This window comes from Rutilus rutilus (assembly GCF_951802725.1).
Source record: "Rutilus rutilus genome assembly, chromosome: 6".
Classification (NCBI taxonomy): Eukaryota; Metazoa; Chordata; class Actinopteri; order Cypriniformes; family Leuciscidae; genus Rutilus; species Rutilus rutilus.
Genome location: NC_140214.1, coordinates 7,297,287 through 7,369,375, shown reverse-complemented (window position 1 = coordinate 7,369,375; position 72,089 = coordinate 7,297,287). Strand labels below are relative to the sequence as shown.

At 37.6% G+C, this 72,089-nt stretch overlaps 4 protein-coding genes across 8 annotated transcripts in view; 2 read left to right on the top strand and 2 right to left on the bottom strand.

Annotated features, from left to right (window-relative positions):
* LOC311292354 (uncharacterized protein) overlaps nt 1–8,899 on the bottom strand; it is a 38,149-nt gene extending 29,250 nt beyond the window's left edge. Inside the window, exon 1 of the mRNA XM_084412024.1 lies at nt 8,881–8,899. The gene's annotated coding sequence lies outside the window, so the exon portion shown is untranslated. The remainder of the gene's footprint in view (nt 1–8,880) is intronic.
* Nucleotides 8,900–22,197: 13,298 nt separating this feature from the next.
* On the top strand, nt 22,198–28,509 carry klf6b (Kruppel like factor 6b). The gene is made up of 4 exons (XM_084410594.1): nt 22,198–22,497; nt 23,670–24,135; nt 27,715–27,838; nt 28,040–28,509. Exons 1-4 carry the CDS (start codon nt 22,396–22,398, stop codon nt 28,089–28,091), a joined length of 744 nt encoding a protein of 247 aa, XP_084266720.1. The 5' UTR covers nt 22,198–22,395; the 3' UTR covers nt 28,092–28,509.
* A 3,007-nt stretch (nt 28,510–31,516) lies between these two features.
* pitrm1 (pitrilysin metallopeptidase 1) lies at nt 31,517–45,297 on the top strand. The gene is made up of 27 exons (XM_084412021.1): nt 31,517–31,717; nt 31,955–32,051; nt 33,119–33,225; nt 33,339–33,490; nt 33,569–33,683; nt 33,764–33,860; nt 37,064–37,224; nt 37,314–37,440; nt 37,537–37,625; nt 38,018–38,146; nt 38,230–38,343; nt 38,525–38,621; nt 39,367–39,501; nt 39,743–39,881; nt 39,960–40,076; nt 40,179–40,308; nt 40,867–40,987; nt 41,189–41,265; nt 41,358–41,523; nt 41,612–41,712; nt 42,173–42,293; nt 42,849–42,899; nt 42,984–43,096; nt 43,747–43,872; nt 44,106–44,251; nt 44,487–44,589; nt 44,828–45,297. Exons 1-27 carry the CDS (start codon nt 31,671–31,673, stop codon nt 44,919–44,921), a joined length of 3,072 nt encoding a protein of 1,023 aa, XP_084268147.1. The 5' UTR covers nt 31,517–31,670; the 3' UTR covers nt 44,922–45,297.
* Nucleotides 45,298–46,023: 726 nt separating this feature from the next.
* On the bottom strand, nt 46,024–71,181 carry pfkpb (phosphofructokinase, platelet b). Of its 5 annotated transcripts, XM_084411795.1 has the most exons (23): nt 70,783–71,008; nt 69,213–69,286; nt 67,899–67,976; nt 67,268–67,457; nt 66,997–67,162; nt 65,697–65,741; nt 65,509–65,617; nt 64,263–64,358; nt 63,189–63,281; nt 62,959–63,084; nt 62,542–62,606; nt 62,326–62,395; nt 60,746–60,892; nt 59,308–59,378; nt 59,117–59,204; nt 57,761–57,913; nt 54,411–54,563; nt 52,017–52,181; nt 51,707–51,768; nt 51,472–51,583; nt 51,288–51,387; nt 48,439–48,544; nt 46,024–46,733 (listed from the first exon to the last, which is right to left on the bottom strand). In XM_084411795.1, the coding sequence occupies exons 1-23, from the start codon at nt 70,865–70,867 to the stop codon at nt 46,571–46,573; spliced, it is 2,517 nt and encodes an 838-aa protein (XP_084267921.1). In that variant the 5' UTR covers nt 70,868–71,008; the 3' UTR covers nt 46,024–46,570. The 5 variants fall into 5 exon arrangements, with proteins under 5 accessions (XP_084267921.1, XP_084267917.1, XP_084267918.1 ...); XM_084411791.1 differs by lacking the exon at nt 54,411–54,563 and having other exon boundaries at nt 70,783–71,181; XM_084411792.1 differs by lacking the exon at nt 57,761–57,913 and having other exon boundaries at nt 70,783–71,023.
* Between the last annotated feature and the right edge of the window lie 908 nt (nt 71,182–72,089).

Below are 72,089 nucleotides of genomic sequence, written 5' to 3'. Positions count from 1 at the left end.
TAGGTCAGGATGGAGAGGACTGATTCAGTCAAGGAAAATGTGAAACTTTTATTTGGTTTGGTGTTTCCAACAACTGACCCTGCCTTGATGCAGTGATTGACAGGGCATTTCCAATTCCACATAAAATTTTGCTTCATTCATTGAGAGGGACATACAGTATAATGAAAGCTTGAACATGTTAAACATATCTAATCATTTCTGTAATACATTTTCATTTTAATCTTGCAACATATAAACTGTTAAAATATATATTTAAATTTTGTTGGAACTAGTGTAGGAAATAGAAAATATAAATTATATTATTGAAATTGAATGAGCATTTTGTTCCAAACGTTGCGCATTTGGTATGAAAAATGTACATTTTAAATACATTGCCATTTTGCATATTACATTTCAAATTGAATATTGTTACCCATAATTTCCCTTTCAGTTGCTCACATTTGGCGTAGTCGACATGTCGACTGATTGGGATCACGCTTAGGGAGCCTGTCATCTTCGAGTATTGAAAAATTGAGCCAGTGCACATTGGCGTGCGAGATTTGCATCTCGTGCTCCGCCCCGCAGCGTGAGCATAAACACGGAAGCGGATGCACACACCACTTGTCTTTCGCTTCGGAGCCGATCGTTCTGCATGTCGATGTCTCTGAAGAGTGTTGTTATATTACAACGAGCGAGTGTGTCAGTGCTTCTCCAGGAAGTCTCTCCTGGTGCTGGTGGTTCTACAGCGCGAGTACATTAGTGGTCTCAAGCTTCCTGAGCTCTCAACTGCTGTTTTAATAGCATCACATTTCTGTTTGTGTTTCTTTATCTGACAGCCGGTTGAGGGTGAAGAGAGTGAGTGCTTCACTGGTACAGCCTGCACCATCCCTGCCAGTGTTGCCGCAATCATTCCCGTGTGCACCGGCACTTGTGAGAGTTTTTCATTTCCTGAAAGAGCAACACGGGTGCATTTGCGTCTTTTTTAAGATGTCATTACACCCGAGAGTTTCTGGATGTGGTCGTTCCCTGTCCCCCTCTGACGGTCACAATTGTTGCATCACGTGTTTTGGCTTACAGCACGCTGAAGCAGCTTTTGTGGATGGCTCGTGTTCCCATTGCGGGAACATGATTGTCTCTGTGTTGAGATCGAGACTTGCCTTCGTCCGCGAAGGTGGATACCCCATTACCATGCCCCACCCTTGGGTGACATGTGGGATGGGTGATCGAAGGATATTGATGGAGTTCCAGCCCGGTAATCATTCCCTTTGGGCTCCTCACACCTCCATCACACCGCAGCCAGTGGAATCCCCCGTTGAAAGTGCTGGTCTCTCTGTAATGGACCGACCAGACGTTTCATTTGGGGTCCCTCTAGAGGACAGGATGCCGATTGCTGCATCAATTGTGAGCTGGGCTCTAGAGATGACAACTCGGCTGCGTTATCCCCTTCGGGCAGTGTAACATTGCCCGAGCCGGATCCACAGTTCTCAGCTATGCTAAAATGGGCCGCTGAGACTGTTGGACTCGAGTGGAATCATCCACCGTGTCCCGCTCAGTCTCGGTTGGATGATTGGTTTCTCGGGGCAGGCCGCACTGGTTTTCAGCCCGCCGCCCCACTGCCTTTCTTTCCCGAAGTGCATGGAGAGCTTACTAGGTCGTGGATGGCACCTTTTACTGACAGAGACTACCTGGATAGCTCCTCCCCCCTCACTACCCTTGATGGAGGAGTGGTGAAGGGTTACAAGGCTGTCCCCTCCAGTGGAGCGGTCTGTCGTGGCACATCTGTGTGGGGCGAAGCTTACAAAGCATGAGTGAGCTCTGCACCGCAACCGACTTGGCTCTCCGGAGCACGAGCTTTGCGGCCTGCGAGATCTGTCTAGCGATATCCACCCTGGTGGTCCAGGAGCGCCATCGTTGGCTCAGCCTGGTTGATATGGCGGATGTGAATAAGGTTCAGTTCCTGGACTCCCCAATTTCCCAGGTTGGGCTGTTCGCCGAAGCGGTGGAGAGCTGCGCACAATAGTTCTCTGCCGCCCATGCGCAGCCTGAGGCCATCCGGCACATCCTGCCTGCTCCTGCCATCACCCCGCCGCCGGTGGCAGTTCCTCCGCCTGCCCATCGCCAAGGGCGTCCCCCTGCCGCCGCTTCCGCTGGGCCACCGCAGCAGCCTTCACCCAGGCCTCAGCGGAGAGCTAGCCGCAGGCAGGCTGCCCAGCCTGTGTCAGACACTGCCAAGCCAGGTGGCAAGTGTGAGACCAAGTGTTCCTGATACAGGCCACCCAGGGATGGGGGGACGAGCTCTTCAGATGATTACCGTTCCACCGCTGGCTCCCCGGAGTCCACAGTAATTTAGTATTTAACAGTAACATTTCAAGAAAGAAATTAAATAAATAAAAAACTGCATAGTGCATGCACATATTAAAACTATCTTTTGGAGAAGCTAGACTGCAGGAACAAAAGTGAAACTTTGAACACTTTGAGTACTTTTGCAATCCATATTATGATTGCTGACCCCATGACTGAGAGGTCAGGATGGAGAGGAAAATGTTAAACTTTCACTTGAAACTTCCACATTTATTTGGTTTGGTGTTGCAATGCTTGACAGGGCATTTTCAATTCCACATTGAATTTTGCTTCATTCATTGCGGGACATAAAATGAAAGCTTAAACATCTCAGACATATCTAATCATTTTTCTAATACGTTTTCATTTTAATCTTGCAACTTGCAACGTTAAAATATATGTTTAGATTATATGGTATAGAGTATTTTGTTCCAAACGTTATACATTTTGTATTGAAAATTTACATTTTAAATACAGAAATACATTGCCATTTTGCATATCACATTTCAAATTGAATATTGTTTCGCTACCCTAAGTTTCCATACGCCTAGTGTGGGGTGTCTTAGATGCGCACATACCTTATTACCATATTAGGATGGGAGAAGTACTCAAAGTGTTCAAAATTTCTCTTCTGTTCCTAGCAGTCAAGTCTAGCTTCTACAAAAAGACAGTTTTCAAGGATATGCAGTTTCTGAAAAACAAGTTGTAGTACTTCTCCTTATCAGCCTATATTCAGTTGTTTAGTTATTTGCCAGTGAATTTCCACTCAGCATTAGCAGACTGCATACAGAGACATGAATCATATGAAGTACAAGTATTGTAAAGTACAATAAAGAAAAGTACTGGACCTATGATTGAGAAAACTAACTCATCCCACTAACCCTTTCACCTCACCTACCCATCATCTCCATCCCCAGCTATCCGGATCCTGAAAGCAATTTAAGGTGATAAAGAAAAATGGTTGAGAGCAAAGGAATAGGCATATAAATCAACCATTACTCAACCACATTAAAAGTATAGGATAATGCATCAGCCTTAATGTTATCAACCCCTCTGATTTGTTGAATATTCAAATTATAAATTTGTTAAAATGAAACCACCTGCATCAAATGTTGATTAGGATTTTACAATGAATGCAAAAATGTCAGAGGATTATGATCCAAGTACACCAACACCTCTGCACCTCCTCCAACATAAACATCGGCCAGAACATACCCAATAAACATACCCACTTGCCAGTACCCTTTTAAGAGATCCAGTTTACTCATTAACTTGCATGCACCAACTTGGTCAACGAAGTCCTCCATCTGGGGAAGAGGAAACACAATTGGCCTAGTTATTTTATTTAACTTTTGATAATCAGTACAGAACCTTTGTGTACCATCCGATTTCTTTATTAACAAGCGAGGCAATGCCCAGCCAAAAAATCAATGCTGTGTTATTCCATTGTCAAGCATACACTGGACCTCAGATTCTAGTACTTATCGTTTCTCAAAAGGGACCTGATAAAAATGTATGTATTAGGATCAATCCCTAAAGTCTATGGAAAAACAAACCTGAAGTTTCCGAATTTCTCAGACAAGGTAACAGCTCACTGTCCCCTGGTGCCATAACATCCTCAACCTCCCAAGTAAAATGAAGAAGCTTCTCAAGTATTTTGGTGGCAATAGAAACGGGACTCATCTATAACTCAGTGCTACTGGAAAAATAAGGTTTAAGCAAATTAGTATGACAAAGCTAGTTCGATTTTTTTCGATCAGGAGTAGCAATTATAGTCTTTTTCCAATACCCTCCTTACCACCGTATATGGGCCAGAAAATCTTCCACAAAACGGAGATCCGGGATAAGGCAACAAAACCAATACTTGATCTCCCAGACGGAAAACACAACATTCCACTCGGTGATCAAACAATTATTTCATCTTTATTTGCGACTTTACAAGATTATCTCGAGCTTTTTGTCCCCACATACGAAAACAATTAACATAGTCTGACAAATTTTGAGGCGGTTCTTTGGCCTTTAATTCCTCTTACAAAACTGCGAGTGGTCACCGTACCATGTGACCAAAAACTAGTTTGGACTAAAACCAAACTCTCTTGAATCACCTCCCGAGTCGCGAGCATTAACTAAGACAGTCTGTCTTCCCAATCCCTGTTCAATTCAGCACAGAAAGCGCGCAACAGCGACTTCAGGGACTGATGAAGATGCTCTAACACACCTTGGCACTAAGGGCTAGACTGGTTGTGTTTCACACCAAGCTGTTTCAAAATCTCTGCAAACATTCCAGACATAAAATTGGTCCCTCGATCACTCTGAACAATCTTAGGTATACCAAAAATAGAATTAAAATGCAAGAAAAAGTTTTAACCACATCCTTAGTAGTGATCTTACGCAAAGGATATGCTGCGGGATAATGAGTTGTTTGACACATGACTATAAGCAAATACGAGTTACCCGATTTAGACGGACACAACGGCTCAACACAGTCAATCATTATGTGTTTTAAAGGTTAATTTACTACTGGTATCGGACACAACGGCACAGGTTTTAAAACCTGATTGACTTTACCCACCATCTGGCAGGTATGGCAAGTTTTAATAAATGCTTTTTTAAAACGTGGCCAATCGAGGCCAAAACCGCCTCCTTGAACTGAACAGAGACCACTACCTAAATTATTGGCACACCACCTGAATTTACGTTTTGATGACTCGACTTCCTAAGCTGCAACTTATCCTGTATAAAGTAGCCGTTTGGCACACTCCACACCTCCTCAGGGGAAACTTCAGCAGCAAACAAGACTTGTAAAGTTGGACCTTTCTGACGCGCAGTCACTAAGTCACTACGAGAAAAAGAAGAGAAAACAGATAAACGAGGTATCTCAAGTTTGGACACTTCTACACATTCAGATGATAAAGTACGACTCATTGCGTATTTTATGGCACAAGACAAACACCTCAGGGAATTCTCGCACCTACGTACCTATCAGTTTGCTCTTTCAACGGAGTAAATGAAACTACAGGTGGAGGAACAACATCTCTCCACACTCGGCCCCCTGCCAAATTATTCCTCAGAATTACAGAAACGGCATTCATATGCCGAGAATTTACAGAAGGGGAGGATATCTCTACTAGTAATGTAGGAACAACTGATTTTACCTTTCTACCTCGCAAACTCAGTTTGCCTGCCAACACCGGACATTCATTTTTCTGATGTCCAGAGTTAATGCAATAATGGCAAACATTAACATCGGTTTTCCCACAGGCAAAGTTAACTGGTCTCTGAATAGGAGGCACAACATAACATTTTCATGAATGTTGCAGAGCCAAATGTTCTCGATGGCTAACACCACTCCACGAACATCAGCAAATCCACTCTTGTGGGTTAAGATTAATTCATCCACCAATACAGCGGCTTCAGCAACAGTATTTTCATTATTATACTGTACGTAGCAATAATGTTCCTAAACTTCTCCAAAAGAATAAAATCTCGCAACTCCTCAAAAGTACTTGCATTCAAAGCGATGCTCCACAGATTAAAATATACATCTCTCTACATACTTCTATATGGGGTTTACATTCTCCTTTTCTCCAATGTCTTAAACGCTGACGATACACCTCTGAAACTAATTCCAGGGCTTAAAATTTTATGGCACCTAACCAGGTCTCCGGCGTGCGCCATTTGGCTGCGGTAAAAAAAAGTCCTACATTTAAAAAAAACTTGTTGCTATCACGTTCGAGTTTATGAGTTCGCCAACCAATGTTATGAGAGGAACACAGCTTTCTCTCTCAACCAAACTAACATTACTAGGCAATCAGAAGTACAATGGGATGGATCTTGGAAAAATTGTGGTTGAGATCCAGCTGCAACCGAGTCCTACTAAGCATAGATGCCGGAGCGGAGACTGTTGGAGTTTTTGAAGCCTGGAGAAGATGCCCTAATTGATAAAGGACTTAATAATAAATGGTGCTGGGCTTGGATAGAAGAAATAGGCAGAGACAGCAAGCCTTTTGGTAGTTGGTGCTTGCTTCTGCACATTGTGCTTGAGAAAGCTAATGTATGCAACTAGTGTTAAAAAAGTGCTACCACGTCATGATTTAGACCCCGGTCATAGAGCAGCTGTCTGGGCTCTCCAACACACAACACGATAACCAGGAGTAACAAACACAGCTGACATACCGGTGTCAATGACTGACCATGACTGACTAATACTTGAAAATACGCATCTGCACGTTTATTGCAAAATACGATTTATCATTCAAGATCTCTCAAACTTGTAAATCGGTGTAAAAAAAAAAACTTCTTTTTTTTTTTTTTTTGCTTGCCAAATAACTCTACGTATGTGTCTTTACTGGCAAATAACTAAATAACTGAACATAGGCTAAGGCAACATGACATCATGACTTTGCGTAAACATACACGCCACTTTCAAGTCAAGTGGCGTGTTATCTATACGCATTTTGAGCTATCCGCGTGTATGTCCACGCCGAAACGAACCGTCATCTTCCGCGTGTATGTGTACGCCGTTAAATGTCCGAGTGATTCCGCGTGTATGTGTACGCCGTTAAATGTCCGAGTGATTCCGCGTGTATGTGTACGCCGTTAAATGTCCGAGCGAAACGAAGCAAAATGTATTTCTACATCTGGGGAGCGATATTTTTTTTTTCCTAGGATGGTAGGGGAAGACTCATAAATGGTATTAACCCCAGTGACAGGGACGGGGTTGGGGTAGGTCATATATTTATATCGTAACGTTAAGTCAACGGCATTGATAAACACGCTGAAAAGCGATTATGCGTGTTGATAGCACGCCAAAAATGGAAATACGAATTGGCGTGTCATACATACGCCATTTCATGAGATCAGTCTGGATAAGGAGAAGTTACAAGAACTTGTTTTTCAAAAACTGAACAGCATGCACATGCTTTATAGGCGGCGAGCTACATAGGCCTACCGTGCTCCCACCTCCCAACAAAACCATACTTTTTTGAAAGGTCTGGATGTGTAGAATATGAATCTGAATGTTAACATTGAAAATTTTGGGTTGCACTACCTGTTTTAGCCCTGTGAATAGGGAAACCCTAAAAAACGATTTTAAGCGATTTTAACACATCGAGATTGTCCTAGTCAATCAGAACAGCTTTTAGGTGACCCAATACACACTCAAACTTAACATATGATGACTTAGGTCAAATACCTACCATGCTGCTTATTGGTAGGTGTCTAAAATGAACATAGGTAAGGCTTTATGTTGATATAATGAGCCCATTTCATGTATAGGCCACGACCTAGATTCGCCTATCATGCACCCCAACCCCCTCCCCTGAAAAAAATCATGCTTTTCTGAAAGGTCTGGATGTGTAGAATATGAATCTGAATGTTAACATTGACATTGTTGGGATACACTACCTGTTTTAGCCCTGTGAATAGGGAAACCCTAAAAAACGATTTTAAGCGATTTTAACACGTCGAGATTGGCCTAGTCAATCAGAGCAGCTTTTAGGTGACCCAATACTCTTACTACACTAAATTGATAATTACTTTAAATTGTTGTTTTTAATTATTTTTTATTTAATATAGTTAAGGCCTTGTATGGATATAATCGATCAAGGACCATTTCCATAGCATCAGTTAATATGCTAACGTGCTAACATTCCAACCCTCATTACCCTTTCCATCGAAGTAATTTCATTGACAAATCAGAAACCTGTCTGGGTTGTTCATCCAATGACAAATTAAGATATTTTTTTAATTTTCATTAACAGTTTCCTCTGTGTCAGGCAGACTGTCCTGAAAGACTGTTCTTACTCACACAGACAGATCCTCCAAGTCTGCATCCTCTGCCTATACAGCAAGAAATTTGTTTCACTGAATTGCTCAATGTTTGATATTTTATATTGACCCCTCTTACTACACTACATTGATGCTTACTTTAAATATTTGTTTTTAATTATTTTAGATTACATTTGATAGATTGATAGATATATACTTTATTCATCCCAAAGGGAAATTTTAGACATCCAGTAGCTTATACATACACACACACACATATCTCACACACATAGATAATCTAGTAGGTTATGTAGTTGGTTGTAACCTCAGTGTTGTGAAGAACATGACAGGTGTGTTATTTTAGCATTTTCATCCAATAATGTCAGTACAGTCAAATACTGCTGAATATTAAGTTTCCCAATTAAGCAAGACAAATGCTACCTTGGTAAAGAGAAAAAAAATAAAACTCCATCAGGGGGCAGAAATGCCTTGCCTTGGAAAAAAAAACAGCACAAAACATTGGAAAAACGTTCTTGTAGCAACATTTTAGCAACACGCAAAATACGTACCAATACGTAGGCTACATATCACTACAGTTTCTAAAAGAAATGAACACTATAGGCAGTAAAACAGCCATCACTTTTAATCGTTTTCACACACAATTATGATTGCAGGGACAGTTTATGGATTAATAAAGGCTTGTTTTAACGCGGCTCCTTGAACAATTATGTTCTGACCTCAAAACACATTTTTACCATAGTGTATGATTTGTAAACAAATATATTTGAATACCTTAAATATTCACCCATATAATCAGCTCCATATTGTCGTGTTGGGTTCTTAAGATGTTGAATAAAGACGCAGCAGGGTAGATTTACATGACTCCACTCCGAACCACCACACCACCTCGTGAACCCCCTCTACTGCCCCCTGGTGCCCAGACAATGTAACAATATTATAGATAACACCACATCTCCTTTCCGAAAAGACTGTGACCTACATCATTTATCCCCAGGTTGCATCAAACTCAAAATCTCACTTTTGTATCACTGTGAACATTTGGTCTACTATAACACATTTCTTTACAGTGCTTATTTAACATTCTTCCTTCTGGGGAACTCCTATTGAAACCAGATTACACTAAAGAATATGAACTCAATGAGGCATCTTTCAGCTATGAAAGAACACATAGTAACCACCATAGACCGTTAACACACAACAAGATTTAACCTCCCATTAACCCCTTATAGGACTACATTAACAAACCACCTTATATATAATACATTTTATATTTCTCTTTTTTTTCACATTTCAATTTCTTCTTTTTTTTCTTCATTTCAGTTCTCACAGGTCCAGTCGATCCGGCTTTGTGATACACCTGCCAGACCTGGTTCTCACCGTTTTGGGAGTGCACTGATGCCCCTCCGGAGACACATGACCAGTGTCTGTCGCAGTATCCTACAGGTCAACCCCTGCAGCGTGCTCCTGTGTTTTATTGCTGTTGCCTTCCGACATGGGCACAAGATGACGACGATTCCTCCTTAAAGTGCCCTGTGGTCCACTGACCAAGTAAGATCTAGGTGTTTCATGTGTAGATGTTACAGTACCTGTAGATCTTGTATCTGTGATCCACACTTGATCTCCTGGTGACAGAGAGATTTCTCACTCTGTGTCTGCGGTCATAGTTGCTTGCGTCCATCCATCTCTTCTCCCTTTCTTTACGCTGCACCGACCGGAGGTCTGGGATGGCTGGCTTCAACACCGCCGGGAACGCTGGCACAGTGGTGCGCAGGCGGCGCCAATGAGCAGTTTGGCAGGACTGAAGCCATTGCTCAAAGGAGTGCTCCTGTAAGCCAGCAGCACAGGGGTCTGTTGCTTTCTTCAGCAGGTTTTTGATGGTTTGGACAGCATGCTCAGCCTCCCCGTTGCTTTGAGGGTACCTTGGGCTGCTCGTTGCATGCTCAAATTCATACTCAGTGGCGAAAGCTGTCATGTGAGCCCCCGCGAACTGAGGCCCGTTGTCTGTGACCAGAATCTCCGGTATGCCGTGCCTGGCGAAAATTGACTTGAGCCCTTGATGCAGTACTTCATTACTTCAGCGCACACACTGTCTGCACTCAGCTGTATCCGCTGCTCGGACAGGTAAGCCTAGTTTGCTGGTAAGTTTGCAATTACAGAATCCACGTATATGTTTGTTACTTCCATCAAGCCATCTCCATCTGTCTCGCCATTCTTCAGCGGCACCCGTGACAGCGTGTCTGCTGTAGTGAGGCTTTTCCCTGGGATGTGCATGATTGTGTATCTGTACCTCATGAGTCTCATTCTAAATCTTTGTATTCTAGGTGGGAGGGAATCCAGCACTTGTCCACCCAGCAGGCTCACGAGGGGTTTGTGGTCTGTCTCTAGCTCAAAATGGAGACCAATGATGAAGTCACTGAATCTTTCACATGCCCTGGGCCCGGTTTCCCGATAACGCTCACTCTTAGCGCGCTAAGAGAGCTCGAAAGATATATCTTACCAAAGGTGTTTATGTTCCTAAGTGTGTTCCCCGAACCATACCTTAGGAAGCTGCTTAAGATATACCTTCTTACGTGCGACGTTACCCGGCGCTGTCCGTGGCGATGGTGCTGAATTGTTTGATATCGATGGCTCCAGAATCAATTATTCTCTCGTGCAGGGGCTGTTTATGTGAGAAAGCGGTGATCTTTATAAATGAAGCACTTCAGAAATAGTTGAAATTGCAATTTATTATGATTATTGTATATTATAAAAAATAATCCAAACTATAATAGCCTATAATAGCCTAGCCTACATATTTTAAAATTGTAACATATATTGCTGCCACAATAACCTTTTCAAAAATGTACGTGCCTTCTTCTCTTTCCCATTTTTGTTCGCTGAGGTGGAGCTGCGATGAAATATTGTTCTTGTAAATACTTTCCAGCATTTCAGTAATAAAAGTTTACATCTTGCGTACGGTGCTCGGCAGTGATCAAAAAGGATTTAAACCGTGAATTTTGAATCTCTTGTAAACTCAGAGATGTGGATTCAGACGGCAATTAAATTACCACACGAACTGTTTGTCAAAAAACAGAAGGTACTAATTTGGCCAGGGATTTTTACGCAGGTTGGGTGAGAAAAACACTGATATTATGGATTCGGACGGCACTAAAATCACCGACTTACCCCTGTAAATGTTTAAAATACCGGACGAGCCCATGAGAAACAATATTAGCGTCCGAATAGGACTTAACTGACAGTAGCCTATGCTTTCACTGGCCTTTAAAAGAGCGTTTTAATTAAATTAATAATATTGTATAATAATATAATTAAAAATCTAACAACAATCAGTGTAATGACAATTTTATTCTTTGCATGAAAACACTTGAATTAGCCTAATTTAATACTGTCTGGGTGTATTAAAACTTCAGAATTATATTCATATAGACCTGCAACAGTGATAAGGTAAAGCTAAGAGTGGTCCAGACCAACCTTACGAAAGTGTGACTTACAAAAGATATACTTAGCGTACGAACGTTTCGGTAACCGTCCCATAAGGTTAAGAGAGAGGTTAAGGAATAGGTTAAGAACTACTTAGAGATAAGAACGCTTTGGGAAACCGGGCCCAGGTCAGGGCCAGTGCTTCTTTCTCCACTTGAGTATTGCGCTGCTCATATGACGCATATGCCATCGGCGCCCAGGTTCCCTGGCATTTCTGCAGAAGTACGCTACCAAGCCCATACGACGAGGAATCGGCTGAGATTTTAAGTTCTTTGTTTGGGTCATACAACTGCAGAACTGGAGTAAAAGTTTTTTTTTCTTCCTTTTCTCATATAATATCCGCTATCCTTTCACTCACTGTATCACCACTTCTGACATCATGTTGTGTTGGGTTCTTAAGATGTCGAATAAAGATGCAACAGGGTAGATTTACATGACTTCTTTTTTATTCACTTCATTCCAAACCACCACACCACCTCGTGAACCCCCTCTCTAGATCACACCACACATATGTTCAGTTTTACTAACTTATTAAGCTTGCTCAGTAGCTCAGCTGGTTCAGAATTGTAGGCCTACTTGTGATGCGGAGATCTCAGGTAGCCTAATAAACCCTGTGAAAAACGAGTCAAGGTAAAAGAGGTCAAAGACAAGCTAAAATGCTGTGGTTACGATTACTTTTTTTGTCGCATTGGCTTATATTAACACTATCGGGTAGGTTTAGGGTATAGTGTAGGTGTACGTTATTTTAAAACGTGATGGAGCATAATCTTTTAGCGCCACTCACGGGTAATAAAACGTTGCCATATTCACGTTCATCTGTTCCGGAAAAGAACTTAACACGCTTTTAGCGCCACTTTGAAACTGTCGCGAAACATGCACGACGTAACTTATTTTGCGTTTTGAGAAAATGTTACCACAGATACGTTTTTCAAATGAGCCTAGCCTGAAGATAAGGTTCTCTGATCTTAATGTTAAAAGTTAGTATTAGTAAATAATGTACATTTGCAGTATTTTGCACGTAGTTCATTTGGGCTAGTTAGTAGTGCTCATTCTCCATCCACTATAGGGTCATGCTTAAAAAAAAAAGGTTGAAGCATTGATAGACTTTGGCCCACTAGAGGGCGCCAGTTCCACTAAAATAGACATGAAAGCTACATATGAAATGCATGCAATTAATCCATTGTAAAACACTGATACTCAAACATTGATAATGAAACATTCTCGGTCTGTAAATATAAATGACTGAGAGAGAGAAAAACAATCAAAATTACAATTGATAAACAACAAGGTATAGAATCATAAGTTTATGACAAATTATTATTAATTGTAAAAAACAATGGGGTGGGGTGGGGATGACATTAATAAAAAAATAAAATAAAAAAAAAGCTAATTTATATTTTTATATAATTCAATTACATTATTAATTAAATACATTTATTAACATATTTAAAGTGAGAAATATTAATATTAAGTAAAGACATTAGTTTACATAGCTATAGTTATGTTAGAGCTTTAGTTTCTCATTTTGTTGATGACTCGTGCACTGAAAAAAAAACTCAATTTTCACACAGAAATTTCAGAAAGAAACAGCAAGTGACATTGAATTAAGTATAAGGAAATAGGAGTAAAAAATGAAATAGTATTTTGTGTTTTGAAATTGTGTGTGTGTGTGTGTGTGTGTGTGTGTGTGTGTGTGTGTGTGTGTGTGTGTGTGTGTGTGTGTGTGTGTGTGTGTGTGTGTGTGTGTGTGTGTGTGTGTGTGTGTGTGTGCGTGCGCACACATACAGTATGTTTACAGGTGTGTCTCCATGCTGTCAGTAGCAGATTTACAAATATAAATATTACATACATCTCTGTCAGACAGAAAGCCCAGACTGTGTGTGTCTTATGGATTATAGTGAGGATACACCCTTGTGATCCGTTCTCCCTCTCCCTCTCAAACACACACTCACAGGCTGCATTATAGCCCATATTGCTTCCATTAGGGTAATGTCTGATGCTTCTGAGCTAGAACATGCTGTCCTCTCTTTCTGCTTACTCAACAAACACTGATGAAATATGAAATGGATGGCAGACATATCAACATGATAGTGTTCTGGCCTAATGTTTCTGAGTGGCACAGGGATTTAGAGAACTAGTTTAATAGATAGATAGATAGATAGACACATCTGAGAAACATAGTGTGTGTGGGATTGTGAGTCCTGTTAAATCTGTTGTGCACCCATCAGCACTTTTATGTGTGAATGAGTCAGCGCAGGTTAATTGTACATAGTGATGCAGATATGGCCTATATTCTAGGAATTTCAGGACGTTAACGGAGAACATTGTCATTGTCAAAACAGCATGTGGTTCGAAGTGATTCTTGGTAATGGTTTAGCTTTCCTGAGAAAATAAAACAAGTCTCGTTCATAGAGGCAGAACGTTTGAATTGGAGGACAGAACATCAAAGCACCAAGCATATCATAAAGGATCTCATAAAAAAACAACATGGTGTTTTGTATGATGGCGAGCCCAGACTGGAACCACATTTATTATCACAGTGGATGTTCTAAAGAAGTCTAGAGTAATAACAGAACAAGAGAATGTCTCAAGCTTTAGGTATGTACAGTATGCTTGCTTAAATCTACTTCTAGGAACAGCCAAATTACCAACAAAACAAAGCAGTTGCTACAAAAAAAGGAATGTTTCTAAGAACGAAAACACCCCTTTAAACAAGTCTGATCAAGTGTGTGTGGCTGTATGTGTGTGTATAACGGACTGGTTGGATTCAAGGATGTATCCAAACACTCAAGACGGTTATTGCTTAAACACAATTATCTGAAGATTGTGCAGAATTGTGCTCAGTGTCCATAATGGATGTACAAACCTGGAGGGATTCTCACACTTCTGTTCGACTCATTGACAGACTGTTGGCTTTCTGTCTGTCTGTCTATCGTTCTGTCTGTCTATCTTTCAATCTCTATCATTCTATTGGTCAATCTATTGTTCAGTCTGTCGATCACTCTGTTCGCCTATTCCGAATGTAAATGAACTGACTCTGACTCTTGTTCAAAATCGTTCTTTTCAGTAAACTGTGTGTACACAAACAATGTTCTCAGTGCTCGAGTTCATGTGTAGAGCCCCTGGTGATACTTCGAGCAAAGTTTCATGTTATGTCGAGCCTTCTTAGTGTTTTAAAAATAATGATTTTTGATGCTATCATAGAAGTGGCCTAAGCACCTTTAAAAGGCAAATTAGGGCATTGCATGTTTAATTTAGTGCTACTATCATCCAAGTATGACACATGCTGCAGACACATATGGACACAAGGAACCTGTGAAGATCAGTGATGCAGTTACTTTCCAGTGTGCTTTGACCCTCTCCCTCTTTCTCCCTTTGAATGATTGTTTACTTCTACTATTACTAATAAATGTGTCTTTGAATAGAAAATAAAACTAATATATGACATATTGAGACTTAATAAGATTCCAGGTATATGTGTACACTGTACAGGTATATGTGTCCTGGTTGATGCATTTAAAAATTGTATTACATTAGCAAGCAGGAACAGAGCTGACACGCACACTCATACATGTACATACACACATTCATGGTATTTTAGTAATCCCTCTGACTACACAGAAACACACCCCCAGTCTGCTGAACCCCACCTTATAGGAACAGAACTACACAATACAGAAGAAATATAATACCAGCTCAATACATCAAGATACAATAGAGTTGCAAAATTCATGTCATCAATTTTACAATGTCAATCCCTTATAAAGAACATTTCCCAATCACGTATGACAGTCTCATAACAGAACAATGTGCTCTCACGTTCAGGCACACACACACACACCTTGGCTGAGCATTCAAACTTGTGTAGTCTTGTATGTCTTTTTTGTTAATTCCATTAAATTCCATCTTATTAGCCATGTGTTTTGTCAGGCTTGGTATGAGGGATCATGGGAAATTAGCACACGAACACAATAAAACTACATTTCCCAAAGTTTCTGAGGAGACTTCTTGTTAAAAGACACAATATGTAAGATTTTTGCATTAAAATATCGAAAAACCACTAGAACAGTTATATATTTTGTCGACTTATTTAGGCTACCTACATTATACCAAATGTTTCCAACAATGTTTAAATCCAGAGAAATCAGTCATTTTAACCAGTGTAACGGCCCGTGTCATTGCGTCGCCTGTCAATGACATCATATCTGCGGTACCCTCGATTTCTGTAGAATCCATGGGAACGCCACAGATGCTTTAATATATAATGTGTTTTATTAGACAGGTGAGCAACTGTTTGGATACCTTTATCAACAGAAAATGAATCATTGTTATATATATATTATTGTTATATATTATGTAATGTTACAACATAACTTTCAACACTCAAATGTAATTTAGTATGATTGTTTTGACCAAGTAAAATTGCGCTGCGTTTTCCCACTATTTTAATTTGTCAAATAAATGTGACCTGTATAATTCAGCACTTTTAAAGTGAATTTAAAGCTGCAGTCCGTAACTTTTTGGGGTTAAAAATGATCCCAAATAAATTTTTGAGCAAGTACATAACCTGCCAGTGTAATCTGCTTGCCGTATAGCTCGATTCAAAACGGTAAGCCTGTAATAATGTTTTTAATTCCAGTGTTACTGGTGGATTTCCACAGGAAATTCGAGCATGTCTTTGCGTCATTACGTCACATCTGTGTACATAAAGAAGGTGTTAAATGTAGTAACGCAATGCTGATGTTGTTAACATTAACAATTTGAGAACAAAGTATAATTTGCATCATTAGATTTAATCAGCACGATTTACTGCAATGCTTTTTTCCCTTAGTTGGTCAGAACAAAAGTGGATGTTACCAGAGCCCGTCTACGGAGAGCCTTGGCACTCCCTATTCAGCCCCATTGTATTGATTTTGGTTGCAGTTCCATTAGAATTCCACTGGGGGTGATCGCGAGCGAGTGCAGACTGAATGGGAGTCAATGGGGCTATACGGCTAAATGTGTCTCTTTCACCCGATTGCCGTTGAGAAATCTCAGATTTTATTGTAGGCTTTGCAAGTTCAACATAGGTTATAGGTCGAAAGTTGAATGAACGAGTACTTATTTCTTTTCGATTTCTTACAGGTTGAGTTGTTGTTGCCCATAACACGCTAGCATTCTGCTAATGACGTCAGCATTCTGACGTCATTGACATTTTAAAAGACTTTTTAAACCAAATAAGTGGCTCTAAAAAATCTAACACCCAGCAATGTGTAATTTCTTTGCATCTCCTTTCGAATACAACATTCAAATTACTAGACAAAAAATTATATCCTGAGAAAAGTGGATTTTGAGGGTTTTTCGCCATAGACCTCCATTCATTCTGCACTCGCTCGCGAGCGCCCCCGCATGGACAGAGACGTGTTACTGCAACCAATCCAGAACCCGGAAGTAAGCAGAGAGTGCCAATTCTCTTCCTATTAGACATTCTCTGATGTTACTAACTTGTTCAGACGACATTTTCTGGTGAAAATTCTTATGTTGGTCATACTTCCAAAAAGTAGAATCTGGGATTGCGAATGACAGTATCCACACCGGCGCGGCGAATGACAGCCGCACATTCTCCTCAAAACTTTGGATTCATCCGCGCTGTGCCATGCCGAGGCACAACGCACGTAAAGTTGATAATTCCGTGAATAACTGCAATTGCAGATTTCGAACAGAGATGGCGACAAAGAGGAAAAACTACGAACTGCAGCTTTAAGTGATCAAACTTTACTGTTAAAAGTTCAAGTTCAGGTAAGGAGGAGGTGCGAACCGGCAAACGTTAAACATAACTTTATTCGGAAAACAAACATAAACAGCAAAGACTAGACTTAGGTTGTGTCCGAAATCGCCCCCTATAACCTTAAATAGGGCACAATTTGAGGGGACAGCCATTTGTACTGGTGTCCGAAACCATAGTGGACGCTATCCAGTGCACTCATTCAATCCCACAATGCAACGCAATAACGAGTGTTCAACCGATGTACGCTCAACTCTAGAGAATACCCATAATGCACTGTGTGAGTCGCGTGCCAAATGTTTTCCCACGTCTGACCAGCTAAATCATCCATTTTCCATACTGCTGGTCCAGTGTGGGTACAGTGTAATATCATACAGGTATAAATTCCTTTTTAATTGATTAATAAGTTATGGTTTATACATAATTTCCATGACAGAGTTCAAGATAAATCTTTTCATCTTACTACTGGAGCTGCCAGTTTGATACATTTCAAATAATGCAAACTATGCAAAAGCAGCAGCTCTTCTGTCGCACTCTGTTGTTTTGTATAGTACCAGTTTTGTTTTGTATAGTACCACACTTACCAGTTATATGGTTTAAATTTAAATAATTTTTTGTCAATGTTGTTGATTTTGCATTTTATTTTGCAATTATTTGTTTATATAGTGCATTTATTGTGTTGTGGGTATGTCTACTTATTGAGATATTGGATGTCTTCCCGTTAGTCATGATTTACCATAAAAACAATCTCTGTGAATTTTGAGTATGCTGTAAATGACTATATCTCTGAAAGCGTGTGTGTGTGTCTGTACACAAACAGTGTGAGTGTAATCACAGAAAATATGAGTCACCACAGCTGTACACACTCCCTTCCCTGTGTGTTTCTGCATGTTGGTGCATGTGTGTGTGTAAATGGTGCATTATCCATTCAAAGAGCTTTGATAAGGAGGGGGGGAAAAAGGATTGTAAACAGACTGACAAGCCTCAGTGGTTTTATGAGGTAAAAATATAAGGGTTCAGGTTTGTGTACATGCTTTCAGTTATTTACTTTCAGTAGTCCTCTAACTCAAGGCTTTTATGGATGTACAAAGCACAATAGCAGTCATAAGTCATAAATGTATGGTGATTGTCAAAACATTTCAGTAACTAAACTGAATTTTATTAGGTTTAGTGACATGTTACAATGTTTACGTGGTACAATTTCTGGTAAGCTAAGTTTTTTTATTATTGCTTGACACAAATTTCACGATTTCAATTAAATTAATTTCTTGTGATTTGATTTAATATTGACTCATTTGGATAAATATTAGGTACAGAAGATAGGCGTTATTTTTTCTCAAGAAAAAAAAAAACTCACCTATTGCTGTAAACATATAGAGCCCTATCAGCTGGTAGTATTATTTAAGGTTAAAAATAGACTAACTCAAATTAAATATAATGCGTTTTTTTATTATAATAACAACTTTAGTAAAAGTAAAATAAAATATGTCAAGTAAAAATATAATAAATATGTAATATAGTACACATATTTAGCAAAATACTCTCTATAGATCTATTTTTCTAGCCAACTGCTAGCCCATATTATGGTCATTAAATGGCTTTCCTGAGGTAAATGTTATGTGACATAATTGTTCTCCAGCTGTTTTATTGACCCCTTTCCGCGGATGAAAAACACTGATTGATCGATATCATGTATGAGGAATATACATTTCAGTAAGTTGTACTGTATCTTTCAACAATGTTCGTGTTTATTTACTATTAGCTAGTAGAGATGATCTGTTCATGTGCCGCTAGGGATCTGTCACGTCACATTTACAAGCGGCAAAAAGGTATTTATTGTTTGAATTTCGTAATAAAATTGACAGGATCTGAGAGCTGAGATTTTTTTTTATCATAAGTAACCTGCTCTGTCTAGTCTGTCGGTCTCCGTGTCCTCTTTGCTTCGCGATTTTTCTGTGCATGAGAAAATGGATGTGTGGCGTGAGAGAGTGTGAAAAGTCTAAATTGCGTGAGTGTTGGCAGCTCTGTTATAACGATATTAGCGTCCACAGCAAAGAACAATAATGTTCTGTTCATTATAAGTGGGTGCTGCAGTTATGTTGTCTGCCACTTTAAATCCTCGAACTCTTTAAGGCAGAACGGATTCTGATTGGCTGTCAATGTTTTTAACATTCATTAACTGGGAAGAAAATCACTCTGAAAGTGATTCCAACGATATCATTCTTCTGTGCTGTTATCGTTGTAGTTGTGGTGGGAAACTCCCTATTCTCAGAATTAGAACGATTATTAAAACTTTATAGTTATTGTTTTTGGTGCGAACAGGTCTTTAGTTTGAGCTAGTTTGAAAGTGTCAGGTTTTTAAAGAGGCAGGTAGGAAATGTCAAAATTGCTCAGTTTTTTTACAGTGCCTAGAACTTGGTACTTTTTTTAGTACCACCTCGGTTGAGGTTTCAAGCGAGCCGTACCGATAATAAAATATGACGTGTAAACACTGCAAGTCACTGATTGGTCACAACCAGCGTCATTAGATTTGCAACACGAGACACCAAACCCACTAGAGTTAAATAGTCAGCAACAGCCACCGCAGTATCATTTGTTTGCACAACTTTTTTAAACGACTTGCTTTAAACAACCGTGACACGCAACTTCAAAAAAAGAAATGGCTGTATGGTCAGTAGACGAGATGGTGGCACAACTTTAACAATCAGTCTATAATCTCACTCACTTTGAAGCAGTACTAAACTGCAGTGGAAAAGCAAACCGAGCCAAAGTAAAGCGAGCCGCAGTGGAAAAGCACCAATAGAGTATGCAATGCATGAAATAATGCAGTGTGTGTATGGCTCTGTATACATTTAAAATTGGAAGTTGTAATTTATATTATATAATTTTCCACTGAAACAGGAAGACAGGAGGGACATATCGAACAGCCCCTCCCCTTTTTAAAAATAGCCAATAGCGTTTAGTATCACAGCTCGACCAGAGCCGTTGAGCTCAGTAAAGACAGTTTCCTCCTAATATAATCCCACACTATCTTATAGATAACAGTAAGACTAACATATTCATACTAAAAGGCAAAAAACTTCATATTTTGGTTTCATGGGGACTTTAAAGCAGATCCAATCATTTGACCCAGCGATTTGTTTATGAATCAGTCTGATCCAGTTCACAAGACAGAGAATCGTTGAAATCAGTGACCTGCTCATTTGAAGGGAAAGATGAATAATGACTTTAATGTCAATCCCTTCTTCTCACAAATAAGACTTCAAAAGACTTAAATTTAACCCATTCACTGCAGGACACTTGCCACTTTTCTTCCCTATCACATCCGTTAGTAATCATCAGGTATCATTAGGTTGCCTTCGAAAGCTTAAACACTCAAAATCCATCCTGTGAAAACGGTTTTGAAATTGGACATTGTGTTACCATGGAAACGGTACATGTAAGGAATCAAAAAATATCCAATGATGGGTATCACCCGGTGGCTATATTTGGTATTACACCTCAAATCTCATAGGAACTTCAATTTTTGTGATATCATCTTCAAATTTGGGACTGAACTTGGTTAGACATATGGCTTTGATGTCATAGTAATTTTTGAGAGAAAAAATATTTTGTAAAATATATTTTTTGTATAAAATAAAAATATACAGTAGATTTGCTTTACATAACTAAAAATGTTTTAAGTGCTTTCACGTCAGCAATAATCTGCTGCTTGTCTCCTTTAAAAAGAGTATTCCAAATACTTTGGAATACAGTATTCTGTAATACAGTAGCCTATATCATTCTTGAATTACAACCATTTAAAATGAGCGTCAGCATCAGTTCTGGCAGGCCAGGTAGTCAAGACGCTGCTAATGCTATTTGCTAACAACACTGTCCCGTCAGCTGATCTGCTCCAGCTGAGCTGCATTAGCTGGTTAGCTCCCCTCGCTGCTCAATGGCCAAAGCTCAAACAAGGCGCCCTATTTAAAGCACATTCAGTTTGCTCATACATGCTTGCTGCTCGCTTCTGCTGCCCGCCACCTCCCCAGCTCCTCCTTATGCATAACGTGGCATTTGCTTTATGTCATGTTGCCTGCTCTGTTCACAGGGGGATATTTTAGCTCACAGTCCTAAACTGTGTGAGCGTTCCCTAATGCTGCTGCTGCTGTCCTCTGACTCTCTGCTATTTCATGGTGCTCATGAAAGGTCAGAGGACTCCCTGAACAGAGCCATACCGCCAAATTTCAATTCAGGAACATCAACTTGTTTGCAATCTATTCAATAAAAATTCTTATTTATTTTTATTGTCTGTGTGTTCTTGACTTAATGGACCTGACAGAAGTTTGGATCGTGCATTTTCTATGCTCAAAACAGGAGGATAAAGCATGATTTCAGATCATAAGATCATTCAGACCATGTCCTATGAACAACTTTTGATGAAACTTCCTATCAAAATCTTAATAATGCTTTTGCATCAACTTCCTATGAAAATTTTAATAATGCTTTTGCATCATTTTTTAAGTCTCAGCCCTCCAAAACCACTTCCTTCAACCTTAGTATACGTACCAGGAAAATGCTTTAGCAGAAAGATAGCTTTAATTAAATTTGGTTAACAATAAAAAAAAAAAGTTGCACCAGTTTAAACATGAAAGCAACTGTAGAAATGCCTACCACAAGTATTACTTCCTCAAATGAAAGGGGTATGTTATATACCTCCCCAGAAATAGCGCCAACTACAACGCACCAATCATCACCCAGAGAGACTCACCGATAACCAATGACACACCCAGTGGGTGGAGTCGAAATGGTGGGCGAGGCACTAGCAGAAGCCTCTGATTGGTCCGCTCACCGCTGACGACGACGCTCAACGTGTTTCGCTTGTTTTGAAATGGGAATGTTTGCAACTTTGCAGAGTTTGCACTTTGCAGCGCTTCTGTGCATCCGAGCGTCTGCTGAAGAGAAACAAGCTGTTGCCTTCCCTCCGCGCATGAAGACACGGCGGGAAAGCGCCTTTTCCAGGATTCCCAGCTGGGTTTGACAGATCTGCGCGTGGGAGGGATATGGATGTTATTCCCATGTGCAGTATTTTCCAGGAGCTGCAGAGTGTCCTTGACACGGGATACCTGTCCGCACTGCCATCTTTGGAGGAGTACTGGCAACAGGTACTGTAAAGTTTAAACAACCTGTTTTATTTATCGAATACTTTGATCAAACATAGGAGTAATAAAAGCAAAGAAGCGATATAATATCGGATTTATTTGTATATAACATTTCCTACGCTTATATTTTACGTTTAGTTTTAAAGTGGATAAAAAGCAACACATTTCAACACTGAAATGGATGACATGACACGTGCAACTAAATTAAAATAATAAATAATTAGGCTATCTATCCTAATTAATTAACTAATTCAAGAAGTATCATGAAATATTATTACAATTTACAATAACAGTTCTATTTTAATACATATTAAAATGTAATTTATTCCTCTGATGGTAAAGAATGTTCAGCATCAACGTTACAGTCTTCAGAGTCACATGATCCTTCAGAAATCATTTTAATATGCTGATTTGCTGCTCAAGAAACATTTCTTATTACTATCAATATTGAAAACAGTTGTGCTGCTTCATATTTTTGTGGAAATCTAGAAACATTTTAATTTAAAAATACCTTGATGAATGTAAAGTTCAAAAGAACAGCATTTATTTGTAATGGATTTTTTTTATTTTTTTATCATAAATGTGTTTACTGCCACTTTTGATCAATTTAATTTTCAATATTTTTTTTTTAAATGAAATCTTACTGACCCCAAACTGTTGATCTGTACATAAGAGGCTAGTTGTATATAGAGACATATAACTTAGTCTTGGCTACAAAGAATGTGGCATGCAAAAAAAAAGAACATCCTGTCATCATTTACTCATGCTCATGTAATTACAGACCAGATATTCAGTTTTGCTGAATCTCAGAGGCGATCTTCTCCAAAACACTTCTGCCAAAAAGTATCACGTGAGGAATAAACACAAATTGAATACATTATTGACTGACACTTGAGTATGGACTACTTATGGTAACTTTGTCATTTTTAGAGCTTTTATACTCTCTTAGTATAGAAAAGAGCACCTCTGAAATTCTGCTAAACCTCACATTTAGTGTTCCACAGAAGTCATCAGGTTTTAATGGCATGAAGGTGAAAAAATTTCATTTTAGAATTTTCCGTTTAGTTTTAGAACTTTGCACTCAGAACGTTTGTTATACTATTACATGCATATAGATATAGTGCATGTTTTCTGGTTGGTGTTTGCGTCGCTGATTGCCCGTTTCTCTCTTACAGACTTGTCTTGAGCTTGAGCGCTATCTGCAGAACGAGCCCTACGTCTCTGCAGTTGATCTGAGATCAGTGTATGAGTGTGACGATCTGTGGAACCAGTTTCTGCGGTGCTGTGGGACTGAAGCGAGCTCGTCCCCTCCAGAAGCTTCCGGCCCCAGTCAGGACGGGATGTCTACGGCTTCCCATTCGTCGGTCGGCAGCTGTGAGAAGATCATTGCCTCTCCTGATGTTCTCACACAACCACTGGGTCAGCAGCATGTCACCACACACACACCCCCGACGCCGCCCTCCTCGCCCTCCCTCGCTCTTATGGAGGTTAAAGAAGAGACAGAGGAGGCGAGAGGGGAAGAGGTCAAAGGTGAGGGGTTATCCGAAGGACGAAGGAGAGCTCATCGATGTTACTTCAACGGTTGTAGGAAGGTGTACACCAAGAGCTCTCACCTGAAAGCACATCAACGGACACACACCGGTAAGCAGTTTCTATGTGAGGGTCTATAATCCTACCTGTATTTTGACTTACTGTTGCCACAACAGTTTTCTCAGCTTTGGGAAACAAAACTTCTCTCATTCGGATCGTGCTGAATGTCACTCCGATAAATCTGCCATACAAAGCATTTTTTTAATGCTTTTTGAAATTGAAATTTTTACTCCAAATAAAGCGTACTGTATCATATTTGATACACAAATGATACACGCATACATGATCACAACTTTGCTGAAAATCCTGTTGCACACAAACTGCTACGTGCCTTCTGTCATCTGATAGATAGTTTATACTTTCTTTTGGCAAATAAAAAGGCCTTTAGTATAATTTGAAAAATGTCCACCATCAGGTCACACCCTCTGTGAAATCAAATCTTTAATGATTTTTTATAAAGCAAATGTAAGAATAATAGATTGTTATTAATGTTTTTTTAATATTAACACTTAGGTATAAGCAACCTAGGTATACTAGATTATCCATACATAATTTCCTAGAAAAATCATGTTAAAATATGAGTATCAAATATGATACATCAGGTTTTTGAGGAACATTTATTTGTACATCTCTCAATCATCATTGTATTGCATTACATCATGTTTTGCCCCACAATAAAACAGACTACAACTACAGAGCTTTGATCATAAAATATATAGAGATATTTATATGCAGTTTATGTTAGTAGTCTGCTATACTGTTATAGAGATCTCATTGTTTCACATTACAAGCTAATTTAATCTTACTTTTTGGCCATATAAATATCAGCAGCTGCACCAAATTGCATATTTATGTTCAATTTGGACCTCAAATGTAGGTGTTTTTTTTCTTCTTCTCAAGTATGAGCTTCATATTCCCACTAAATTATGCTATTTGAGCCTTAAAAGCCTGATGTTTCAAGTATGGTACGCAACAAAAAACACACATGCGAAAGTTTCTAATATTTTGTCTGATGGTTCGAACAGGTTACTGAAATGAGGAACAGTCATTTCAAAACATTAAACAAAAATTTGGAGTGTTATTTCATATGTCAGGTTTTACAGGGTTAAAGCTTCACAAAATGATAACAGGTGCTGCCATTGCATAATGTTCATTTTTTTTATATTTAGTACACAGAGCTCTGTGACCTCCTCCTCTGGAGCCGAATGCTTGTGTGTGTGTGTGTGTGTGTGTGTGTGTGTGTGTGTGTGTGTGTGTGTGTGTGTGTGTGTGTGTGTGTGTGTGTGTGTGTGTGTGTGTGTGTGTGTGTGTGTGTGTGTGTTTGTGTGAATGTGGTTTGGTGACTCCCTACATTCTTAGAATGCTCATTCTTAATGATGTCATACATTCTAGGAACACAGATTACAACACTGTTTCCACACTGTTCATCTTGAATGCAATCTAAAAGAATGTTTGCAAAATTGACTGACTCCCCTAAAAACTAATAAAGATCATAAAGAAACCCAGATCAAAGAACACCATGTAGACGTGGGCTTGTGGTTAAAAATGTGCTTTTCTTTCTATCCTTTGCTGGTTTTCAAATGTTCTCTAAATACACAAATTGACAAAAGCCTGAAAATAAAACCCTCAAAGAATCGGTGACACCACAACTTTTAATACATCTTCAAAAATAACAGTTCCAAAAGGCGTTTTTTCGCAACAATGCCATAGAAGAACAATTTTTCGTTCCCCAAAGAACCTTTCACTGAACAGTTCTTAAAAGACCCATTTTTTTTATTAGTGTGAGGAACTAAAAGAACGACTATAGCTCTATAAAGAATACATACTTCGAATTTTCATGACTTCAGTGATGCTTCTCCAGACACCTTTTTATAGTTTTTCTTATGAAACTTGATGGATTTGTCATAATAACCTCACAACTAATCTCTCCTAGTTAACTCTTTCTTTCTTTCTTTTTAGTTAAGTTGCCAGCCAGCCACCACCAGTGTTTTTGATCATTTTCTTAAAATTTTCATGGCCCCCAGAATATTTTGTTGTCTGAATATCTGAACGTCCATTTTATTCTAGCTTCATGCATTCTTTTTTGTCATAGACTACATTCAGATCGGATTCGGAACGATGATCAAAACATAGGAGTAAATCGAGTCTATCAACACCCCTAATGCCTGTATAGTCCTATATCTCTTCCTGGGTCAACATTTTATTTGGTAACATTGGGTAGTTTTGATATATATTTGCTGTTGAATGTTGATGATTGCGTTCTTTTACATATGCATATGATTACATATGAGATCGCTTGTTTCTGCATCATCTTCGCATGTGTTTTGATCAGGAGATTCAGTACTCTTTCAGAAGACCTGTTATAGCGCCCCCTAGCATTTAACAGTGAAAACACAGAAAATTCTGTCAATAGCAGGAAGCATTTTCTCACAAATGACGGAAATTTCCATCAATGGCGGGGAAAGAGTTAATATACAGTGCAATGCATAAGTGAATACACCCATGCTAAAGTTGACTAAAAAGAGGAATAAAAAATCATATTTTGGAAATTGAACTTAATGCCTTAATTTAAAAAATTAGGAAAAATCCAACCTTTAAGGACACCAATTTTCTTTGTGAATGAATAATGTATCATAAATAAATAAATGTTCTTCCTTAAAATACATGGTGCATAAGTGAGTACACCCCTATGTTAAATTCCCATAGAGGCAGGCAGATTTTTATTTTTAAGTATTTAAAAAAAAAAAAAATTAGGATACTATGCATCCTGATAAAGTTCCCTTGGCCTTTGGAATTAAAATAGCCCCACATCATCACATAGCCTTCACCATACCTAGAGATTGGCATGGGGTACTTTCCATAAGATCATCTCTCAATGCAAATCAAACTAGCTTTTAGGCTAACTGAAATAAAACCATGCCAATCTCTAGGTATGGTGAAGGCTATGTGATGATGTGGGGCTATTTTAATTCCAAAGGCCAAGGGAACTTTATCAGGATGCATAGTATCCTAAAAATCTTTAAAAAAAAAAAAAATCTGCCTGCCTCTATGGGAATTTAACATAGGGGTGTACTCACTTATGCACCATGTATTTTAAGGAAGAACATTTATTTATTTACGATACATTATTCATTCACAAAGAAAATTGGTGTCCTTAAATGTTGGATTTTTCCTAATTTTTTAAATTAAGGCATTAAGTTCAATTTCCAAAATATGATTTTTTATTCCTCTTTTTAGTCAACTTTAGCATGGGTGTATTCACTTATGCATTGCACTGTACATGAGGATCAGTACTACGGTCCAATGAGATTTCAGTGTGGGCTGAGCTACCTAGAACAACACCATAATTAGAAACAAAGATAATGACAAAATGTATAGGACTGCTTACAGTAAATATACGGCTTGTATATTTATTCCATCACGTCACATGACATGCAGGTTAAAAATGTTTCTTTTTTTTTTTTCATAAATGTTTTACTTTTACTACAAATTATATTTTTAGCGTTAGTAATTATTAGCGTTTCATCAACTCATGGACACCATTTTGCGAGTCCCTGAATTAGCCTATGTGTGATGTTGTGTTGAAATAGAAATAGTGAGTATTGTCGTGTGTTTGCTCGCCCCCTACAGGTGAGAAGCCGTACAGGTGTTCGTGGGACGGCTGCGAGTGGTGCTTCGCTCGAAGTGATGAACTGACAAGGCACTTCAGAAAACACACTGGAGCGAAACCCTTCAAATGCAGCCACTGCGACAGGTGACCGCGAGTGTGTGTGTGTGTGTGTGTGTGTGTGTGTGTGTGTGTGTGTGTGTGTGTGTGTGTGTGTGTGTGTGTGTGTGTGTGTGTGTGTGTGTGTGTGTGTGTGTGTGTGTGTGTGTGTGTGTGTGTGTGTGTGTGATCGGACACAGTGTTTCAAACACAGATTTTGAGCTATATGTTATCATTATCTTCTTTCAGGTGTTTCTCTCGTTCTGATCATCTGGCTCTTCACATGAAGCGACATATCTGAACGAGAGGAGTAAGGGACAGACACACTGGTACGGCACAATAGTGAACAGAATTTGTGTGTAAGAATCTCAAAAGACCAGACCAGCACAACTGGTTTTCTTTGTATTTATTGAGTGTCAGTGTTGCACCTTCTTGCCAATTATATGCTTTCAGCAAAAGGGAAGTAGATTTTGTTCCCATGCTGGTGACATTTGACTTGTTGATGCAAGTTATAGCTTAGCTATGAATTGCACTGACAATGCTGAAAGCCTGGTGCTGAATACAAGTATCCATATATTTGCAGGCTTTGCAAATTGCAGTACATTCATTTCACTCTGCTTTATAAAAAATAAAATCTTGGTCCACACAGAACATGCGCCATTTTACCATAGTAAATTCTGCTTGCTTTTCCATTCTGCACTAAAAATTATCCACACCACAAAAACTAAAAATTATATTTAAAAAAGAAAGAAAGAAACTGCACCAAAGGCGTTACAGTATGTATATATACATACTATAGTGTATCATATATATGATAAACTTTATTTTGTATAACTTTTAAAAGTTAAGTAACACTTTGCATTAACACTGAAAACTCTCTGCTTTATTGTGGAGCTGACATGTTTTTATCCAGAGCAGCTATGTGTCCATGTTGATAAGAATACATATTTGAGATGAATAAAAGTGTTTATTGCTGTTTATTACGTCTACCGTCTATAGTTTGTAAATGACAGCAGTTACAGGTTCATTAATTGTGCTGATATTACTGGTAATAAAACCTTTTTAACCACCAAAGCAACAGAATTGCTAAGGACTTAGAATTTATATTTTGTGTCATAAAGACTAGAATGTCTGAATTGTGTTATTGAATGATTGTTACCTAGAGAGAAGAATTGGATTTGCTGTCATGTTGTGGTTTTAAAAGAAGCATCAGGAACTTTCACTGGCAGTTTTCTGAGCACAGATTGACATGATGTTGGCAGAGCTCCTCAGATGGAGCTCTAGCATTTGTTGTCCAGATGTTTAAAGCCCTGCAGTTGTTACAGAGACAAGGGAATCTCACAGGGAATAATAATATGAAAGCTGTTCATGTCTAACTGGAATTCACAATATCTTCAGGGGAATTTAATATACACTCCAATATTATTCCTTAAAGTAGTTCACTTTAAAATGAAAATTTGCCCATGATTTACTCACCCTCAAGCCATCCTAGGTGTATATGACTTTCTTCTTTCAGACGAATACGATCAGAGTTATATTGAAGCTCAAAAACGTGCATCCATCCATCATAAAAGAACTCCACACAGAAAACGATGAGTTTGTGTAAGAAAATATTTATATTTAAAACTTTAGCGCAACTTGCGGAGCTTGTGACGTCAGAAGTAGCGTAGTGCGTCATGGCGTGGCGTAAAAATTTCAGCAGTACGTCGCATTACTTGCATAAGTTGTGCTTTAAGTCGGATCCGTTTGGCCAGAAGCTAGTTATTTGACATGATTAAGTTTTAAATACGAATATTTTTCTTAAACGCATCGTTTAGCTTGAGATGGCCTTTATTAACCCCCCGGAGCCGTGTGGAGTTCTTTTATGATGGATGGATGCACTTTTTTTAAGCTTCAATCTGATGGTTGCAATCCACCGCCATTATAAAGCTCGGAAGCATCAGGGTGTTTGTTAATATAACTCTGATTGTATTCGTCTGAAAGAAGAAAGTCATATACACATAGGAGTAAATCATAGGCTAATTTTCATTTTAAAGTGAACTGCTCCTTCAAAAATACTTTGTGCATATTAAGATTTTGAAGAGTTATGAGCTAAACAATTTAACTAACATTTTACGTTTGGTTCATGCTATTTGAACAATAGTTTGAAATTTGAGTTCAAAATTTCTACAATTTCCTGTACCATGATAATTAACATGACATTTGTAACCTTTCAAATATCTCTGCCTAGTGTGGGCCTGATGTGATGCTTTTGTTTTTGTTATGAAAATGGTACTTTTTGTTTGCCTTTTGTTGTTGTTTTCTTTGTTAAAAGCAGATATATATATGTAGCAACAATATAGTGTAACATTTTCATTCTGTCTTTGTACATACATTTTATACTACAACAATAATAAATGATTTTTATAAACCTCTGTTTTGTAGTTTCTTTATTATACAATCTGCAAAACATTACACATTAGATTCTCCTTCTTACAGGCCTGGACTGCTGCACTGCATGCATTAGAGATAAAAGAGGGATCCTGTATCAGAGACAACAATAAAGATCCACAGGACTGTGGAAACAGTAAACAAAGACTCTTCTGGAACATTGTGTGCTACAAAATATGATGCACTTTGTTCAATGTTACAATAAATGTTCAGTACTGCAAGTTCATGGGAGTGTTTTACAGACTTGTTTTCTCTACATGAACTTAAAACAGATGCTCTACAAGCCCACTCTCACACAAAAACACTGGGACTTTAGTTCTGTAGTTTAATAACGTTTTAGTTCTGAAAAGTAAACTAAATAAATGTTTTATAACATAAACATATTCAATTTTATTAATATGCAGAAAACATTCATTCAAAACAAATCTGCAATACTTAAATTATACATGTACTTTGTCTTCCATATATAATAGGCTATATATGTACGTTGTTATAAGATGACAAACACAGATTCCAATCGATTTATTTGCAGAAAACGCTAAATTCAGTAGGCCTACAAATCTGCAGTAATTAAATAATATTTGCATTATAGGTTAAATGTGCTTAATCTTCCAATAGGCTATGTAATAAAGATGTGTGTAGGATACACTCACACACGAATAAGTAAATCTCCTTCAAATAAAGATTGTATCAATTACATCATGGCGACATTAAAAATGTGTCTTTCATTTAAACCGATTTAAAAAAATGAATTAAATAGACTGCAGCAATTAACATTACAAACTATTTTGAAAATGTAAAAAAATCGTGATTCTCAATTTATCCAGAATCGTGTAGCTCTAGTTACAGTGGGAACAATGATTGTAGTGACTATGGAATTTGGGAAGAAACTAAATTCTTTGTATGGAAAATTACCTCTAGCAACAACCATATCAGTTTAAAACGGTCAAATATTTAACCCTAATGGTTAACTCCCTATATGCCCACAAATATTATTTTGAAGCTCCCTCCTTTTCTGAGTACTTGACTCCGGTGTTTAAACCACGTGACCCCTGTTTCCCTGTTTCTACTGACATCTGCTGGTCATTTTAGGAAGTGTTAAATGGTCAACTGGTAAAATATTTAAAAACCACGCATCATGCATTCCATCTCCTTTACCTTAAAAGTTATATAAACTGCATTTTATAGGCTCAAAATTATATTTATATTTATATTTGTATTATTATTATTATTGCCCATACTTTTATTTTGCAGCAGCAGTGGCTCTTCGTGTTGCAGCCGGTAAAGGTCGCGTCTAGTGCGCATGCGCTGTATACAGCATGCCATGGGACATGGAAGGACAGAGCTTTAATCGTAACGGAAACATGAATCTAGGAACTCACATATAATGCGTTTTAACTTAACTCATAATCACAGTAGTTATTAGAGACAGTGGATTTAAGCATCTAAAATGTTTCGTAAAAGTAAGACAATCATTACGAAACTCAAACATTTGAGGTGAGTAAATGCTACACGTCTCCGTTGAATTAACGTTAAACTTCTGTCCTTCGGTTTCGGACATCTGCGTGATCTGATTTAGGCCGTTATTCATATTTTAATTGTCATTCATTTATCATTTCAGGTCATTGTTATTAAATGTCATCATGTTTATAGGTATAACTTTGACGTGTATGATGTAAGCCACTGAGAAAAGCTCAGTCATGCTGATTAGTCTGATGAATGAGTGGTTTGTAGTGTGCAGGGATCATGGAGGACCAGAGGCAGCTCTGCTGTGGAGAGAGCACTGCAGTACACAGTGGGACAGAAGATCCACGGATTCACCGTTCAAGAGGTAAAAAAGAGAGTCAACAAATCATGAAAAGACATGTGCTTGTATTGTTTCTGTTTCATCACATACAGTGAAGCAGGGGTTCTTAAACCTTCTCATTCTGACAGCTTCTAAAAACTAAGACAAGATTCAACCAAGATCCATTGCATTGTGGACATTAAAGCTACAATCGCTGTAATGCACATCTCTAGTGCTTTGCTTTAGTTTAGTAAAGCCTCACATATGAAATAACAGTCAGAAAAATCTTCTTTTTTAACGGAATCATTTAGACAAGATATGAAAGAGAAATTTTAACGTTTGTTGTTTATATGGCAACATATTATATGGCTTATATGTTGTTTAGATGAAATTCTGATAGCTTGTAATGTAAATCAATGAGATTCTTAATACAGTGTAGCTGCAGACTACTTACATAAAATGCATATAAATATTAGTTGTCATATCAGTTCAAATAATAAGTTTCAACAATGCCTTAGTAAGATGATATTTAAATGCTGTGTAATATTAAAACATAATGCAATACAATACATTGATGACTGAAAGATGTACACAAAAAAAAGCCTGATGGATCGTACTTGATGCATATTAACATTATTTTTCAAAAAAATTATGTTTGGATAATCAAGCAAATTTAAGTTGCTTCACTCCAGTAAGTGTTCATCTTGAAATATTTCTAACTATATAAAAGTTAATCTTATGTTTATTTTATAAAACTCATTAAAAATGTCACTGTGTCCCACAACCTGAAGGTGGATGTTTTATGAACTATCAATATTATGAACTATCAATAATATGCAAGGGATGTAGTAGATTTTGGACAAGAGGTTAATCAGCAAAGTTTTATTATGCTGATCATTTAGAGGCCTTAGAAATTCAATGTATCAAATATGATACAGTAGATTTTATAGGGATAATTATCTTTTTTATTAGCTATTATGCTACAACTGTCAAACTGGGAGGAATTTCAAATATCTTCAGTGATCGTCCTCCTGGCTGTCACAGCATTGATGGACTTTTTGTATGGGTGTCAAGGTGACCTTGTGCTAACATCGATTGTGGTTTTTTTTTAGGTTACTGCTGTGCCGGATTTGTTTCTGACGGCCGTTAAACTCTCCCATGATGCAACAGGAGCTCAGTATCTTCACGCAGGCCGAGACGATTCCAACAACCTCTTCAGGTACAGTCTGTCTGCGTCTGATGGAGACAGATATGTTTTGAAACATCTGAGGATTTTCATTTGAACCCCATTAAATGCCCAGATGATGTTCCTCTGCATGTGTGTTATTGTAGTGTGCAGTTTCGTACCACACCGATGGACAGCACCGGTGTTCCTCATATTCTCGAGCACACGGTTCTGTGTGGCTCTCAGCGCTTCCCCTGTAGAGACCCCTTCTTTAAGATGCTCAATCGCTCTCTCTCCACCTTTATGAACGCCTTCACAGGTACTTCTCGATGCGTGTTTGTGTTTAAGTGAGTGTATTGTGTGATTTATGTCTGATTATATCAATCTCTCTCCCCAGCGAGTGATTACACAATGTATCCGTTCTCAACTCAGAATGCCAAAGACTTCCAGAACCTTCTGTCGGTCTATCTGGATGCTGTTTTTTTCCCTTGTCTCAGAGAACTGGACTTCTGGTAAAGGCCATTACTCAGATAATGTAATCAATGGCACATCAATTGGTTTTGAAAGGGATTTTATGTTTGTTTGTCTTCAGGCAGGAGGGCTGGAGACTGGAGCACGAGACCCCCACAGACCCCACGAGTCGTGTGGTGTTCAAGGGTGTGGTGTTCAACGAGATGAAGGGAGTGTTTGTAAGAAAACTCCTCCGTGCTCTCCTGATTTAAAAAATATATCAGTAATATATAGAAGTAATATCTATAGAGATGCATGGATGATAGATCCGTGACCTCATACACCACCTTTCAAAAGTTTGGGGTCAGTACTTTTACGGTATTCATTACAGATGCATTAAATGAATCAAAAGTGACAGTAAAGTAATTTTATATTGTTACAAAGGATTTCTATTTCAAATAAATACTGTTCTTTCGAACTTTCTTTTCATCAGAGAATCCGAAAACATTTTTTTATCATGGTTTTCACAAAAATATGAAGCAGCACAACTGTTTCCAACAATGATAATAATCAGAAATGTTTCTTGAGCAGCGACTCAGCATATTAGAATGATTTCTGAAGGATCATGTGACACTGAAGACTGTAGTGATGATGCTGAAAATTCAGCGTTGCACCAGGAATAAATGATTAGTTTTTTTAAATATATTCAATTGAAAATAGTTTTTTTAATTGTAATAATGTTTCACAATATTGCTGTTTTTACTGTATTTTTGATTGAATAAATGTAGCTTGAGCATAAAATGAACATAAAAGACTTAATCAAAAACATAAATAAATGTACCAACCCCAAACTTTTGAATGGTAGTGTAGGTAGCGGCCAATGTTATATTTTCCTTAAAGGGAAGGTTCACCTAAAAACAGGGTTCCCAGTGGTCCTTGAAATTAGGGATGCACGATGATATCGGCACAACATCGGTATCGGCCGATAAAAGCTTTAAATGACCATCATCGGCATCGGCCGATATGAATATTTCTGCCGATGAGCCTTGCCGATAGGGTGGCGTGTTTCCTATGTGCACGTGATGACCGTGAACATAGCATGAGTGCCAGCAACTTAAACTTCCAACATGTGGAGGCATTTCTAGCATGAGCATCAGTTTGATTTGAGATGTGCTGGGGACAGAGACGCATTCGCAAGTGCGGGTAGAATGCCGCAGTATTTTTTTTTTCTTTCGTGCAGGTCATGTTTCGAAAGACGATGTCCTGTAGCTTACTAATGTAAACTCTCCAAGCTACTATGCTCTCCACAGAGCATAAAATATTCATTTTATTTTATTTTTCGTGTTCGCATTTATGAGGAAAAACAGTGACAGTTCTCGGTTACAGACGTGAACGCTCTGAAAGCGGCACTGATAGAGACTGCTTTAAAACTTCCACAGAGACCTCAAACAGAAAGCACAAAGCCTTTCTAAGTGAATTTCGTTTTGTATTAATTGTATCTTAATTTTAAAAAATGTTTCATCAACCAATTGCCTGGATTTAGCCTAATAAATAATGAGTAAACCAGATAATAGATATCACGACACAGAGGCGCGCGCGTGAACTGGAGTTCGTCTCATAAATGAAACGAAACTCAGCATATAGCTTACTTGCCTCACAGACCTGATAAATATATCTATTATCTACAGAACGTTTGAAATCATATTTTTTAAACATAACAATTCAAAACGAAAGAAAACTATGTAATCCGAAATGTGCATTTCTCCCTGGCGCGTTCACTGTGTCGGCTGCAAAGATGAAGTTGACTGACTCGCGAGCCTACTCCGAAGATCGCGAGTCAGTCAACTTCATCTTTGCAGCCGACACAGAAAACACTTGTTTATTAATAAACAATTAAAATGTCTCCTTGCTATATTTGACATATTCATAATCATTACTTTTGCGCTTCTCTGTGACAACTTTTAGTTGCTTTATTGCAGTATTGTGCCTGAACGCGTTCATTGAACGATAGTTCATGAACTCGTTCATATTTTGGGCGAACGTGAACCGCATTACTGCCTGATGAACGTTACTGTGAACTCGTTCATTCTGGTGTCTGTGAACGGCACGCTCTCTCAGTTTAACTTCGTTCAGTAGGATGCCAGATTTCTATAAAGCCTTCCAGGCGAAAACCCACCTAAAACCCACCGTAAACCGCCCTTAATATGTAGCGGAAAAAACACCCAATCTGGCAACACCAGCCACCCGTGTTCGACCTCTTGTTCGATCTCGTTCATCAAAATGAACAAATCTTTTTTCGAGTGAATGTCTGTCTACATTTGTAAAATTATACATTTATGGTAGAATCAAATGTTGTTTTGTTTGTCTTGTAAATTGCCTTATCTACAACACATGAGTGTAATACAGTAAAGGTAGTACAGGAGAGAGACTTGGATTTCTCTTCAGCAAAATTAAAGTGTAAATATATCAGGGGGAAAATGTGTATATATCGGTATCGGCATCGGACAAAATTAGTTTGAAAATATCGGCATATCGAATATCGGCCAAAATGCAATATCGTGCATCCCTACTTGAAATCCTTGAAAGTTTGTGAATCTGAAAAAATGTTTTCAAGGCCCTGGAAAGTTTTTGAAAATAAACATACATAGATACAGGTCCTTGAAAGTGCTTGAATATATTTTATGCAATACGTTTTCTGGAGAAAAATCCATATTCACTCCGGTCCGCTAATGTGTTATTTCGCCAACACTTCATGGCCTATGCATACTAGCTTGCTTGATTTACGTTAGTTACGCGCATTTACGCTTTACGTTAAGTGTTTCCCGCGTGAGGTACTTTGTGTTGTACGTTGCCATGACGTTCACGCGCACAAAACTACGGTGGTACCTCAACATTTGTTGTTGGACACAACAAATGTGTCCCCACATTAAGTCCTTGAATTTGAGGGTATTGGACCTGGAAAGTCCTTGAAAGGTCCTTGAATTTGAAGTTAACCAAGGTGTGGGAACCCTGTAAAAATCTAAATTCTGTCATTATTTACTCACCCTCAAGTTGCTCCAAACCTGTATGAGTTTCTTTCTTCTGCTGAACAAAATGTTTGGTTTCCGACATTCTTCAAAATATCTTCTTTTGTGTTCAGCAGAAGAAAGAAATTCATACAGGTTTGAAACAACTTGAGGGTGAGTAAATGATTAGATTTGTAAATGATAAATATCTGCATATGCCAATAGATGTCATCATTGCATCCTTAAATATGCATAATAAGCTTCATAATGCACACATCCATATACTGAATATATCTGCCCATAATTACAAATAGCATAGGAGTTAAAATGTTACTGCTGGATGTCACATTTACATTTATTTGAGTTTCGTATGATGTTATAATTATTATATAGACTAACAAATGTTTCTGTTACCCTTGTGTATGTTGTATGTGTAGTCAGATAATGCTCAGCTATACGCTCAGCACCTGCAGAATAAACTCCTGCCGGATCACACATACTCTGTCGTGTCCGGAGGGGAACCGCTGGCCATCCCTGACCTGACCTGGGAACAGCTCAGACACTTCCACGCCACACACTACCACCCCAGCAATGCACGGTACACACATTAAACTCTAGGACTCACTAAATGAATGTGTGCAAAAAAGCAAGACAATACTCATTGTCTGTTCTGCTTGTTTATTGCAGGTTCTTCACATACGGGGACCTACCGTTGGAGCAGCACCTACAGCAGATAGAGGAAGAGGCTCTGTCTAAATTTGAGAGAACAGAACCCAACACTGCAGTTCCTCCCCAAATGCTCTGGGACAAACCTGTACGTTACACAATACACACATGAGAAGGACCTGTAAAATGAACTCATTCAATTCAAGTTTGTGAGGTTTGTTGATTGTTCAATGTTTTTGCTCAGAGAGCGGTTCATGTGACTTGCGGGCCTGACGCAATGGTTCCTGACCCCATGAAACAAAACACACTCTGCATGAGCTATCTGCTGGGAGAGTGAGTGCACAAATATTCAGTTTCTTTTTCTTTTCATTTCTAGTGTTGTCACAATGAAAAATGAGTAATAAAATGAAAAACAAAGAATCACAATAAAGGAACAAGAGTCAGGTCTATTGAAATTAGACAGCAAGACTTAATGTCCTGTCCATTGCCATGGTTATCACAACGTCAAACATCGTAGTTTCAGTTTTGCATTTTAAAATGGTCATCACTCCCAAAACTTTGCAGTTTGTACTTAGCAGCATGAAAAATAAAACTTTTTCTTCAAATTATGAATGGGTATTGAAAGCGAGCAAAGTAGTAGTTCCGGGACTTTTGACAACACTAGTCATTTCATTTTTTTAAACTTGTAGTTTACCTCTCTATCCTCATGTCTACGTGTGTTCCAGCATCACAGACACGTTTGAGGCGTTCACTCTGAGCCTCCTCTCCTCTCTGATGATCTCTGGTCCAAACTCTCCCTTCTACAAAGCCCTGATCGAGCCCAATATCGGTTCAGACTTCTCCTCTTCAGTGGGGTACGTTGTTTGACTAGACTTCAAAATCACTTCCTCTCTCTGATGAGTGAGAGTGGAGCTTTATAAATGTGTGATTCGTGCAGGTTTGACGGCAGCACTAGACAAGCGTCTTTCACCATCGGCCTTCAAGGCATAGCGGAGGCCGACGCTGAGGCGGTCAAACACATCATTACCCAAACCATCGATGACATCATTGCGTGAGTATAGATTGGATGACTGTTTTATTGCCTTACTACAATAAAGAGTTTTAAATGAAATCAAGCTTTTGCTGAACCTTCACTCATTTTTGACTTTGAGAGAATCTGAATTTGCTTGCGATGTTCACTTTGGAGAAAAGCACCTGCTAAATGAATAAATGTAATTATATTGCTGTTTCAGAACTGGTTTTGAAGAGGAGCAGATTGAAGCTCTGCTGCATAAAATTGAGATTCAGATGAAACATCAGTCCACCAGCTTCGGCCTAGCTCTCACTTCAGTGAGTAAACTCTGTCTCACTCACACACACACACACACACACACGTGTACTTGTATATATTTTTTGTGCTACTTTTATTGAATGTTATAGAAAAGGACAAGAATGTTTTCTGCTCAAGCAACATTTGTTAACATGTCAAAACACGAAATGACTCTGACAACTGCTGTTGTTCTTAAAGGGACAGTTCACCAAAAAAAAAAAAATCTGTCATCAGTTACTCTTTGTTCATGTCGTTCAAAACCCATAAGACTTTGGTTAATCTTTGAAACACAAAATAAGATAGGAAGAGTAAATTAAGACAATTTTCATTTTTGGGAGAACTATCTTGTTGCCTAGGCAGCTAACTGAAATAAGTTGAAACATTCACTAGTCTTAAGAGATATAACCAGTTTAGATGAGAAGTATCTCAAGCTGACTAGCTGAAGACATTACTGTAGCTCTACCCATTAATAGACACGGTACTTCCTTGCACAAAGACAGTGCTACAACAACTATAATGAAATGACAATTTATAAAAACACATTTTGGATGAAGGATGGATGATGGATTGACTCATTATTTAAATTTGGTTAATTTTATACAAAAAAGTTAGTGTACATTTACCTTTTTTTTTTTTTTTTATAAATTAATGAATCTTTACTAGTATGAATTTGTTTTACAAGTCTTTTTTTTTTAGGCGATTTTACTATATTTTTCTATTTGAGGGCAACTTTCAAAAACTAAACCCCCTGTCTCTCTCTGTTAGTATATTGCATCCTGCTGGAATCATGATGGCGATCCGGTGCAGCTGTTGAAGATCAGTGAGAGTGTGTCCAGATTCCGGCAGTGTTTGAAGGAGAACCCTCGCTACCTTCAGGACAAAGTCCAGCACTACTTTAAGGTAATTCGGTAATTCTTTCAGTCGGACTGATTATTCTGCTCCATTGATGATGCAGTGAATGTTGCTTTGTGCATCACGTGCCATGCCTAATGCTAATAGTGTGCTTAAGTAGCAGTGTTGTTTTTGTTAATGAAAACTAAAATGAAATTAAACCAGCTGTATCAAAGATTAAATGCTAACATAATTGGGATAACTGAAACTCAATTCAAAAATGTGTCTGGTTTTTTTTTGTGTGTTTCAGAATAACACTCATCAATTGACCCTTTCCATGAGTCCTGATGAGAGATTCTTGGAGAAACAGGCTGAAGCTGAGGAACAGAAACTACAGCAGAAGATACAGATCCTCAGCGACGCAGACCGCAAAGACATCTATGAGAAAGGTACGCTCGCGAGACCAGGAAGGACGAGAATTATTAGTCTCATTCTGTTGCAGAGATTAAACCATGTTGTTGTTTCAGGTTTGCAGCTGTTAGCTGCTCAGAGCACAACTCAAGACGCTTCCTGTCTACCTGCATTAAAGGTGTCCGACATTGAGCCCATCATTCCCTACACATCTGTACAGCTGGAGAGCGCAGGTAAAATGCACATGCATACATGTAACAAGCACATTAAATGTTGAAATTATAGATGCAAAAGCCATTTACTGTATTTACTACGATCTCTTTCTGTGTCGGTAGGTGGCGTACCTGTTCAGTACTGTGAGCAGCCCACCAATGGCATGGTTTATTTCAGAGCCATGTGCAACTTCAACTCCCTCCCTGAAGACCTCAAGATCTACGTTCCTCTGTTCTGCAGCGTCATTACCAAGTATGAAACCCTTTGTGCTGCTTCATCACTGATACATACTGTAATATAGAATGTACAGTCTCCAACATTCAATCAGACCAGTCTGTGTGAAAATATGCTATATATAAATATCAAAAGTTTGGGGTCAGTAAGATTTTTAAAGAAGATTTTTTAAAAGAAGTCTCTTATGCTTACCGAGGCTGCATTTATTTGATCAAAAATGCAGTAACAACACTAATATTGTGAAATATTATTACAATTTAAATAAACTGTTTTCTCTTTGAAATATACTTTAATAGTCTTCAGTGTCACATGATCCGATTTGCTGCTCAAAAAACATTTCTTATCAATGTTGATTTATTTTTTTGCTGAATAGAAAGTTCAAAAGAACAGCATTTTTTTGAAATGGAAATCTATTGTAACGTTAGACATTTCTTTATTGTCACTTTTGATCAGTTTAATGCATCCTTGCTGAATAAAAGTATACATTTCTTATTTTAAAAAACAAAACAAATCTTGCTGACCCCAAACTTTTAGACAGTTGTGTAAATAACTAATGTCATGCTGGTGTAATCTCAGGTTAGGCAGTGGGGAGCTGAATTATCGTCAGCAGGCCCAGCGTGTTGAGCTGAAGACTGGAGGCATGTCTGTATCTCCACAGATCATTCCAGACACTGATGATCTTGATCTGTACGAGCAGGTATCACTCTTTCTTCCTCATCTATCATGTGTGAATTTATATAAATATGATGCTCTTTTGTTTGCAAGTACATTGAGGTAGAGCTAAAAGCTCAGAACTGGTAACCAGAAGCTTCACTGGATATTTTCTTTTTGCTGATATTTGAACTTGCGTTGGAGTGAGTGTGCAATCAATGCTCATGTCTTTATTTGTGTTTTTTAGGGTATTATCCTGTCGTCTTCCTGTCTGGAAAGGAATCTACCGGACATGCTTCAGCTGTGGAGTGACATATTTAACTGGTTAGTCTTGTTTATAGAGACAGAAAAATCAATCTTTAAATCTCTGTGCAAGTATACTTATTTTAAACGGAATTTGCCCTGCACATCTCCAGCCCTCGTTTTGATGACGAGGAGCGTCTGCGTGTGCTGGTCATGATGTCAGCTCAAGAGCTGTCCAATGGCATCTCATACTCCGGTCACATGTACGCGATGACACGGGCGGCTCGATCCCTCACGCCCACAGCAGACCTGCAGGAGACCTTCAGCGGGATGGACCAGGTGAGTGATGATGAGACATCCTGATGTTGTTCTCCGCCTTTGAGGGATTCAAGAAGAATGAATTGTTTCATGTATGTTTTAATTTTAGGTCAAGTTTATGAAAAGAATCGCTGAGATGACTGATCTGACTTCAGTTTTGAGGAGACTTCCCCGGATAAAGAGACACCTTTTTAACCCTGAGAACATGAGGTAAACATCAACCACAGTACTTAATATATGTAGTGTTAAGCTAATGCAATAAGCCATTTTGTATAACAGTGATTTTACCAATTTAGGGGGTATTTTAGGGTATTTACTATGGTAAAATCATACATGGCCTCAAAAGTCTGATTACTTTTTAAATTACTTATTAAAGCAGTGCCAGAAGCAATATGACAAAAGATGCGTTATGAAATATTTAACACTTATTACTAATAATAACCACATTTATAATTTCTTCTGTGAAAAAGTGTAGGGGGTGGGGTGGGGGGTGTGTGTTTAAACAAGAAAGTCGTCATTAAAATGAATTTAGACAATGTAGAATAAAGTGTATTCATATAAAATGAACAGTAGAAATACAATTAAATTATTTACTATAAATGTATTTATACAACTGACTGATTTAAATTTAAATTTGAATTTAAATGTGATTATAATGTCATAATTTCAGGTGTGCCGTGAACGCCACGCCCCAGAAAATGTCCGATGCAGGTGTGGAAGTGGAGAGGTTTATAGGGAATATAGCAGCCAACAGGAAGGAGCGCAAACCTGTCAGACCAACCATTGTGGAGGTGAGAAGCACAGGTTTTCACAATTAAATAAGCTTTATATTCCTGTAGCTCAAATGGTTGAGCATGGCAGTAGCAATGGTCATGGGTTCAAATCCCAGGAAGTTCATGAATTCATAAAAATGTGCTGTAAATGCAAGTCACTTAAGGTAAAAGCGTCTGCCATATGCATAGATGTAAATGTAATATAGTAGAGTGTAGCGCTAGTAGCAACATCAAGGTTGTGGGTTCAATTCCCAGGGAATATGTGAACTGATAAATGTACAAAAATTTTAAAATGATATATTTTTCTATATCAACTTTATAGTGAATAGTGCTTTAAACACTTAGTGCACGAGTTAAAGGTGAAAGGTTTTAGCGATCCTTGAAATCTTGTACATTGCAAAGACAGAGGCATGAGCATTTTAATAAATAAGAGGGTTTTTTCCCCACAAAACTGGATCAAAAAAGGATTTGACTCAAAAGAACAATTCATTCACGAATCTGATATAATGAATTTGTTGTGTTTAGATGAAGAGTACATCTGACCGTTTTGATTGGTTGTTTATCCCTTCATAGAGAGCATTAGACCCTACTGCTGGATCAGCTGTGAGTCGTAAACTCATCTCGGTAAGTGCATTTGTACAACATTACAGCAACATTCATATGTCATTCATCAGTTGCATTCTCACTGATCTCCCTTCGTCCTACCAGGAGCCTCATTTTAAACCCTGTCAGATGAAGACGTACTTCCAGCTCCCGTTTACTGTGAACTTTGTCAGTGAGTGTGTGCGCACGGTCCCGTTCACACACGCCGATTACGCCAGGTACAGCAAACACACTCATGCACTTCTGTAAAAAGATGGTCATTATGCTCACTCAGGACTGCACGATTTTGGGGGAAAATTGTGTTTTTGCCTGATAAAATTTGCAATTTTTAAAATGCACTTTTTAAAAAATGCTCCAGGTTTGGTAGGGCCAAAAATGTTGTGCTTTTAAATAGCAATATAAATATAATAATAATAATTACTATTATTATAATTCTAATAATAGTGATTATTTTTATTATGATTTTTATTATTAATAAAAATATTAAACAAAATAAATACTAATATTATTTTTCACTGTAAAAGAAAATATAATAATTATAATAATAATAATAATAATAATTATTATTATTATTATTATTATTATTATTATTATTTAAAAAAAAATTAAAATGACAATATTAGTATTTATGGCTGTCTACTTTATTTCATTTTCAAAAGATAATCCATTAAGCTTTTTTCTTTCTTTCTTTTTTTTGACAAAAAACCACAGCCATTCATAAGTGCTTCTCATTACAAGTGTATATATAGATTTAATTAAATTGCAGCATTTGTGATTTTATAATTAGATGGTCAAATCTATTACTATTACAGTTTTATTTTGATTGATCATGCACTCATTTACAGTTTGCCATTTGTCTGTCTCTCAGTCTGTGTATTTTAGGAAGGATGATGACTGCTAAGTTCCTCCATGGAGAGATCCGAGAAAAGGGCGGGGCTTATGGAGGCGGGGCCAGAATGGGAGGAGGCGGCCTGTTCTCATTTTATTCCTATAGGTGTGTATGATGCATTTCATTAGATCTGACACAATGTTCTGTTTAGTGTGTATGCTTTATATATACTGGTGTGTGTGTGTGTGTGTGTGTATATATCTATCTATCTATCTATATATGTGTGTGTATATATGTGTATGTATGTATGTGTATGTATATGTATATGTGTATGTATGTGTGTGTGTGTACCAAGTTGATTCATGGTTTATTATCTGGTTGTCATGGCAATCTCTCAGAGATCCAAACTCCACCCAGACGTTGTCGGCTTTCCGTGGCGGAGTAGAGTGGGCACGAGAGGGAAGGTTTACCCAGCAGGATATCGACGAGGCCAAGCTCTCAGTTTTCTCTGCCGTTGATGCACCTGTTGCCCCCTCAGATAAGGGTCAGTCATTTAGGGGCACATCCTGAATGATCTGACCAGTTTCTTTTGATGCTGAATGATGTTTAGTCTCTTTCTGTGTAATTTTGCTGTAGCTGGATTTAATTTGCATTCTTGAATTTGTGGATATTTTGTGTGAATGTTCAGATGTGTAGGAATGTTTTTGTGTTTGCTGTTTGAGTTTGTGTTTTTGGATATTTGTTTTCTGGTTCACAAGGACCTTGTATTTGTGCTGCAGGTTTGGGGCGTTTTTTAAACGGCATTACTGATGAAATGAAGCAAAGATACAGAGAGAGACTGTTCGCTGTGACCGACAAAAACCTAATTGACGTTGCTGGCAGGTAATGAGACATTAATGTACAGTAGTGTCCAAAAGTGATGTTTGTTTTTATGACCCATCAAAATACGTGAGAAAAAAAAAAAAATCAAATACAAGGGAAAAACACTAAACTTGGCTAATTTGAAATAATAAATTAAATTAATAAAAATAATATTCATGCTTGAGTGCTGGTGTGATATTTCTATTTGTATAATATCATATTTACCTATTTTTAACATATTTTAATTCATTTTTTACAGGTATCTAGGTATCGGCCAGCAGACGTGTGGAGTGGCTATTTTAGGCCCGGAAAATGAAAGCATCAGAAAAGACCCTTCCTGGCTGGTCAAATAGATGTTTTTTTTCTCTGTTCTTATTATTAGGATTGTGAAAGAAACGCACACACTCCTGGCTCACGCACAGTGTTTTCCTCATTACTGGAGTTGTTTTGATGAACTGAAGTGCTCCTAAACAGTCACGTGCTGAAGGTACCTGAATTAAAGTACCACTTATTAGGCCAGCAAATCTACTTGTTTACACTGCCCATTGTTTGTTCATGGTGGACTCCATGTTTTTGTAACAAGGTCAAAAACAGCTCATATGATAAAAGTATAGTTTGAGTCTGAGAATTATAAAATAGAAAATGATTATTTATGAGATGTATAGAATTATAATAAATGAGACCATGTTTAACTAGAATGGAAAACTTTTTCTATTAAAAAAAAAGTTAAAAAAATTTGAATCCTTTTTTTTATACTAAATCCTTATCCGTTTTTTTTTTTTTTTTTATCGTAATGGTACTGGTACGAAACTTGGTAAAGGTTTTGGCACTTGCTATGTGAACACACAAAAAAATCATGGACATTATTTATAAAGGTTAAATGGTCCTGAAAAAAATAGTCACACGTATATTTCCAGTGGAAATAAATGGGAGGAGAATTAGTGGAAACTTTTGGTACTGCACCCAAAAAAAATCTTACTGAAAGCTCAATTTTTTGAGATATCAAGCTCAAATTTGGAACACGACCTTAGATTTATGGATTTGATTTTTTTCAAAGCTTTGGAATAAAACATGTTTTTGAAAATATATATATTTTGCATCAAATTTAAAAAGTATTTTTATACATTTTTCATAGTAGACTTAAACTTCTATAACTTTTTAGTTTAACTTTTTTTTCACTTCAGCAATAATCTGCCAAGTGTTTTTTAAAAAGAGAACAAATTTAAGTCTGTACTCCAAAGCATTCAAGAATTATGAGAGTTTAAGTTGGAAATTTCATTTTTAGGTCTACGCTGAAAAAGTGGCAAACAGGTAATAAATGTATCATAACTATTGCAGAAATATAATTTATAAAACTACAAAAATATTAAAGAACATTATCAAACTAAAAAATAGCATATTCATTTTATTGAAATAAAATAAAAATCAGTCATTTTTGAGCACCACGCAACACCAGAGGGTTAAATGTTTTAATATGCACTGTGAACAACTGCTCAAATAAATTAAATGACAAGCCACATCTTTTACATTCTAAAGGGAGTTTATGCAGCATTAGATGTATATACACATATACGTCGTGACAAACACACTAACACAATATCTGCTTTTGTACAAAGTGCCATAGCATATGCAGCTTCATTAGGAAGACTTCATTCAGACTCCATTTCAACAAAAACAAGGTGCAGTTGTGGGATTACGTCACTACAAGCCAGTGGCGCTGGATCGTTCATTCAATCAATGAAAATAAGCTCTATTCGAATAAATATAAATATGGAAATCTTGCATATTAACAAAATATACCACTTGGCCCCATTAAAGGGATAAGCATATGGATTGTCAAACACTGATCTAGAACATTTAAGGATTTTGTGGCTGTATGTCTATGGTCACGCTTTAATGTGAACTGCTTTACATGGACTGTATATGAGTATGTGTTCAGGTCAAGACAGATTGCTACAGATCTGCTATGGAATCACATTTATACTTGCAAGACAACTAGGTTTTACTTGGGCTGATTTTCATTAGCAGAGCTGTCTTTAGCTCTCGGACGGACGATGTGTTCAAGCTGGCCCGCATCGGACACGTCGTAGCTGGTTTTGTACTTGGCCAGAATCTTCATGAGTGGGCGCAGTCTGAGCCACCACTGTTCCTTCGGGATCCTGTGACTGGGAATAAAAAGTATCAGGTCAAAAGCCAAGTCTGTATCATTTTAAAATGTTTTTTGAAATGTTAAAGGGAGCATATCATGTAAAACAGGATTGTCATCTCCTTGCTCTTTTGAGTTAAATGAGTCATGACGTGAGAAATTAAATTTGCCTTGATCTTTTGACATATAAAATGTCTTTGTACCATTAAAACATCCTGCAAGTTTCAGACTATAAATGTCCTCCCTATAAACAAAGCATGTTTTAAATCAAGTCCAAAAGTCGGGTTTTCAAAACACTTACTCGCATGCAATAGCGAGTGTGCATTGATAGTGTTTCTTTTGCAATTCTGTTAGGCAATCATAACAGTGGCTGTTTTCTGACAAGCTTTAAAGGACCCTTTAATTCTTTCCCTGCCAGCGTTTTTTTTTTAAAGTGGCTAGTCAGTGCCAGCATTTTTCTTTTTTTTTATGGCCCCCAGAATATTTTGTTGTATAAATATCTGAACATGCTATATATCAAAAGAAAGAACAGAACCTCTGCTTTAAAACCAAAAAAAACTTTTTTTATCAACACTTGAATGTGGGTAAGTTCATAAAAAAGCAACATTTTGAGCAAAAAGCTGAGAAAATCACATTTTTGTCAAAGGTTTCATCTGGATCGGATTCAGAACGATGATCAAAACACATATGAGTAGATTGAGTCCATCAACACCCCAAAGCTTCACAGTCCTATACCTCGTCCTGGGTCGACATTTCATTCAGTAACATTAGGCAGTTTTGATTTATAAGCTGTTTAATGTTGATGATCGCATTATTTTACACATGCATCTGCTTACATATGGTGCCGCTTGTTTCTGCTGCTTTTTTCTAATGTTTTGATCAGGAGATTCAGTACTCTTTCAGTTGCATAATAGGAAAGCTGGAAAATTCCGTCAATGGCGGGGAAAGTGTTAAGACAGATCGTTTGAGACAGAGTCAGAATGAGGGTTGAACATTTTCCACACACACATATACATATATACTTTATTTGTTTTATTATTTATTTATGTTCCTTGAGGTTGGCTCATAATGTGAATAGACAATAAAAATCCATGTCATGACCCCTTTAAAAAGAATTAACTCTTTCCACGCCATTGACGGAATTTTCCAGCAATCAATGTTTTAACTATTATATGGTATGGGGTGCTATTATGCCTCTTCTGAAAGAGTACAGAATCTCCGTATCCAAAAACAAGGAGCAGAAACAAGAGATAGAAGATTGCTAACGCACATGTGAAATAACGCTATCATCAAACATTAAACAGCACATGCTATTCTTAGTTAATGAAACAGTGAATCATTTTGTGAAGAAACTGGTTTAAAACTGGCTTAGTTTCTCCCATCACTACTCTAAAGTCCCCCCGGATCATTTATTAAAATTAAGCAGAAAATATTAACATATCATCGCCCTATTTACATGTTCATGGCTGTTCAGTATTTAGAAGTCTTAAAGGCACAGTATCAAACAGCCTTTTTAATTCTAAAGGTCAGCGAGATAATGTCAAGTCAGACTAAATTATGTTTTTTTTTTCTGGAGCAAGAACCTTAACATTACACATGGACTTCTGAGGAAAAAGTCAAATGCTACATCATAAAATCCTTTAAGAGTTGCCTTGGAAACAATTATTATGCCATCATTACTAGGATATTAGAATCAGCTTTGTTAAGTGTGTTTGTTGTCTTACACGAAATCAGTCTCATCCTTCAGTTGTACGACGGGCTGGAAAACCAGAGCTCTGCGCCGCATCCCCAACAGACACGCAGAATCCTCTGTGTTCGCAAACACACGTCCTGCAGAATACACAAAAATATGGTATTGCACACAGTCCACAAGCAGTTCAAAATCACCAGCGAAAGTTACAAGCATAAAAACATTGCACTTTGAAGTGAATTAAAACAATACATTTTTGAGATGCAAATCATTTACCTTCATCTGAGCCAACCGAGGAAAGCAAAAAAGAGCAAAAGAAAATAACTCAACACTGACATATGAAAATCTATACGGTCAAGACCGAACAATTTTATATTTGTATATAATATATTTTGTAACACTTTACAATAGTTTTAATTTGTTAACATTAGTTAAAGGGTATATGTTCACCCAAAAATGAAAATTCTGTCATTAATTACTCAGCCTCATGTCGTTTCAAACCCGTAAGACTTTGGTTCATCTTCAGAACACAAATAAAGATCATTTTGATGAAATTTCTGTCCCTCCATTGACAGTCTATGCAACTACCACTTTGACGCTCCAAAAAGTTTATAAAGAGATCGTAAAACTAATCCATATGAATTTTGTCCAAATTTTCAGAAGAGACACAATCGCTTTATATGATAAACAGATTGAATTTGGGCTTTTATTTACATATGGACATTGATCAGTGAACATAAACAGAAGCTCAAACGTGCTGCGTAACACGAGTATGAACCTCATTGGTTCTTGCTGAAGCTCAAACGTTCTGCGTAACACGAGAAAGAACCTCATTGGTTCTTGCTGAAGCTCAAACGTGCTGCGTAACACGAGAAAGAACCTCATTGGTACTCGCTGAAGCTCAAACGTGCTGCGTAACACGAGTATGAACCTCATTGGTTCTTGCAGAAGATCAAACGTGCTGCGTAACACGAGAATGAACCTCATTGGTACTCGCTGAAGCTCAAACGTGCTGCGTAACACGAGAATGAACCTCATTGGTTCTTGCTGAAGCTCAAACGTGCTGCGTAACACGAGTATGAACCTCATTGGTTCTTGCTGAAGCTCAAACGTTCTGCGTAACAAGAGAATGAACCTCATTGGTACTCGCTGAAGCTCAAACGTGCTGCGTAACACGAGAATGAACCTCATTGGTTCTTGCTGAAGCTCAAACGTGCTGCGTAACACGAGAATGAACCTCATTGGTTCTTGCTGAAGCTCAAACGTGCTGCGTAACAAGAGAATGAACCTCATTGGTACTCGCTGAAGCTCAAACGTGCTGCGTAACACGAGAATGAACCTCATTGGTTCTTGCTGAAGCTCAAACGTGCTGCGTAACACGAGAATGAACCTCATTGGTACTCGCTGAAGCTCAAACGTGCTGCGTAACACGAGAATGAACCTCATTGGTTCTTGCTGAAGCTCAAACGTGCTGCGTAACACGAGAATGAACCTCATTGGTTCTTGCTGAAGCTCAAACGTGCTGCGTAACACGAGAATGAACCTCATTGGTACTCGCTGAAGCTCAAACGTGCTGCGTAACACGAGAATGAACCTCATTGGTTCTTGCTGAAGCTCAAACGTGCTGCGTAACATGAGTATGAACCTCATTGGTTCTTGCTGAAGCTCAAACGTGCTGCGTAACACGAGTATGAACCTCATTGGTTCTTGCTGAAGCTCAAACGTGCTGCGTAACACGAGAATGAACCTCATTGGTACTCGCTGAAGCTCAAACGTGCTGCGTAACACGAGAATGAACCTCATTGGTTCTTGCTGAAGCTCAAACGTGCTGCGTAACACGAGTATGAACCTCATTGGTTCTTGCTGAAGCTCAAACGTGCTGCGTAACACGAGTATGAACCTCATTGGTTCTTGCTGAAGCTCAAACGTGCTGCGTAACACGAGAATGAACCTCATTGGTTCTCGCACGTCAAGCGTACATTCTTGAGCTTCTGTTTACCACAACTGATGTGTGAGTTGATGAATGTTTATATGTGAATAAAAGCAGAAATTCAGTCTGTTCATCATATAAAGCAATCGCGTTTTACAATCTCTTTATGAACTTTTTGAAGCGTCAATGTGGTAGTTGTGTAGCTGTCAACTGAGGGACAATAGGCTCTCAGATTTCATTCAAAATATCTTCATTTGTGTTCCGAAGATGAACGAAAGTCTTACGAGTTTGGAACGACATGAGGGTGAGTAAATTATTATTTTAGGTGAACTGTCCCTTTAACTACATTTGTAAAATGAAAAATGAACAACATTTCTACCACTTTTATGAATCTTATTTACTAATAAGCTTTTAAGATCAAAATGTGTCTGTTAATATATATATATATATACATTTGATTAATAATAAAGTATATGTAATTTATATGTATAACATTTTATTATAATATTTTATAGTTTCAAATTAAAAAAGCTACATTCATTATTTTATTAATAGTAATGTATTATTATTACAATTCATTATTAATTACAGTTTTTTTTTAATATCTTTATTATAATACTTTATTTTATTGTTTTATATTGAATATTATATTACATTTTACATCCAAATATGTGCAACCCATAAGTATGACAAACACATGGCACTGATGTTAATTTACTAAACGTATGTAATTGTGCTCATTAAAATGACATTATCCTCTTAGTTAATCAAGATAATTCTGTATAATTACATAAATGTATCTGGTGCAGAAATGAGATCTGGGACTATCAGCATGTCATTTCCTGCAGCTGTGTGAGTATGTAAGTTTTCTGTTGCTGCTTTAGCAAGGACAGAGTCTGAGTCCACACAATCCCAGACTGCATCTTTACAGGAGTGATTTGATTTCTCTTTACCTTCTCTGTAAAACTCTTTGAGCTTCTTGGAGATCCACTGCATGGCTTTAGCAGCGATCTTGGTGCCAAAGTTCCTGTCGAACGGCGAAGGAGCACCACCCTACAGGACATCATAACGTGGCAAATGAACAACATTCTGATCATGTTCAATTGTTTTCTCCTGTGTGTGTGTGTGTGTGTGTACCTGCTGCATGTGTCCCAGGACGTTCTTCCTGCAGTCAAAGACTCCTTTGCCCTCTTCAGTGTACAGCTGGTAGATGAAGTCAGTTGTGTAGTTCTCACTGCAGTTCTCATTCCTGTAAAACACACACACACGTACAATCACGCCTCACTCCTTCTACACATACAGATCTACATGATACAGCTGAATGAAATCAGTGTGGTGTATAAATGCTGTATGTACCATATATAGATCATACCTGAGCACTAAACCCCTCTGGATGCTAGTCTTCATCTTCTCAGTTAAATGTTCGACGTTAGACTGAAAAATAGAGCACTCATAAAAACTCAGCATCTCTCTCTCTCTCTCTCTCTCTCTGTTTCTTTAAATAGTACACACTGCTAAATATTCTTCCCTGCGCATGAGACAGAGCAGACAGAGGACGGGGAAGGAGAGAACACTGTAATCACCTTATCCATTCTATAGTTACACTGCAGGTGTAACATAGGTGTATATTTGAAATATTATATTCATTGCAGTGAATATGGACAGAAGTGCGTGTCTCTCACCTGTAGGTCTCGGATGTCAAACGGCTCTTCATAGATGTAGGCTGCATCGGCTCCGGCCGCCAGCCCCCCCACCGTCGCCAGATAACCACAGTAACCGCCCATCGTCTCAATGATGAACACGCGCCGCTTGGTCCCGCTGGCGGACTGCTTTATCCGATCACACGTCTAACACACACATTGTAATGGTTTAAGAATGAAACCTATACGTTACTCATGCACACACACTTCATTAACGGACAGAGTTCAGACTGCCGTTCTGACACACAACCATAAACTCAGACATACGGGATATTAAAGATGCATTCAAGTATAACACAAGTACTGAAGCATGGTCCAAAATGAACTGGCCAATAGTGGGTTATTTTTTTATTTTTTTATTTTAAATATTTATTGCCTATTACAATTAAATTATTTAGTACTTTATTAGAGTTAAGTTTTTGAATTATACATGTTCTCCATATACACTTTGTCCATGTATAATGTTGCACTTCCAACCAATTTTATACTCACAGCACTTGTTGAGTGTTAATTTTGGACCTGTATGCAAGATATCGCATGCAAGCACGAGACACAATATAGTTCACAACAATAGAGAACATGCATGTGGTTTCAGCTCATAAAATAAGTGATTTTTGTGAGGATCCATGTTTACCATGCAACTTGGGAAAATATACAAGCTTTCAGATCAGCATATAAATCTGTTCCTGTAGTGGACAAACACAGTTCGGTATGTTATATAACCCCAGATAATGTCTCTCACATCTAAAGCCTAATATCTCACGGGCAGATAATCTAAACAATTAAATGAAACCGGGAAAAAACATTCTGTATGCGTTTCTCGTGACCGTTTCTCGTGACTTCCAGACATGATCGTAAAATTGTAAAAGGGCACTAAATAGTTTTTTCCACTTGAAAAATTATATTTTTATAATAAATTGTAAAAAATATACAAAATATATATTTCTTATAACTCGCATGAAATTATATTCTTATAAAAAAATATATATATTTCTTATATCTCCCAGGCATAATCATAAATTCATACAGGTGCACTAAATGTTTTTTTTTTCACTTGAAAAAAAATATATATATATAAAAAATATATATATTTGACAAATCCATTTAAAGTGTTTTTTGTCAAATACATTTTTTTTTTTTTTTTTTTACCTAAAAGCAATATTGAGATCACATGACCAGCCGAATACAACAGTATACTCACTTAGGGTGTGTTCGACTTCATGTGGCGCTGCGCAGACCGACCGGCGAGAGTTGTCGCTTGCAGTCTTTTGCTTCATGAAGCAACAGAAACACTTTTCATGTACTGCTTAATACAGCGCCATCTGTACAAGAATAAAGTTCAAAATAAGCCTATACTATTTAAATACCAATAAAGTGGGTCTATATATTTTTATCTATGTTATTTTGATAAACATGACACAATATAACATTAAGGTTATGATGACATTAACTTTTTTTGCTCACCAGCCATTGTGGCTAGTGGTTTTCCAAAGTTACTAGCCACAATTTTGATATCGATACCATGAGGAAATACCGCCATCTAGATATTTTTTATATTACCTAATAATTTGATAATAATAATTTGCTGTCACTTTAAGACCCGACACACGGATCCCTTATTCTGTTACAGATGTGTTTTCTTTCTCAACTGTTTACGTTATCTTAAAACATAACCGACTGTGTTTACATGAATACTCGCCAAGACCGGCATTTTGACATTATTTTGTGTGTATTTGACACCTTATTTGCGCACACTTTGGGTGTAAGCACAAAATCTGCGGGAATGAGTGAAATTATGCACAATACGTGCAATCCCACGCTGAAATTCAAGCCCTGTAACAGCAACAATATTCATCCAGAGAAAATGAAACAAGTGAGTGAGAGGAGGCGGGTTTGTGTGTCAACTTGCTGTGTCGTCATCAGAGCTTATGTAGCCGCTCTGGACACGCTGCTTCCGAATCACTCTCGCGGTACTTTGATGCCATATTTCACAATGACGCTGTCTCAAGTCAGACAAAATTTCTGTTGCAGTGCAGTGCTTCAAGTCAGATGCCGATCGGTCTGCGCAGCGCCACATGAAGTCGAACACACCTGTTATCTTGGTAAAACCCACACTTCCTCTTGGAATAAATGAATCATTCATGCGAAAGGGGAAGTTCTACAATGGTACTGATAACCAAAAACATTTTCTTGCGTGTGATGCTGAATCCACACAGTAGGTGTCAGTATAAAATCCAAGAATGCTGTGATTAGTTTTTTTGTCTCAGTCTTACATGTGCACCTTTAAAGATACAGTCTGACAAATTCTTTTTATTTCCGCTGTACTAATCGACATGGTAACATCTGGCTTTCCGGGGCGAGGATGGTGTGTCTTACCTCCACTATGGCATTGAGGGAAGTGTCAGCGCCAATGCTGAAGTCAGTGCCGGCTACATTATTACTGATGGTGGCGGGCAGCATGCACATGGGCACACAGAACTCCTCATAACTTCTGCGGGCATCCACCAGCTGCAGCAAACTCTCAAAGGCCTGCAGCAGTGCACATGCATTAGGACGATTGCTCACTTACTCTCTTACTAGTGTACACAAAACAGGACGTCCTTTCTGACTGTTTTGAGAGGGAAAAAGTGTTTCCTGTCTGCTCAAGACGACTAGGTCGAAAGTTGACCACCAGATCCTCGTGACGTGGGCATGGCATTGGCTAAATGGTGACTGAGGCAAGTTATTTAGAAAGCAGGAAACCTCACAATAACCAAACAAAGTGTGACCGACTGCACAACCAGACCAAACAGCAGCACAACCAGACCTTAAAACAGCACAACATAACACACACGTGCAGACAGAAACACACAAGACATCAGGCCAGGCCCAAAACAGCATGTTAATGCAACTTAATGTCTATGGACAGCATATGCAGTATGAATTTAAACTGAAAAATGAATGCATGAAATTGGCAGTGTGCCACTAAACCCAGCTAACAAAGACCGAGAACTTTAGCTAACGTTCTGACTATGTTCTTCCAGTAACGTTAATAGAATATTTGTTCAAAGTTATGTGGTCTTTAATAATGTTCTTAAAACGTTAGCACAAAAGCATAAACATCGTTCATTTAATAATTTTTTTCAAACGTTTTAGTTGGATGTTGGTCTAACATTTTTTAAATGTTACTACTTGTTTCAGAATGTTCGGAGAACATTCAAGAGTAACGTGTGAAGAATGATAAAATTAAATTATTTCTTACCATTGACAATTGTTTTTTTCTTTTTTTAAAAAAATGAACGTTTTGAAAGTTCAGAGAACATTCAGAATAAAGTTTTCTTAACTAAATGGTAACATTAGCAAAATGTTCTTAGAAAATATTTTTGTTAGCAATTAAAAAAAAAGAAATATTTCATTAATCCATTAGCATCAGTGATTAAGAGTGTTTTAAGAGCATGTAATTATTTGTTATTGCTGAAACACAAAATAAAAGCTTATTCCACAACATAAATAGGATATAAATTAAAGTTTACCCATTAAAATTAATGAAAAATTCTGTATTGATTTTTGTCCAAATGTTTGTTTTTTTGTTAGTGATGTTATTCACGGTCAAATGCTTTTGAACTCAATTCCTAATACTTAGTCTCAGGACATTAATTCATGTGTTCATTTGTTCAGAAGTATTTTTATTATTATTATTATATATATATATTTTTTTTTTTAAACAGTAGAACTGAGATCAAAGGTACAAGGTTAATAAGTATATTAATCTTCACCTCACAGTGTATATAAATAAAGGTATATTGATAAATGAAACAGAATGGAAAACTTTTAGATCATTTTTGGCAGCACATTTTATAATCAAACATAAAATGCAAACATTTTTGCAATTTGGATGTCATTATGATTCTGCTACTTTGTTGGACCAGGCCCGGCTGCAATATAAACACACACCACGGGTACAAACACACAGTTATACAGTCAGATGCAGGACTGGGTGATAGGTTGTGCAGTGCTGTGTGACCACATGCGTTCGTCTCCAGACACGCTGATTCAGTCAGGCCGCAGTGACCGCCAACCTCAGCCCATCATCACACACAGCGATATCCCACCCCAACAAATGCAGCTCTACTTCATGCTACAAATCCAAGCTCTACACAGAGAGCACTGTAAGTATGTTCACATGCACTTTAAAAGTTCGATTTCAGTCGGACAAAGGCAATTTGTTTTAAATGTCACTTATAGAGTGAGATTAAACTACACAGTAAAAAAAAAATATTTTTCAAAGTTGTAAATACAAACATGATTATCGAAGTACGTTTTACAATAAAATACTATTTCAGTCTTTGAAATTTCAAGTTTAATCAAATGTGTTACTTGCAGATTCCCTGTCATTATTTGTGAAATTTACAAGCAATTTCTGAGTAAAAATAGTTTCTACACCAATTTTGTTTAGGCCATAACCATGTCTCAAACATTGGGGGGGACCAAACCAAAGTAGTAATAATCTTTTTATTTAAATGAATGAAATAATTAAAGGATTGTTAATTAATTTGTACTATTTGCAAATAGTATTTTTATTTTAATACATACATTAACTCTTATGGCAAATAAAGTATGTTGAAAAGGCCTCTGTTAATGTTTCTTGTCTCATCACATTCAGTTATGAATTAATTAGAAATGTTAAATGACCAACGGTAATATTCAGTGTAATATTAGTTTTGCTTAGCTATTTACACTCGTTCACAGTTCTGAAGCGTTGGGCTCCTGTGAACAGTAAGGCCTGCATTCTTTGACTTGATTGGCCATCTCACTCTTTTTAGCATTGATAAGCACTGTTAGACCACAGAGACAGAGCAGCCTAAAATGCAACTTTTAAAACTTTTAAAACATAATGAAGTGCAGCAGATAAGCATCAAGAATATTTGGGGGACAGTTTGGCAACATCTCATCCCCTTAAATGTCTATGGTTGTTACGGCCCTGTATAAGATTACATATTGTGTCATGCACTCTTAAGAATTAAGGTTCCAAAAGGAGGTTTTCGCAGTGATGCCATATAGAAGATACATTTTTGGTTCCCCAAAGAACATTTCAGTTAAACAGTTCTTTAAAAAAAACTATTTTGTTTTCTTAGTGTGAAGAACATTTAATAATGTAACAAATCTTTTTCCAGTATAAAGAACCTTTTGTGCAATGAAAAGGTTCCGTGGATGTTAAAGGTTCTTCATGGAACCATAGATGCCAATAAAGAACCTTTATGTTTAAGCGTGTGTACTAAGTCAGATAATACTGTAGCTTGACTACCCAAAACCCGCAAAAGCTTGCTTGTAACTGTACATGTAAACATACTTAATCCTACATCATCCTATATCAGTAATTCTACCAAACACCCTGTTAAATAGCTCTACTTAAACTGAAAAAAAAACATAACTTTCCCTCACCTTAATGCATATAAATCTACCTTATTCCACCAAATATAGCTCTTTCACACTTTCTATGTTCTGCGTAAGGTCTACATTTGCATCTAAAATCCAAAATTATCCAGGCTTACAGCCGATATTCACAAAATGTAATTTAACCTTCAAGTATTTCGCGTATGACCTGTGTGTTTCCTGACAGGGAGGTTGGTCATCATCAGCCATGACCTTTCAGCGTATCTTACTGACAGTGCTCTTGACAAACAGATATACATGCCCACCCACACACACACACACACACTCTTTGACACGAGTGTGTGACGTCTTACATCCGTGATGGCGTTGAGGGCCGTGTCTGCCCCGATGCTCAGATCTGAGCCGGGGATATTGTTGGACACAGTGGCCGGGACCATCACCATGGGAACACAAAGCTCTGTGTGTTTGGAACGAGCTGCTTGCAGCTCCATCAACCCCAAATATGCCTGCGGTCAGAGCAAGACTTACGGGTCACTGGCTAGAATTATGGGTAATATTAAGAAGGGGAAGGGAGCCATGCCCACTTTTATCATGAAGGTAGGAAGAGACTGGAAGTATTTATGTAGAAGTTTTACAGTACGATTGTGAAATGACAGATGAAACACAAAACAATTGAAACTCTTACTGTCTTTTCGATATGATATTATAAAGATCAGGAAAAAAGACAAAATGTGTCAACATATTGATGAAGAGCCTTTTTGCAACAATACTGCATGTTATCAGATTTTCATCAGTAAATAGTTCAGAATTTTCAGTATTGCATATCTTTTGTTCAAAAGTTTGGGATTGGTAAGATTTTTTAAAATGTTTTTAAGAGAAGTCTCTCATGCTCACCAAGTTCTGCATATATTTGACTTACAAACAGTAAAAACAGTAAAAACAGTGATATTAAGAAATATTATGAAAAATTATAAATAAATGAAAATTTATAATAATTACAAATAAACATATTATACATATATTATGCATTTTAATTTCTTTCCTACTGAAAAATCTCACTGACCCCAAAAATGTTGAACTGTACTGTATGATGTAATGATTTTAATCTATTTATTATATTATAAGATATGTATTGTTAAAATAACAAGATAATCTCTAAACAAATAAATGTTGTGCCTCAGTTATTAAATTAAATGTTATTTTGTTACAAACTAATTAATATCTGGTAGCAATAGAAAAAAAAAACACTGTAAATTACTGTTTCGCATCTGTAAATAACAATTTGTAATAAATACTATAAAACATATCATCATGACATCATTTAAAGGTGCAGTAAGCGAATTCTGAGAAACGAAACGCTGTTTCGGAAGGAGCACCAAAACGCGCGTGTAGCCAATCAGCAGTAAGGGGCGTGTCCACTCATTAGGGAGGAAATGCCTGTGTTGCATAGGGTGTTGGTGAATTTGGGGGTGGGGCTATAAAGATAGGGGTGTGATCCTTTTGGGTAGGAGTGTGTTTGTTTTTATGATTTCAAATTTTAACAGCGTTTCTCAGAAATCCTCTACTGCACCGTTATGACAAAAAAGAGACACAATTGCACATGATCATAATGAACAGCAAGAAAGTAATAGAATCAAAATGTTATTTTACTTATTAATACACATATGTACATAAATGCAGACAAATACTGTAAATATTACATTACATACCTCAAATCCTCCGATAACCAGTAAAGCATTGATGTTGTGAATGCTCATTTGTTCTGCAATTTTATCAATGTGTTTTGCTGGGAGAGTTCTGAAAAATATATTTCAGGATATTAGAAAGCATCTTATTCAGTGCATAAAGGCATATCAGTGTCTTTTTCACTGACAACGGGCCCTCAGAAATATAATCTTACCTTTTTGTGCCTAGCAGGGACCCGCCCTGGCCTGTCCAGCCCCCAACATCACCCCACTTTATTTCTTTTATCTGCAGAACAAATCAAAGTAAATATGGGATCATGGACCTTTGCTTGAGTTTTAAATTGGTATCTCTTTATAAACTGCTATGCTGAAAAGTATGATCACTGATACTCAATACTGTCAAACTGAGTTTAATGTTGTTTTTCTTTCTCATAATATACATCCTAGATATTGAGCATTCATTTCTTACACAGAGAAACATATCCAATCACATTTAAGGGATATTTGGGCAAAAAACAAACAAGAAAACTCCTCAAACTTGCATTTAATTAGAATACACAGAGCATTAGCACCATTTCCTCTGAATGAGGCAAGTAGTATAAAGTGGATCTGTAATGCTACACTAGGTTAAATATGGCACTGAGCACAATGCAGCAGGGGATTGTGGGAGGGAATAATGGGCTTACTGTAATCATGACTGTTTATCTCATTTGGCAAGGGACTGATTCATATACACACGTCTATATGCTACGTCTATATATCTCACAGTGTTTCACAGACTAATAATAATATATTATCTTTACCAATACTTTGGTAACATTTTATGTAGGGATGCACGATATATCGGCCACCATATCGGTATCGGCCGATATATGCTCATTTTTAATGTTATCGTTATCGGCCTGATAAGAAAATGTGTCCGATATATTAAAGCCGATAAATATTGTATTATTTCCTTCAGCTGAGACTCTTCAGATTCGCACTGTACTGCCATGATGGCTTTAAATTGCTTCGAATATGATTGGAATCACTTCAAATAAGGAAAATACAGTTATGTGCTGTGATATCGGCTACATAAAATTATAATGAGAACATTATAATTGTGTTTTGGGACATGACTTTTAATGGTGAAACTTTTGTTTTTGTAATCAGGCTCTCAAAAAGTTTGGATTTAGATTTATCGGCCAATATATCGGTTATCGGCTTTCAGATATAAAGAATTATCGGTTATCGGTATCGGTCAAATTTTTCATATCGGTGCATCCCTAATTTTATGTTTCAAAAATCTTTCTTGAAGGCAAAATTGTTGGTCGTGATGAAAATGATGCCACAACAATGTAATATTTGTAAAAACAAAAACAAAACAAAAAAACAATTATAAATAATTTACCTTTTGAATTTTTTTACATTTACTTCACTGTTTGTTTAGATTATCAAACTTTCTTTTTATCAAAGGTTCTTTGAATGTTCTTAAAATGTATTTTCCTATTTTCAAATCTTTTGAAGTCTGGCTCTGGGAGAAGAGTAAAACAATGAAATATCTACATAAAAAGCTTTTGAAAAGTTCCTAAAATCATCAACATAAAAAAAAAGTGTCCATATTTAAAGAAACACCAATTATACATAAAGGTCTGTTAGTTTGTGTTGCGTTACCTGTCCCTTATAGAAGCCCTCGAATCCGTCACTAACAGCAAACATAGTGTGGCCTTCTGTGATCCCGACCCTGATGGCCGAACGTACGGCTGCGTTCATGCCAGCTGCAGGAGCGCCGACATTCAATACGGCCACATTAAATGAACTCTAGTGAAGAGAAGAGAGCATATCACATACCACATACCATACACACAATGAAACACAAAACCATTTAAAAGGAAGGTTTATATAACCAATCAGAAGTCAGGCCTCAAAGTGAGCTCAAAGTATCTGCTCCCTGCTATTACATAGACTGCATAAGACATGCAGAAATGTTTATAGAACAATACAGTGTTAAGTCTCATTTGATACACAACAGAAACAACAGAACAAAATCCTGGATTAAGCTGCATTTGTGAGTAAATCACTCAAAAAAAGCAGTGTAATTATGTGGTCTGTGGTCATGTGCCTCTGATTTTAACTTTCTTCACGTTCAGGATAAAATGTTCTATTTTTATTGTCTATGCAACTACCTTTGAATCTACTGTATTCTATAGAGTGCATGTTTTGTTAAGTGATCTGTGGAAGCCTCACGTCAATGTGATTTCAACTGACCATATCGTCTCCCTGTACTCTCAAACAACTAATACACTACCGTTCACGTTCGTTTTTTCTTTTTTAAGAGAAATTAATACTTTTATTCAGCATGGATGCATTAAATGGATCAAAAGTGACAGTAAAGACATTTATAATGTTACAAAAGATTAGCATTTCAAATAAATGCTGTTCTTTTGAACTTTATATTCAACAAAGAATCTTGAAATTGTATGTTTCAACACTGATAATAATAATAAATGTTTTTCTTGAGCATCAAATCAGCATATTAGACTGATTTCTGAAGGATCATGTGACAAGGACTAGAGTAATGATGCTGAAAATTCAGCTTTGCCATCACAAGAATACATTACATTTTAAATTATATTCAGATAGAGAATTGTAAAAAAAAAAAAAAAACTCCATAATGGTTAAATTTAGCAGTTAATCTGTGAATCACATGTGTGCCGAACCGTGGGGCCTGGTCTGTACGGATCACGGATCAACTCACGGATCATCATGATTGCTAATCTTACCAGAGATGGAGAAAAATCCTACTCCACAAAGCAAACGTGTCCCTGTCCCCAAAAATGACAAAAATGTTGGTACTCAAAAGCACTTCCCTCCACGTTTTCTGCTGTGCATCGTTTATTGTTACCACGCATGCACACTAGTTATGTGCACCCCTGTATATAGTGCATTTTTGACTTAAAAATAGATGGAAAAGTTCGGAAAAGACAAAGCATTGACTATTCTATATTCTATTCTATTCTATTCTATTCTATTCTATTCTATTCATTCTATTCTATTCTATTCTATTCTATTCTATTCTATTCTATATTCCATGTACAGTACATACATGACAATGGCCTTCCAGCATTCCATCCTCATCCACACAAGAAAATAAATAAACATTGAGCTTTCAATATCACAGAAAGTGGCTCAATCAAACCAAACATGTTGTGCAAAATATACATTATGTCTTTTTCGCATTATGACTGACTTACATTTGGAAATTCAGTATCAAACTTGCGGTGAGACAAGAGTTTGTAGGTATTCAGGTTGTTTTCAAAACTTCTAAAATACAAAAAAAAAAGAGTAAAAGGATTTAAAAGCCATTCAGACATTTCCTGTTGTGATAAAAAGTGCATAAACGGATATTATGAATATTTTTTCCATTGACATCTGCTCTGTAGAGTAAAATTATGATTTTTGTGTGTTACCTGCCACGCAGCTTTACAGCTTCTTCAAATCTCTTCTCATCCATGGCCTTCTGGACCTCCTGCGTCTGTAGTATGACAAACTATCAAACTGCAAACTCCAAAACTCCCAAACAGAGCATCGAACTACAAGCAAATACTATTTTGATTGAACGAAACTGAGATTCAGGATTGGCTGTTAATGGAGTTTATATGGACCACGTTGTCTATATGCAGCAATATAAAGTATAACTCTGTAATAACAAAATTCTCAGAAATAAAAATGCAATTAAATCTAACCTATTTTACTGATACAGATGTGGAAAGACGACAGGAAACAGGAACTTGCACTAACTGCTAGACCAAAGCTCCCAGATTTAATAAACGTTACCATAAACTTTAAAACCCAAAAGTCAGTCATTAGTTAAGTTCCTTTCTCACCATCTGAACGCACTCCATCAGAGGCACCCTGACAGCCTGGTTCCCACACAGAGACACCACACACGCCGGAGTGCCAGGAGACGCTTCTAACAGGGCCAACACGGCTTCCACTCCCATACGACTCGCCTACAGAGGAACAGAGGAGAGATAGAGAACTGTGTGATGGAGAGTAAATACAACATGCTAAAGTGTGTTTTGTCTAATTCAATCAAATACAGTCAGGACCATACCAAAATGCGGTCAAAGGCAGAGGGTGTTCCTCCTCTCTGGACGTGACCCAGAATGGTGACCCGCGTGTCAAACCCCAAACAGCGCACAACCAGCTGCAGTAGAGAGTCACACAATATTCACTTCAACTCAAATACAGATGTTCCTCAAACAGATCCAGCAGGATCATGAAGACTACTGTTCAAAAGATTTTTTTTTTTTTTTTTTTTAAACAAGTTTCTTACTGTAAGTCTCTTATGATCACCATTTAGTGGATCAAAAATACATAAAAAATTGTATATTGTGAAATATTAATAAAATGTCAAATTTTCTGTCTTAATATATTTTAAAATGTAATTTATTCCTGTGATCACATGAGTCACATGATCCTTCAGAAATCATTCTAATATGCAGATTTGCTGCTCAAGGAACATTTCTTATCATTATTATTAATATTGAAAACTTAATATGTTTGTGCTGCTTAATATTTTTGTGGAACCTGATTTTTTTTTTAAGGATTCTGTGAGGATTAGAAAGTTCAAAAGAACAGAAAAATAGTGATTTAGTGGGGGGGGGTTTTCACATGTGAACAATTTAATGCATCCTTGTTGATTAAAAGTATTAATTTATTTAAAAAAAAAAATCTTTTGAACAGTAGTGTAGATGGATTTATTAATAATGTCAGAATGAACTTGGAAACCAAGCTCAAAACTCCAACATGAATTAAAACATGCATGCATGAACAAAGCAATATTTCTAAAGGGGTTTATTCTGAAGGCAAGCGCAGCAAACATAACCAGAGACATGCATGATGAAAGAGAAATGTGTGTGACTTAAAGGCATAAAAGTAAGTAACACACAGATAAAAACACAATCAGTGTACTAAATAAAGAGAAGTATCACATGGAAACACGCACAGTTGATACTTCCACAAAAAGACAAAACTCAAATCCAAAACATGCATTTGTTATTATTACTTCAGCAACAAAATTAGGACATAGAAAGTAAATAAATAAATAAATTCTGAAGTATTTTGTTTTCGAAGGAAAGCTGTCATTTATAGGCTCATACATGTGCAGTAGCTGTGCATTACTCACGTCCTTTATAAGGTCTGTGGTTATGGGCTTGTTGTTATGGTCTATAGCACCTTCAGCTACTATGATGATATTAAGCCGTTTCTTATCAGCACGATTCTACAAGGGAAAAAAAGCACGCACACACACACACATTCGTACATACATACACACTGGTGAGAAGAGGGAGAAGATACTCACGTCCTTCACTTCATTAGAGCTGATGGGGTTTCCATTTCTGTCTCTGGCTCCCTCAGCCACTATGATTATATTAAGACGAGAACCTCGCAAACGGCTCTGCAGGACAAACACTGGAGGACTGAAACATGCTGTGTGTGTGTGTGTGTGTGTGTGTGTGTGTGTGTGTGTGTGGGCATGTATGCATGAGTGTGTTGTTTGAATGTGTTCAGCTGCTTGGGAAACTGTAGCAAGCTAAACCACAAGCTAGTACTGTCAAGTTATTCTATCGAAAAAGTGGCTTCCTACACTACAAGCTACTAAAACAAATCGCTAAGTACATTAAAGCTATAAGATATTAAATCATCTAAACATCAGTTGAGATTATATGATTCCGTTAAAAAAGAGAAGCATTTTTCTGGCACAAAAAAAAATAGATCAATTAGTGACAGCATCAAACTTAATCTATTGATACAAATATTTTTTGTACTAAACTAATAAGAAAACACTCATTTATTGATTACAGTATTTAATTACATGTTTCTTTTTTCTACAAAAAGACAATGTAAAACAATGAAAGAGTTCCAGGAACACAACTGAGTGATGATTCAATGGATTCAAGTGTTACTCAATTAATATTAGATAATGAAAGCTGCTTCTAACATTTATTCTAATGGTAATATATATATATGGAATTATTTATTACATTTAAAGAATACATTTCACTTTAGCTCTAGCTTGTGTGCTAATCTAGCTCACACTTGAAATTTCCGCAAATATTGTTGGCTCTGATGACAAATTGCGTGTGATGTTCCTCATTTGTAAGTCGCTTTGAATAAAAGCACATGTGCTGAATGAATAAATGTAAATTGCTTCAGCTCGCTCGACTGCAAAGCTCCACGCACAATATAATGCAACATTAAAAAACAGTGATGTAATGTCTGGTCAGGCTACACTGCAACTGCTGTAAAAGGTAGCTTGTTAGCTACTTACGCTACTGAACAATGTAGTTAGGTTAGTAGTCTCTCTGCTTTAGTTGGTTTGAGCGTGGCTGTATGTTTCTGTGTGCATGTTTCTGTGTATGGAGTGTTACCTCTGATAGTTTGTGACACATCTGTTCCTCCCAGCCATCTTTGGGAGGCATTTCTGGAATCAGCACCCAGTCAGCTCCACACGCAAGAGCACTGACTAATGCTAGATACCTAACACACATACACACATGGTTTAATGCTGATTATAAACGCATGTTTCTTTTTGAGTGTTTCAAGTCTATGGTCTTACCCGCAGTGTCTACCCATGACCTCCAGCACAAAGGTCCTCTGATGGCTAAAGGACACACAATATAAAAAAAGAAATTACAATAAGGAGAAATAATGATATATTATTTTTATTTCACTCTAATGGTAAAACACTTTAACACATATCGTTCAGAAAACTCGTATCTCCATATTTCATCATTTTTTCCCCAAAAAAAAAATCCATTCATTACTATTGGTCACCCTTTACGTCTATCTGTGGGTTTTGCAAATATTTAACCAATGAAACGTATTAAAAAGAGCTTGTAACTAAACCTCGCAACTCCATTGGATTGAGGACTGTCATTCAAACCTGCCTCTGAATGAAGTGCCAAATGCAGTTTGGACCGTCTTTGCTTGTTTGCAAAAAGGTAAATAAAGAACTGTTTGTTTGATTAAGTACAGCATTTTCTTTTGTAGTGTTTTCTATTCAAGAAACACTACATATATAAAGGCTAATGTTTTATGTATTTGAGGAGTAAACTTTATAACTTGTAAGTTGATGAAAACGTAACGCAAATCACTTGCTGCCTCAGATGCAGCCGTTCTAATGATGGACAAAACATGTGTGTCCGACATCCACTGGTCAAAAACCTCATAACTCCATTTGAGCTTGATTGTGGTAGAATGTTAATAATATAATGACACATGCAAGTTTCTGATAAGCCACAATATGACCTTTGACAACACTGTTTAATTATTTAAAGCAGAACTCGGCAACTCTAGCGAACTCTAGTCACTTCTTCGCTGATTTTCCCTTTTGTTGTCGCATGTTTTCCCCACGAGCTCCCCCTACAGCTGTGGGGGGCGTATATTTCACAACACGGTCGTAATAAAACTCACTTGCGGCAGCCTCCTCCCCCTCTCTACCGCTGCTCATGTGCGTTTGTTTTGATCGGAGCAAGCCAACTGTATCGTGTGGAGCTATGTCTACCGAGGTGGGTAATCTGGTAATACATCATACATGCGTGTGTGTTTATGTCGAATTGCCGTAAAGCAATTCGTGTTTCGCGCTCGTTCTCGTTCTCGCTTCTCACGAGACTTCCCATTTCTATCTTGCCGGGACGGTAGTCCCCAAGTTGCAAGGTTGGTTTTCTGCCTGGGAACGCTGGGGGGAGCGGGGAAAGTCACCAATATCACCAGAACAGGTTGTTTAACCATCCAAATGATTTCTAGACAGTTTTATTAAGTTAAAAAAGTTACCAAGTTCTGCTTTAAAAAAATACAACAAAACATGTAACAAAAAATGTAATAAATTTTTTTTTTTTGTCATTGTTAGCATATACCTTTGTGCGGTGGTCATTATGGCGTCCACCACTTCTATGATCCTGTGCAGTGCTGAGTCAGTGCCAATGGTCATATCTGTCCCACAGAAATCATTGTCTATCGAGCCAACCATCCCAACAATATGCAACGTAGAATGAGTTTGGGAAGCCTCTTCAGTGATTTGACCTGGGAGAGAAAAAACAAATCATAGATACACAGGTTTTATGTTATTCAATACAGTAAGAAATGTCAAATCTTCATCCCATGTATAAGCCCCTCCTACTCTGCTACCTGACTGGACAAGCTCATCCAACAGTCCGCTCCACTCCTCCCTGAAGAGATTAGCTCCGGTCAAACTGCCATCTCCACCAATCACACACAAGTTAGTGATGCCACGCTGCACCAGGTTTAGAGCAGCACGCAAACGTCCCTCGTGGGTACGAAAATCCTTACAACGGGCGCTGCCAATCACAGTGCCACCCTGCACACATACAGTGACATTAAGAAAATAGGCTACACTGTAGTGTTGTCACACAAAAATCACAGATAATATTACTTATGGATCATCCATCACATTAGAAGTGGAAGGTACTGAAGGTGTTGCTTGCAAGCAGTATTTGATGCATACAGAAAATCTGGATAGAAAATGTTTTACATTACATAACATACATATAACATTATATAACATATATACATTATTATATATATATTATAACATGTATTAAATTTGTATGTTTTACATAGAATATAATAATATTAATTATTATATAATTATATTAATTATTTTTAATTATAGTAAAAAAATAAAATAATAAAAATCTGCAGCGCCAGCAACACCCCTGCACTGTATCTTCTCTATTTTTGTGTGCTTGCTCAATTTTGTGTTTTTTTAGCTTTTAATATAATATGGAAGTTTGCTTACCACTTGTAACATACTGGAAACACTTTCCCATGATGCCTCTTTGATGTTGTCACCTCCATCCACCATGCCCTGGTAGCCCTGAGGAAAAAAAACATTTATTTATGGACACCACCTTCAAGCTTTCATGTATGTCCTTTGTTATCCACATAAACAATGCTGCTTGCTGTAATCCTAGAATCTTTATTTATCACTGCACAGCAAAGGTCATAAATACCAACATGAAATGACTACAGGGGGTTACATAGGGTTGCTAGTGTCGTGATCGGAGCACATAGTGCAACCTTCTGGCTACCCGTCCTCACCCTTAACCACTACATCGCAGCATAGTTAAAGTCACCATGAAATTAAAATGGACAGCTTTATTAATGGAACATTGTAGAATTTACTATAAATTATTTATTCATGCACATCATTTTTTTATATTCATGTGGCCTAGTAATCTTTAATCAAAATAACTTCTCTCCCTCTTGTAGCAACATCTCTTCTCTTCTCTAATGTGTTTACTGGCGCGAGGGCAGGACAACCAGCCACTCACATGAGATCGACCAATAGAAAACCACAACCATGCAACGATCCAATCAATTCCCTATGGACAAAATCAAGTCCCGGCCTACATTTTTTCTTGTTTGAAAAGCCATTGCAGTGACAAATCAGGTCCTCCCTCGAAATCGGGTCTCTGTTAGGACCCCAAGCTATCCCATTGGCTCAGATTGATTTGAATAGATACTCTCTTTAGTGCCTGATTACAATTCCTACAAAATCATGTTAATAATGATGACCATTTATGTCTGTATGAGTTAGCTTATGTACTATAGCAGTTACCTGATTAGCCTGATAGCTTAGTTTATACATGCATTTGAACTTGACCTTCATGTATTCACAATCATCTTTCATGTAATTACATGTTAAATATCCAAATATTTCTGTTATAAAAAGAATGTAATGATGTTCAATTATTCACTTAATAGGCTATTATTATTAATTAATTAATTAATTAACAGTTTATCAAGTGAAAGAAATTGTGTTCAATTTGTTTTATGCACTGTATAGTGAGATATATACTTTAAATTAACATCATTTTAATGTATTTAGTATAATCATTAACCGCTGATAGAGAACCGATTTCAAGGGAGGACCTGATTTGTCATGACACCGTTTCACTCATATACATCACAGTAGGGAAGTAAAGACTATCGCAACTTCCGTTTCATGTTGTCTTTAAACAGTTAATGTCCTATATAAATTTCACAGAGAACACATAGGAATATATAAGTTCATAGTAGTTTAGATCTTGGGAATCAAAAGAAAAATCACCTCATGGACGAAATAAACTTTTGCTCCTACGTAGATTCCCATTCTGACCACTGCCCTCACAGCGGCATTCATACCTACATGAAGAAATACAGAAAAGACTGATCATTCACAAATTCTGATGCATCAAAACGGTCATTTTAAACCATCAACAAAGATCTCCAGACCATTTGTGGCACAAATAGAGAGGGATGAAAGGTGGAGGCTCTGATCAGTATGTTCCCCAAAGTGCTGTGATCTGACAAGTTAAATTAAGCATCTATTCCCCTGAGGCAATGTCCAGCCTAACCCACAGTGAAGGGAGGGCTGCTGTCAGGAAACCGTTGCTAGGAAACATAGTGCCATCACTATATGAACCAAGGTAAAAAGGGTCAAAAGTGGAAACTCTAGGAGTAGCTGTGCAATACAGCAATACACCCTTTTCCTATGAACTCCCATTATATAATTCATTCTTTTATATACTGTAAATATAAAACTATTGTTTTAGACTGGTACAGGAAATGTGCACACGCATTCAATAGTAAACAAACAGACATGTTTCTGTGGAGAATACAATTGTCTCTTCTAACTGAGATGCAGCTGATAACGGGAGTCAGACATTGCATCACTGAGCAAAACAACGCTTCGTGACCTATTTAGTTCTCTCTTAAACATGCCGTAAAACAATGAACGTTTCATGCATGCATTGAACGGAAATGATTATCCGAGGCTTGTTTTAACCCGCGCGCAATCATACTTGGGAATGGATGCCGTCGTTTTTTCCCACGTGATCACGGAATCATGGGAGTCTCGCTCTAATACTTGCCTGCCATCACGTAGACGCGCACTCATCCTTACCATTATATATTTATTATGATGACACATTACACGCGATATGCACAAAGATGCACAGGAAACACACAGACGGAAATAAATTCCACTAGAAACAAACCTTGTTGTATTATTTTAATTTAATACTGTGAAGCTGCTTTGATACAATCCGTATTGTGAAAAGCGCTATACAAATATACTTGACTTGACGGACAAAAAGCAAGATAGGCATATGAACGAATTTTGAATGAATTTTCATTCATTCGTGATTTAGGCTGACTGCAAAGCCAATGTCAGCATAAAACGTATGACATAACGTAAATGCTGCGTCATAAATATGTTATTCCAGTTGCGTTGAAAGTCGCACGAGCAGTTTACGCGTTGTCATGACGCTCGAGCTGTCATCAGCGATGCAAGTTCATTATTTTAATTCAATTATCTATAAACTATGTGTTTAACCCTAAACTATCTATTTATAAACATATTCCAATCATATTTTAAAAATCAGTTTTTTTAGTAGGCTCATTAACGACTGAAAACATGCTTCGCAATCGCTATAAAAGTATTGCTAAAGTAATTTTAGCGTCATTTTAAAGCCCGGAACTGCCGCGCCTTTCTGTTATCATCTTGCACTGGTTCTGTTTTGCCTAACGTTAAGATGTGTAATGATCAGATCAATAGATGCAAACAAGTCAATCTGCCTTGATGTCGACCAAACAAGCACCCTATACATCCTATTCGGTTTGTTAAAGAAAAGAAATACCTTGAGCATCTCCACCGCTCGTCAAGACGCCGATGGACTTCCCTGCTCCAGAGAGGTTCTCGATGAACTTTCTACTGTCCGCCATTATTTCACGGATGTCTTTGCGACCAGAGTAATACCTTTAATTCCTGTTTGAAGTAAGAGCAATGCAAAGCAACCTGGAGAGGATAAAAGGCTCCGCACTGCTCAACTTCTCCTCCGGTGTCGGACGTGCGCTTCGGCAACTCGCGCGCTCCGGTATAGGCTGAACATCACCGCCCCGTACGGGATTGACAGCAGCGTCAGGCAATAGACCTAAGGATCACGTCTCATCTGGACGGCCTTACACCAATTGCCTCCCGATGTTATGTTAGGATTAAAGAAGTGACAAGGAAGTCCTACTTTGCTTTTATCAAGTCTGGAGTTATTGTAAAACAGTTTACATGGGTTATAGCCCTGTGAAGATCCAGCCTACTCTAAATGGAACGCGATACTCTTCCATTGTTCTTACTGCACATAGAAAAACAGATCAAGTAACAGTCATTAAGGAAGTACGCACTCATTTAATGAAGACAAAAACATATTAAGATTTAGGCCTATACATTTGTGTTCTAGTAATAGAATACGATCTATGGAACACCTGTTCCATTTGGTGAACCTGTCAACTGTGAGCATGTGTAAATGACAGTGAAATTCTTCCAGAAGCCACTTACACATGTGTGACCTTGACATATTCACTCAGGGAGAGAATTTCTGTGTGTGTGTGTGTGTGTGAGAGAGAGAGAGAGAGAGAGAGAGAGCACCGCTCATAGAGACAGACAAATGGGTGTGTGAAGACTAAAAGGGTGACCTTTGTTGACAGTGACACACTTTGCACAGAGTTAAACAAACTAATATATAGAGGTCAATAGCCTATAGATTTTAAAATTAGAGATTTTTTACATAAATTAACGTCTTTATATGTTCAAATTATTTTATTTTTTTAAAGGGGTCAAGTAATGGCATCAACTGTTCTTTAAAAAGAGCGCACAAGCATTGCACAACTGAGTTCAACAGAAAACAATGATATTCCGGTTAAGCCACTTGTTTAATTACTCAACCATTCATTCTGAAATAGAAAGCACGTGTCTTAAAGGTAAGTGATTTCTGAGAACACTGTTGAAAGTGGATCTGATCGAGCAGCACAACACACTTGTAGCCAATCAGCAGTAGGGGGTGTGTCCACTCATGATGGGGGAGGAGAGAGAGTGAGCCAATCAGAAGTAGGGGGCGTGTCCACTCATGATGGGGGAGGAGAGAGTGAGCAAGAGGGAGATTTGAAGAAAGAC

Bases quoted from the DNA above. Each gene is read 5' to 3' on its own strand.
- klf6b (XM_084410594.1), top strand. From the start codon at position 22,396: ATGGATGTTATTCCCATGTGCAGTATTTTCCAGGAGCTGCAGAGTGTC. The intron at 22,498-23,669 runs GTACTGTAAAGT...TCTCTCTTACAG, and splicing joins TGGAGGAGTACTGGCAACAG to ACTTGTCTTGAGCTTGAGCG. The intron at 24,136-27,714 runs GTAAGCAGTTTC...CGCCCCCTACAG, and splicing joins ACATCAACGGACACACACCG to GTGAGAAGCCGTACAGGTGT.
- pitrm1 (XM_084412021.1), top strand. From the start codon at position 31,671: ATGTTTCGTAAAAGTAAGACAATCATTACGAAACTCAAACATTTGAG. The intron at 39,882-39,959 runs GTACGCTCGCGA...TTGTTGTTTCAG, and splicing joins CAAAGACATCTATGAGAAAG to GTTTGCAGCTGTTAGCTGCT. The intron at 40,988-41,188 runs GTATCACTCTTT...TGTGTTTTTTAG, and splicing joins ATCTTGATCTGTACGAGCAG to GGTATTATCCTGTCGTCTTC.
- pfkpb (XM_084411795.1), bottom strand. From the start codon at position 70,867: ATGGCGGACAGTAGAAAGTTCATCGAGAACCTCTCTGGAGCAGGGAAG. The intron at 65,618-65,696 runs GTAAGACCATAG...TATGTGTGTTAG, and splicing joins GTCATGGGTAGACACTGCGG to GTATCTAGCATTAGTCAGTG. The intron at 52,182-54,410 runs GTAAGACACACC...TGTGTGTGTTAG, and splicing joins CCCTCAATGCCATAGTGGAG to ACGTGTGATCGGATAAAGCA.